At 39.0% G+C, this 52,507-nt stretch overlaps 1 protein-coding gene across 1 annotated transcript; it reads right to left on the bottom strand.

The window, feature by feature from the left end:
- Positions 1–7,067: 7,067 nt before the first annotated feature.
- LOC126279074 (lipase member H-like) lies at positions 7,068–30,215 on the bottom strand. The gene is made up of 7 exons (XM_049979532.1): positions 30,125–30,215; positions 28,536–28,662; positions 23,729–23,865; positions 18,801–19,046; positions 17,795–17,977; positions 16,105–16,258; positions 7,068–7,220 (listed from the first exon to the last, which is right to left on the bottom strand). Exons 1-7 carry the CDS (start codon positions 30,186–30,188, stop codon positions 7,163–7,165), a joined length of 969 nt encoding a protein of 322 aa, XP_049835489.1. The 5' UTR covers positions 30,189–30,215; the 3' UTR covers positions 7,068–7,162.
- Positions 30,216–52,507: the final 22,292 nt, after the last annotated feature.

Here is a 52,507-nt window from a genome sequence, read left to right as displayed (position 1 = left end):
CCGATTACTGAAGAAGAATAAAATCAAGGTTATCTTCCGTCCACCAGCAAAGAACCGGGCCCTGGTTGGATCCGTTAAAGACGATTTACAACTGAAGAAAGCAGGCGTCTACAAAATTCCCTGTGAATGTGGCTCTGCATATATTGGCCAGACGACAAGAACTGTCCATGAACGGTGTACAGAACATGAAAGATACACCCGTCTGCGGCAACCGTCAAAATCGGCAGTAGCAGAGCACTGTATTTCATTGGGACATTCAATGGAATACAATGGAACAAAAATTTTAGCTCTGGTTTCCGGATTTTGGGATTCCGTAATCAAGGAATCAGTGGAAATACGTCTTGCCGATAATCTTATAAATCGTGACAACGGCTTTCAACTGGATAAAACTTGGAATCCTGTTATTAAAGTTATACATTCACAGCGGAATAGACAGCGTCATTCGATACTCAATGACTAGATGATCTTTTACTTTCACCACCGAGGGCAGCACCTACAACTCGGCTTTGCCGCGCACGTCAACACGTGCGCGAGAATCGTTATAAATACCGCGACTGCACCTGGGCTCTTCAGTAGTTGTGTACTCACCTGATGATGGCCGGATGTCTCTGGGCCGAAATATCGTGGCAGAATGTCGACGGGATCCGGCTGCATACCCGGAAATTATTAGAAGAACAAATACGCCGGGAAAATTTCAGAAGTCACATACTAAAGGGTATCAGATAGATTATATAATGGTAGGACAGAGATTTAGGAACCAGGTTTTAAATTGTAAGACATTTCCAGGTACAGATGTGGACTCTGGCCACAATTTATTGGTTATGCACTGTAGATTAAAACCGAAGAAACTGCAAAAACGTGGGAATTTAAAAAGATGGGAGTTGGATAAACTGACTAAATCATAACAGAAGAAATATTGAATTTAATTGATGATAGGATAAAATATAAAAAAGCAGTAAATGAAGCAGGCAAAATCTCAAAAATGAGATCGACAGGAAGTGCAAAATGGCTAAGCAGGAAAGGCTAGAGGACAAACGTAAGGATGTAAAGGCTTGTCTCACTAGGGGTAAGATAGATACTGCCTATGACAAAATTAAGGAGACCTATGAAGAAAAGAGAGCCACTTGTATGAATATCAAGAGCTCAGATGGAAACCCAATTCTAAGCAAAGAAGGGAAAGCAGAAAGGTGGAAGGAGTATATAGAGGGTCTATACAAGGGCGATGTACTTGAGGACAATATTATGGAAATGGAAGATGATATTGCGTGAAGAGTTTGACAGAGCACTGAAAGACCTGAGTCGAAACAAGGCCCCGGGAGTAGACAACATTCCATTAGAACTACTGATAGCCTTGGGAGAGCCAGTCCTGACAAAAACTCTACCATCTGGTGAGCAAGATGTATGAGGCAGGCAAAATACCCCCAGACTTCAAGAAGAATATAATAATTCCAATCCCAAAGAAAGCAGGTGCTGACAGATGTGAAAATTACCGAACTATCAGTTTAATAAGTCACACCTGCAAAATACTAACACGAATTCTTTACAGACAAATGGAAAAACTGGTAGAAGCCGACCTTGAGGAAGATCAGTTTGGATTCCATGGAAATGTTGGAACACGTGAGGCAATACTGACCTTATGACTTACCTTAGAAGAAAGATTAAGGAAAGGCAAACAGACGTTTCTAGCATTTGTAGACTTAGAGAAAGCTTTTGACAATGTTGGCTGGAATACTCTCAAATTCCAAAGGTGGCAGGAGTAAAATACAGGGAGCAAAAGGCTATTTACAATTTGTACAGAACCAGATGGCAGCTATAAGAGTCAATGGGCATGAAAGGGAAGCAGTAATTGGGAAGGGAGTGAGAAATGGTTGTAGCCTCTCCCCGATGCTATTCAATCTGTATATTGAGCAAGCAGTGAAGGAAACAAACGAAAAGTTCGGAGTAGGTATTAAAATCCATGGAGAAGAAACAAAAACATTGTGGTTCACTGATGACATTGTAATTCTGTCAGAGACAGCAAAGGACTTGGAAGAGCAGTTGAACGGAATGGACAGTGTTTTGAAAGGAGGATATAAGATGAAAATCAATAAAAGCAAAACGAGGATAATGGAATGTAGTGGAATTAAGTCTGGTGATGCCAAGGGAATTAGATTAGGAAATGAGACACTTAAAGTAGTAAAGGAGTTATGCTTTTTGGTGGAACAAAATATCTGATGATGGTCGAAGTAGAGAGGATATAAAATGTAGACTAACAATGGAGAGGAAAGCGTTTCTGAAGAAGAAAAATTTGTTAATATTGACTATTTATCTAAGTGTCAGGAAGCCGTTTCTGAAAGTATTTGTATGGAGTGTAGCCATGTATGGAAGTGAAATGTGGATGATAAATGGTTTAGACAAGAAGAGAATAGAAGCTATCGAAATGTGGTACTACAGAAAAATGCTGAAGATTAGATGGGCAGGTCACATAACTAATGAGGAGGCATTGAATAGAATTGGGGAGAAGAGGAGCTTGTGGTACAACTTGACAAGAAGAAAAGACCGGTTGGTAGGACATGTTCTGAGGCATTAGAGGATCACAAATTTACCATTGGAGGGCAGCGTGGAGGATAAAAATCGTAGAGAGTGACCAAGAGATGAATACACTAAGCAGATTCAGAATGATGTAGGTTGCAGTAATACTGGGAGATGAAGCAGCTTGCACGGGATGTAGAGTAGCAGGGAGAGCTGCATCCAGCCAGTCTCAGGACCGAAGATCACAGCAACAACAAAGAACCAAACATGGTATAATACAATACTGGTACTCCAAGAAAATTTACATCCCGAAAACCGCACTGTAAAGCTTAATATCAGGTCGAGGTAAACTTAATTGGGAATCTGGACATATGACTGTGTACTTTATGCCGAATTATGCATATTAGTATGGTTCACGAAATTCCAGTGCTCTTGGAGTATCCTCTAATGCCTTGCATCTTTTATGACATAATGTAAGATCTTTTAATGTTTTACGTGTACAAGCATATGGGCTTCCTACATTATGGTAGCTGCACAAGCATGGTGTCGCCTGTTACCTGCACTCTCTGGCAACTGCTGAAACAAACCTATTTCTAACAGGTTGCGTGAAAATATTACAAATGGTGGTTTGAAAAGTGTTACTTTCAAAATATATATCCTTTTACGTAAGTTGAACTATATGCGAGAATGTACCACAAATTTCTTAAATCACAGAGCGTTTGACTCTCATTTAAAAATCAACTCTTTGATAATGAGCCACTTAGAAGAATTTCGAACCCTGAAGACCAGACATTTATGTCATTATTAAAAATTTTACTGGCACATTTTTGTGATATGTCTTAAAGTGTAACACGCCCAAAAGAGATCAACATTATATGCAAAAGCTTAGCTTCTCTTGCAGCTTATTGACATTAGAGACCAACATTATATGTGAAGGCTTTGCTTTTCTTGTAGCAACACTGTATATTAATTTAAACTATTAACTTTCCCTGTTTACGTGTTCATGCTGCTTAACAGTGATGTTCCTGTTGGCCGCCGACTACATCACGTGTCCTATGCTCTGATATCCGCTGTCATCGGCTAGCGAGATCACATGACATCAGCTATAACTAGCTTACAAAAGTGCATCACAATTTCAATTTCAATGACTCAGAAAGTAACATGCGGTGTTTGGTGGAATTCCAGTGTCTACTTTTGTAATACAAAAATACACAGCATACATGAGCTGCACTTCAAAGATATTTCCAAACTGAGTTTCATTTTGTAAACTGCCGAGAAATTCTATGCCCGTGTATAAAACCATAATCATTCAAAGGACTGATAAGTTCTGCAGTTCCAAGGGAAAATATACTGTCACTTAAGACAGAAAAAGTGTGTGTTCACCTGGGAGAAAGTGTATTTTTAACCGGAAAATCCAGATTTTTTTTCTCTTTTTTTTTTCTCTCTCTCTCTCTCTCTCTCTTTTTTTTTTTTTTTTTTTTGTCCGTGTATACACTCTGGTCAAGCATTTAGTTTAGTTGTGAATTTTAGGATCAAATTATCTTACCGCACAGTGTGTATACATAGAACAAAATCTCAAAATACGACATGGTTTAGACACCTAGTTCTCATGTGTCAACAACAGACTGTTGTTATAACCAAAATGATTTGTTCAACAATATGAGAGCCAGTAGCAACTATGTAACAAACACTGAAACCAAATGAAATTTTCACTCAGCATCAGGGCCTTTGCCTCCTGCTGGCAAGTGCTTCACCATCTGAGATACCCAAACACGACTTACAACTCGTCCCCACAAATTAATTCCACCAGTACCTCGTCTCCTACGCTACAAACTTCACAGAAGCTCTCCTGTCCACGAAAGGCAAAGGTCCCAAGTTCAGAGTCTCGCCCCCAGCACACAGTTTTAATATGCCAGGAAGTGTCAAATATTGAACCACTTGACAAATGACCATGAAGAGAGATGTAAACTATTGAGCTCATTTGAAACTCCAGAAATACTGCATTTGTTGGAAGGAAATAACAAAAATATAATAGAAAACTGGTAAATGTAAGATACATAAAATAAAATGGAAAAGTAAAGACCATTCAACTATTGATTCAAATCATACTGACGTACTGCAAAAAAACAGCTGTCAACAAGATAATGTTATTCGAAGAACTAGGATCGGGAAACATGTTATCCATGGAAGAAAGTGAGTGAGGGTTTGAAAAATAAGGGGGGAAAATAAAAAAAAGTAAATTAAGAAGTGACAGTTGAGCTACTTATAGAAAAAGGGACTAAGAAAAGCTGAAAATGGGGGAAAGAAAAACTTACATCCATTTAAATCTTGCTTGTCTTATAGACAGCAAAAAGTCATTTTACCTTCATACACAGTAGGAAGTGAACTTTGATTTAATTTAGGCCCTGTACACCCTGTATCATAAGTATGGTGAACAACCTAAACATTTCATAACTCCTTCAAGATATTGAAACCAATAACATCAACAGGGGACAGCAAGGTTACGGTTATTTTTTAATTGTTGGTGCTCATAACTTTTGTTATCTACTGAGACAATGAAGCATCCCTTTCATTAAATTTCCTGTTAATATTTGCAGAAAGTTTCCAGCCTTATGTCATGTGGCTCAACAGCTCTTCAGTGTAGTTTAATAATCACTTTATTCACCAGAAATAATTGGTTAAATATCTCTGTGGATTGTCCACATACTGAAAGCTTACAAAGCGACCATAATCATGGCACTCTGTTCTTTTCTGTGTTTGCACTTGGCTATTTTTAGCATAATGAATTGGTAAAAGTAACATAATATGTAGATAAAACTAATGGTTGATTTAAAATATTGTAGTTAGGTCAGGGGAAGAGGTGACAGTGAATCCTAATTTAGTATGGATCATAAAATAATGAGCTTTCTAATCTGTCTCCTTGTTAACTTGGCCAATTTTGGAGTCTGATGTGAGTAGGGTAGAAACCAGGTCCCATCCCACTTATTGACTGCTGTGGGGGAGAGATGTAGCGTAAAAGAAACAGGTGAAACTGATGTCACAGAAGATGAGTGTTTAAATACTTTGTATCATTTCATTTGTAACTGAATCACCTTACACACTAAAAACCATAACAATTATGTGTAAAAAAAGCAGATTGAAGGTAGCAGGAAGGTAATGCCATGCCTGGAAAAGCAGTATGTTCAAACCATCTCCTGGGTTAATGACAGCCTTACCTTCCAAACAATGGGAACTCAGGTAGGGATGTCACAATGTAGAAAAAGACATTGCAACTTACTGTAAAGATAACACACATGACCACTGCCAGAGTTGACAATCGTGTGTGTAAGGTGACTGATGTGTGTATGTGTCTTTTTCTGAGAAAGTCTGTGGCCGAATGCTTATGTGTAAAGTCTCTTTTAATTACGCCTGTCTGCAACGTAGCACGTTGTCTTTACGGTAAGTAACAATCTATCTTTTCCGACATTTTTGATACAGCTTTACCTTTCATTAAAATAAATGGTTGGAATTCCATCATAAGATGCATTAAGAAGTATCCTTGAATGTATTGAAGACAGATGGTTTGAGGATGGACACAGTTTTTGAAACTAGTCATCACCAATAAAACAAGGGATATGTCTTAATGCAACTTCTGATGGAATTCCAACCATTTATTCCTACAAAGCAAAAGTAGCAGTTCTACTTCACCTTCAGCATGCTGGAGGTTGTTAAAAAAAATCTTTACTTTTTCTAAAAAATTATATATTGGAAGATACAAAACAGTATTTGTAATAGCTTTTAAGATGGTACTGCACAAAGTATTGTTTGACAGCTCAACCTGACAGTAATGCAAAACACTACCAGCCCCAGTACCTCCTATTTCTTTCAATTGATATGTAGGAAGTTCAAATACCTAAATAAAGTGCGTGAATGATCAGAAAAAGAAAAAAAAATATGTTGGGATATCAAATGATATGTTTGCAAATGTATTACAGTTGTCAGATATTGAGATTTGTGCATATAAACACATAATTTACTTATTTTATTTTGGCATACAATGGACAGTGGTGTCCAAGGCTGATAAGTTATTATGGGCAAACAAAGATTATTATATAGAAACACAAGGAGGAGGGGGGGACTGCTTACATCAGAGACAGAGCCAAATGTCTGTCCCCAAAACTGTGTGAACTGTACTGATTCATTTTTGGCCATTCTAGACCTCTGAAAGTTGTAGTAATGCCAACTTGTCCTCATAACATAAAAATTATTAGATATGAAGTTTTGCACACAGTGGTAGATTGTAGTAGCTTCAAGAACAGCTTCTTATCAGGGAGCAATGATCAAGATCAGGTGCAACAACACACTTTTAGTGTGTTCCCTTCAATAACTCTGCTACAAGCATCCAAAGGGCTATTGATATAACCACTAACAATTTGCTGAACACAGGTTTTATATCTTTAGAGGAATACTAAAATTCTGTAAAGGTTAACTAGGATTTGCAGTAAATTACATTTTTTTTTTTCTGTAGGTCTGTAGAAAAAAAACAGTCTAAAACAAATAGTAAAAATTAAACACACTGGTATTGCATTGTTTTATTGAAATACTAATCTCTATCTGCAGAGCAGTATTCCCATTTGATACAGTGATAATGAACACAGTAAAGTTGTGAAGATCAACCAAGAGCATAGGGAGATGATCCAGCAGTCTTCAGGTAGAAATTTCCACGTGTGCTGCAACAGATACATAGCAAGTAATTATTTGTATTGCAATAAAAAAATCCGTGGATGGAAACAACATACACAACTGAGGGCAACTAACCAGCCATCTGCAGATATAAGACAGACTGACACAAATGCATATTTAAAAAGAAATCAGACAATACTACTAGCGTTTGAGCTTTTGCTCTTTTTCAGTAAAAGCATAAATGCAGAATCTCACATGCACCTAAAGCCACACTGTCATGGCTTGTGGCAACACAAAGTGAAAAGTTAGGACAATTATCTGATCTTTCAATGTGTCCATATACCAACTACCATTATCCTCCATGGCGGTATTGTTATATGACTGTTTACAAACTTTGATAATATAATGTAATTGGTGGAAGGAAGACACACACAAAAGGATTTAACTTTTACAAGCTTTTGGAGCCAGTGGCTCCTTCGTCTGGCAGAAGAGTTGAAGGGGAAGGAAAAGGACTGGAGAAATTCAGGGAAAAGGGGTATGGTTTAGAAAAGTCATTCAGAACCCCAGGTCAGGGGAACTTATCAGATGGGATGAGAAGGAAAGACATTCCAAGAGCTGGTGCAGTAAGCAGATTCAAAAGTATGTTATTTGGACATGATGAGGCTTGCACAGGATATAGGAACACGGAAAGCTGCATCAAACCAGTCTATGGTCTGAAGCCCACCACAACAACAACCAGTCACCCTCACTCTCAGAAAAGACTGATTACAACTGGTTTTACGAATGCCATCGTGGCAGTTCTTACATCAGTGATGAATTAAGTGAAGGTTGATCTGAAAACGTTGCACTAAAAACAAAATATTGATGCTGTGTGCAACATGATCAAAGGGAATTGACATATGGCAGCATGAGCTAGAGGCTACTTTAGGTATGTCAAAGACTGGTTTCACACAAACATTTAGCTGTGATAAATAGCAGTTCCCAAAGGATTCCACACAATTTGAAGTTCATAAACATTCTTTTTTCAGTCGTTGTTAGGAAATGCTCAAAAAATTGGGCTGAGGAAATGCAAAATCCATTCACAGCATCATGACAGAAAAAGTAAACTTTGACACATCTAGATAAGCAAGAAACTATGCAGCCGTCAAATTTTTGGGTGGTCTGAGGTGATCTGAAACTAACAAAAGTGGTTTACTCATGAAGCACTTCCAAAAGACTTCTTTCTTTGGCTGTGTTGGACAGGTCATGACTATTGTTTGAGGACAAAAGAAAGGTAATATTGAGCAGTGTACAACAATTTACCTGACAAAAGTTGACAATGAAATCAGGGGAAAAAACACTGAAAACATTGCATCATTTTTCATCAAGACAATGCCAGCTGTCACATAGTATGTCAAACAATTTATTCTTTTCAGTTTACCTATTACTTGACAAAAAAGTCAATTTAATGTCTCCTTGCCTAAATATACCTCATTTATTAGCTAACATGTTTTCTTTTTGACTTGTAAATAATAGATTTCAGCTATCAGTTGTCCTTTTTAAATTTTATTAGAAGATCCAGATTTCATCTAGAAACTACCTAGTCATTCTCAATGCACTATCATTTTTGATCAATGCATGTAATGCCTGTTAGTCGGGCTTCATCCACAGTTCAAATAAATTAAGTATTTAATGAACTGTGGATAAAGTCTAACCAGCAGGCATGACATGCATTGATCAAAAATGATAGTGCCTTGAAAATGGCTATTTTCTAGATGAAATCTAAATCTGCCAATAAAATTTTAAAAGGCCAACTGATAGCTGAAATCTATTATTTACAAGTCAATATAACAGTCGCTGCATGCAACAGCCTTCTGAATGGAAGGTACCCTGATGATGTTGTCTTTTTCTTATGTCAAACAAAAGAAATATGTGGACAATGATTTCATCACCTCAAGAACCCTTCCAAACTATGTTTTTGAGATACCGACACCAGAATGGAAATAAGTGTTTCCAGAAATGGTTGAAATGGATGTGACAGTATAAAAATTTTAAAAGCTAGTACTTTCAGATACAATAAAATGATTTATGCCCAAAACACATTTTTCTTTCATAATTTTTTTAAAAACTTAATAAGCAGTTCTTGTAGGTCAAACGACATCTGTCATGTTACACATTGAGCTATTCCATTCACTGTGGTGACCAGAGTGATCTCTCTCTAATACAGGTGCTATCTCTAATTCAGTTTCTTTTAAATGCGTGACCTTCATAGCTCTTTGAGGTCCTCCACCTCATTCCCATCTTTATCAATCATATTTACATTCTCCACCATTCCTGTCCTTTTGTTTTCAATCATTTTATGCAGTATTTGCTTATTTACTTTGTTATTCTGTTTCATCACTGTGGTCCTGTTCTCCATCTATTTTTTTGTTTCCTCAATGATCACTTTTTGTACTAGTATTGCAGTGCTTGTGTTGTTAAGAAGAACGATGCAATGTTCTTTCTGACATACATGCATCTCCAAAGGATCGTAGCATCGTTCTTCTTAACAGCATAGGCACTGCAATATTGTATCTGTCTGCCAATACCATGCGGTGACTCAATTCAAAGTGTCCTCCCCTGTATGGGAATTACATAACGTGCATATGAATACAGGTTATGATGTAGGAATGATGGTGTATGGAATTTTGAGTCTGGCTGTGAGTCACACATGAATGGCCAATGCGGTTAAGGCGACCACTCGTATAAAGCAGGAAATCCAGGTTTGAGTTGAAGTTCGGGACAAATTTTCATTGTCGTCATTCCCTCATACACAGCTGATGGTTATTTCATATTTACAACTGTGAATACAGTTAATGCATTTCTCATATTGTATTGTTCTCTTGCTTTTGATGTCCTTTGTTGAAGCCGTACTCTTTAACACATTATTGTTCACTAGTACATTAAAATTTCACCGGGGTGTCTCTTTGTATATCCTGTTACCAGTTCTTTCACATACTCCTCTACGTTTTCTACTAGTGTACACCTAAGACTCCTCCATTCTTCTTTCACAGTGTATGGCTTACCTAGTGGGATTTTTTCACTATTTTATTCTGCTGCTGTTCTGCAAACTCTACATTGTTTTCCCTTCATTATTTTTTTCACCTTTCTTAGTTCCCTGCACTCCTTTCGTTATTCATTCATCTGATATTCATTACTAACAGTTAATGACTACTATCTAAGGCCTCTACATCTACATACATACTCTGCAAGCCGCTATTTGCTTTGTAGCAGAGGGTACCCTGCACCACTACTACCCATTCCCTTTCCTATTCTACTTGCCTACAGAGCTAGGGAAAAATGACTGTTTAAATCCCTCCATATGAGCCCCAATTTCTCGAATCTTGTCTTCATAGTCCTTATGCAAAATGTTTGGCGGTGGCAGTAGAATTGTTCTACAGTCAACTTCAAATGCCAGTTCTCCAGATTTACTCAATAGTGTTCCTCAAAAATGTGTCACCTTCCCTCCAGGGTCTCCCATTTGAATTCCCAAAGCATTTCTGCAACACTTGCACATTGCTTAAACCTACTGGTAATAAATCTAGCGCCCACCTCTTAGTTGCTTCAACGTCTTCCTTTAATCCAACCTGTTGTGGATCCTAAACACTCGAGCAATACTCAAGAATAGGTTGCACCAGCATCCTACAAGCAGTCTACTAATGCTTTCCCAAAATTATGCCAATAAACCATTGAAACGCTGGTGGTACCACTTTGATTTGTGCTATGTAAGTAAGTAAAGCTCTTGTCAACCTGAAGGTTGGTTTGAACACCACAGTTCTTCACAAGGCATGGTTATTTAGGGGTGGTGTGATGTTACCTTCCTCCAAACTCTGAATTGACCTATCCAGCCAATTACAAGAAGACACACAGCCGAAAGTGGGTCCCAACGCACAGTGCAACTCGGCATCATTCACATTAACAAAAATTGGCAGAGCTGACAGGAGTGATAAGTAGTAGATAATCCTCAAATGGACTGGGAAGACCTTCGAATGCCAAGTCTTCAGCACTTTACTACTGAATCATTGAGCCCTATGTCTGTGTTTCTCATCATCTACTATAGTGGTGTGCAAGTAAGACAGCAGGTGCACAACGCGCTCTGACAAAAGAGGGGTGAGGAATACTTTGTGATGTTACCAGAGTGGTCTCCGTCTCTGTCCTGCACCATAGGTAGTGCCAATCCTGGTAACTGATAATGCTGGGATAAACATCAGATAGAGCCACTTCATCTGGTTCTGCCTCTCCCTGAAAATAATTGTGTACTGGCTCTGTCACTTTTTAACGAAGAACTTTATGCCACCAACAGTGGCTAAGCACATTATCTGGTCAAAAGCATCTGCACGCCAGTATGTAATAGAGAACTAACCACTAGTTTTCACGATAGGGGGACCCGCCAACTTAAAAGGAGGCAGGCAGTAGTCTGTTGTCTGTAGGGAAGCAATAACAGTAGCATGGTTTGGTCAGGAGAGCTCAGTGACTTCAAAAGTGGACTAGTCATTGGATGTCACCTGAATAACAGATCCATCAGGGACATTACAGCACATCTAAAACCGTTTAGGTCAACCGTTGGTGATGTGATTGTAAACTGATAATGCAAAGAAACAATGACAGCTAAACCAAGACCAGGCATGCTTCATGTACTGGTGGACAGAGGCTGTTGAGAATTGTTGTAAAAATTCACATGAAACGAGTGGAAGTAATCACCTGCAAGTTCCAAAGTGCTGTCAGCACCCTAGCTAGCACAATGACTGTGCACAGAAGTTACAAAGTATGAGGTTCAGTAGTCGAGAAACTCCTCATAAGCCATAAATTTCTCTAATTAATGCTAAGCGATGCTTCAGGTGGTAAAGAGTGATGCCAATGGACAGTTGATGACTAGAAACGTGATTTGGAGTGATGAATCACCCTATACCCTGTGGCAATCCAATGAAAATGTTTGAGTTTGGCGAATGCCTGGAGAACATTACCTGCCTTATGTGTAGTAAATCACACAGGACCTGGTGTTATGGCATTGGAGTGTTTTTTGTGGATAGAATATCTTCCCTGTATTGCACATAAGAAACTGCTAAAAGCTGAAATGTATGGACACATTTTACAACATTGTTTGCTGCTTACAGTAGAGAGACAGTGCAGATACAATGATTGTTTGTATCTGCATGACAAGGCATCCTGAAATAAAGCAGCACCTGTCAGACATCGGTTTGTGGACAATAACATTCCTGAAATGGACTGGTCTTCCCAGAGTCTCACTGGAACACCTTTGAGGTGGATTAGAAAGTTGACTTCACTCCAGATCCCAGCATACAACATCAATACCTTCTATTGTTTTGATTCTTGAAGAAGAATGGGCAGTCATTCCTCTACAGACACTCAAACACCTGAAAGTATCCCCAGCAGAGTTCCAAATTGTCGTATGGATGAAGAGGGATGAACACAACCTATATTAATGTTTACAATAGGTGTCCAGCTATTTTTGATAAGAAAGGGTACTCTTGCATACCTAAATAAATGTGTACCTTGCCAGTAAGGAGAGTCTAATATCTGGAACCTGTCACATTCCTTGATGACCTGAGCTTCATGTTCTTCCCATGTAAATGTGCTTCATACCATACAACCTTACTGCTGCCAGCTTAATTATTCACAGCTTGTACAATAGATTCATAGCCTTATGTGGTGCACACTAAGCATGCATACAGCCAAACAAAAAGCGAAGTACCAAATGACTCTTCAAGTCAACAGACCATTTTTAAATTGGACTTCTGTTTTCCAGATAACTTATTTTTCCTGATAAGGCAGTACAGTGCATTAACAATACATGATTACCTGCTGGAGGCCTCTGTATGCAAGGTATTAATCAGCAGAGGAAACATGTTACCATGGCTACTTGTGTTGGGTAGTTACGTGCTGTACTTCACCTTCACTGATAGCACGTACTAGTGTTTGAAGGAGAAATAATGATTGGTTACCTGTTCAAATTAAATGCATCTATGAAAAGGTATCTTTTAAATTTCCATGTGATATTACAGCAAAATATTTAGAATTAGTAAGTAAAAAAGTAGGACCTCTTTGTCTGAATACTCAGAAATAACTCATGTCATATTTGGTGATAATGACAGGTGGTGGTGGTAGACTTCAGTTTATTGGTAGAATACAGGGGAAGTGCAATCAGTCCACAAAGGAGATTGCTTATAAATCACTCGTATGGATGATTCTAGAATATTGCTCAAGTGTGTGGGATCCTTAAGAGATAGGACTAACAGGGGAAACTGACTGTATTGAATGTTTAATCCATGGGAGAGTTCACAGAGATACTGAAGGAACTGAACTGGAAAACTCTTGAACATAGACATAAAATATCCTGTGAAAATCTATTAATAAAGTTTCAAGAATTGTCTTCAAATGATTACTCTAGGAATATACTACAACCCCTATGTATCGCTCGCATAGGAATCATGAAGATAAGATTAGAAGAATTTCTGCATGCACAGAGGCATTCAAATGGTCATTATTCCCGCATTCCATACATGGATGGAACAGAAAGAAACCCTAATGACTGGTACAAAGAGATGTACCCTCTGCCATGCACCTCACATGGTTTTGCAGAGTGTAAATGTAAATGTATATGTTGATGTTGACATCAATGTTGATATCAATGTTGATATATTAGAGTAGCTCATGAACAGGAAGCAAGTGCAGGCAGCTATTTCTGAACTCAAAGTACAGACCCCAAAGCATTTATCAAACCCAATCAATCTTTTTAGACCTGCTTGACGCAGAAAAACTGTTTTACAGCCTAGAATTAGATCCTAAATTTTATTGCTCTGGTAGCCAACAAAGTACCAATTAAGTTTTACTCAAGAGCTAAAAACTTTTGTTTCTCATAGTCCCATTGGCTTCCAAATACTATATTGTATGGAGACTAATCCAAAACACGTCTCCGAGCTTTGTTTATGTGGCTGTCACGATGTAGTAATCCCTCCACACATTTTGAATATTAGATTTTCTGTCCTGTATTGCTTTGCAGAGTATTGGAGCAAATCCCATAGAGTATTTATTCCACAAGAGAGAGAAATTATTATAGTGCATAAAGTTACAAACTAAACACCTTGCAAATAATGGAAGTAGTAAATGTATCTAGTCATAACATAAATGAAATACACACACACACACACACACACACACACACACACACACACACACACACACACACACACTAAAAATTATGCTGGTTGGCATGGAGGAGGTCTGTCTGCGTGGAGTATCAACTGTGTTTGAGGAATCAATTATATGGAGGTATCTCATTATGTGGACAAATCTGTACATGAACCAAAGATGTAGAGAGTTAAATCTAATGTCAGTATAACAAAGAAACTTTTGAAAAGTAAATACTGTGGTAGAAAATGATTTCAACAACAATCAGTGTGATCACTATAAAAAGTTGATAACAGAACTGTCAGCCGGCCGCGGTGGTCTCGCGGTTCTAGTCGCGCAGTCTGGAACCGCGCGACTGCTACGGTCGCAGGTTCAAATCCTGCCTTGGGCATGGGTGTGTGTGATGTCCTTAGGTTAGTTAGGTTTAAGTAGTTCTAAGTTCTAGGGGACTGATGACCACTGCTGTTAAGTCCCATAGTGCTCAGAGCCATTTTTGAACAGAACTGTCGAACAGTCAGACCTCAGCACCAAGGGACTGTGATCTCGCGTGTGTGTGTGTGTTTTTTGTTTTTTGTTTTTGTCTAGTTCTGATGAAGGCCTTTTTAGCCAAAAGCTTACTTGGTTGGTCTTTGGTGTGCCTATCAGCGACTCAGCACCTCCGTTATATGGTAAGACGCAATCTATTCAAAATATTGTCATTATTCTATCCTAGATTTTCCGTTTTTTTAAAATCTAACATCTCTCAATCTAGTGTGTAATTTATTTGCATCTACATGGTGAAGCTGAGGATACACCTGTTTTTCGAACCAATAGTACTCCACAACGATTGGGGGTATTGACCTTCAGCAACCATTGGCAGACAGTTCAGGCAATGCAGCTACAGACATTATGGACCATCGGAGCATAGAGCATCATATGCTCATGCTCGAGCAGTTCATTAGAAACAATGATTCTGTAGTCATGGTTCAACGTCTTCTTGATCACAAGTTTATGTCAGATGTTGAGATGCAGTCTCAGATTGAAGCACTGTATGGCATGCAGCATTTAGAAGCACTTCTTTTTATGAGGCTACCTGAAGTCAAGAGTGTACATGAACAAGCCCTGCACAATAGATGATCTCAAGATTTCCATTCATCAGGAAATTGAAGCTGTGCTGAATGAAATGTTGGAGACAGCAATACATCACTTTCAGGAGTGGATCCAAATTTGTTTCCAGAAGGACGTTACCTCATTGACATTATCTTCTGAACCTAATTAAGGTACTGTTACTGAAAGCAAGATTTTTTAAAAATAAAACCAAGCTTCAGTTATTCATAAGTGAGAAACATGCATTTCCTCTGCTGCACCCTGTGTAACTCTAAAATAAGGCCCAACACTATGCTTATTGATTAAGTTATGAACTAGATGGTGAAATGTAACCATTGGAACTGATGATAATGATGGATCATTCATGTAACTTTCTTTAAAAAACATATTTTTCAATAGTTTATATTGTTTTCTGGTGTCCAGTCAGATGCAATTATTTAAGTAATGTGATATTTTGACAGTGTATCTTGTCATTATCTTCAGATGCTACATGTTGAATGAGCAATTTCGCTATGTCGCACCTCATTTATACTATTATTGCTCCACGCTCCTTATCCCACTACTTGGTCACACATACTTTTCAATAGACTGTGGATGTGATATACTTACAATTGCATGTTTGATATAAAGATTAGTGTGCAGTATTTAAAGTTGTATGAAATTAGAGGAAATACTCACTTAGAAGGGCATGGCGCTCCCATAGACACCCTGGTGTTTCCTGAGCATGCTCCATTTTCATAGTTGTTGTAGCTGTCACACTGATAGCTGACGAAAGCCGATGATGTTATAGATTCAGCATAAAGGTCATGGGAACGACTGTGACTGCAATAACCTGAATGAACACAGAAATAGTTTTTACCACACTGTTAAATGTTTATAGAAATTGTTACCTTTATACAGCAAAAGTTACAAGGATAGCACAATTAATTAGGTAACCAAGAACTTTTCATAAATTACAGTGCATTTAAATAAATATCAAAGAGATATTAATCTCTTATTTGGTAATACTTTAATCTTTGTAACTTAAGTACATGTCAGTTGCTCAGAGCTACAACAGCAATGCTTATTGCTCTTGTATTTTCAGTTGCTATTGTCTGCACATTAGTAACTTGCTTTGATATTCTTCCCCAGCTTTACCTGCATTGTGAGTAAGCAGTTAAATGCGTTCATTACTTTGCGTTTTTTGCTTTGAATCATTTTGTATCACTGCATGAGATACAAAAGTATAATCTGTGATGTGGATGAGATGGCACAGTGGTTAGCATGCTGGACCTTTTCTAGCAGCAAGATAACCTCTCTCTCTCTCTCTCATTCAAAGCAAAAAAGTATAATAAACATGGGCTTTAAAATGAATATCTTAAGAGAGATGTACATTTTTTCATCTTCAATACTGTGAAACAAATCTCTTCTACTACAAGCTCTTCGCTTCCCATATATTTAGTAGTGTAGATCAAAACAAGAAAACAAATTGTCCAGTAAGCACTGGCTCTAAAATGAATACTTGAAGAATTGTGAGTTGTTGTTCAGTAGAATACATGTGTTTCACAGTAACAAAGACAAATGCTCATAGTTCTTAAGGTATCCACTTTAGAGTCAATGTTTACTGGACATTTTTTTCTTTTTTTGGTGCATACTACCACCCCTCAAAATATGGAAAGCAAAGAACATGCATTAGAAGAGATTTCTTTTACATCTTGAAGATGACAAAGTGCTCGTACTTCTTAAGGTATGCATTTTAGAGCCCTGTTTGAAGCACTTTTTTGCTTTGAATGGTTGTTCCTGTCATATCCCTGAATATGGACCATTCCTCCAGGGACACCCTGTACAGAATATGTTGCTGAACAATAATAATTTTTTCACAGTCTTCAGATACTATGATTGCCATTATTCTTTCATTTACATATATTGCTTTTTAAATACTTTCCTTATTTCTGTTTTTATAGCAGTCACATTTTTCTTATGCAGCCTGCTTACCTTTCCAGTGCATAGTATATATTTTCTTAAATTCTTACTTTCCGTTCCTGCTTGTTTTGACTGATATTCATAAATTAATTAAAAATTTACAGTTCTTAATTTTTGGTTACTATTTAAAACTTTGAGTTTCTTTAATCTGTGTCTCATATTAAGAAAGATTGCCACATTTGTCCACAGGCAAAGAGACTGACCCTATTAAGACCGCTGTATTTCATTTTGAGATAGGATGTAAATGAATTAAGTTTTGCTTTTGTTTGTGGGAGCCTGCTATTAAATTCTTCAAAACCTTCATTCTTTATCATTTATTTCCTGTCATTGTCTTTACAACCATTAGGCATTGTTCATAAAATCTTTACAGTATAGTTCTTCAACAGCAAATTTAATTTGTACTCACCACCAATATCAACTCCACAACCCTCCTGGAGTAGCCCACCATTAGGGAAGAAATCAGCATGTCCTAGAGAATCAACCCACCCAAGAACTGAGGTATGTATGACTTGAACAAAACTTGCATCTGAAGAATCCACCCTGTCGGCTGCATCTTTACCTCCAAAGAGAGGAGCAGCTGGATCCAATGCTGCAGACACACAAGTTTAATTTCAAGATAGCTCTTCGATGACAGATTATATATTGTGTAGTAATTTACAATACTTCAAAAACTACATTAATTTTCTGAAATATGGAATACTTGCATGTGTTTAGATATTCTGAAATATGGAATACTTGCATGTGTTTAGATAATATGTGGCCACAATTATGGGACAGTGATAAAAATAATTTAAATAAGCATTTTAACAGGCAAGTACTTATTTTCTAGATATTTCTTCTCCTAAGTTTACTGTATATGAAGGCTGCATTCATTAATTATGTATGATGTCATCATTAAAGTAAAGCTAACTTAACACAAAGGTGGGTCTAAATGTCGTGGTGATAATATGGACACTGTTACTAAGGTAGCATGGTGAGCACACAGAGCCAGTTGCATGAACATCCACAGTTTATTTTGGGAACCAAATGACATGCAACTTTATTTTTTTCTTTATATGCAAACACAAAGCTTTGCCAGAGATGACTATCATGTTAACTGACAGCAAAATTGTAAGATCATCTGCGAATTGAAACTTGCTCACTAGGAATTACACCCATCCACAGAGTCATACCTGCTTATAAATTCATGTAAATATGGTAACATGAGCATTTTTAAAGGCCTATTTCCAGGAGTAATTTATAACTGTTGTTCATGGGCTTTGTGTTTATCGTAGTTTCATTAGTGTAACCCATGTAAATGTGGATAATCTGTAAGCACGGTGAAAAAAATACAATTGTTGTGGGACAATAATTTTTCCATAGTGTAAGGACATCTAACAGCAAAACTATAAAATTTTGGTTTTAGATGTTACCTGTTATCCTGCCGACTGTTGCAGAAGCTCTGTTTCCAGCCACACCAGCAACATGTGCACCCAGACTGTGTCCAACTACTTCCATATTGGAAGCAGAAGCACCCTGCTGCACCAGGAAATCAATAAAGCGTGCTACAATTGCTCCCACCTCTGGGACAGCATCTGCTGCTGGTTTATAAAGCACATTGCTTGCAGGACCACGCCAGTCCACCATGATAATGTTGTAATCACCTCCTTGAATCCAACCTGTAAGTCAGAACAGATCACATGCAGCATGATTCACTGTACTGAACTTCGTTTTCTATGTGCTCAGTTATTATATACATAATAAATTGCGATAAAACATGTCAACAAATAACACAACTCTCTGTAACTTGTTTTCCGTAATACATGATTTCACTTATTGAATCTGATATACCCTCAGACTGCTTTCAATCCTTGAACAGTAGTTCCATATACTTTAAAAATTTCAAAATACTTGTTTTGGGAAATGTGTGATTTTAAATAGGACAACATCCTTCCATTACTGTATATTGTGCTGTGAAATTTAATATAAAGCTCTCTTGAGGCTCTGCATCATTGATCTCAGAACACAATTAATGACAGGGATGTCTTCTGTTTTCCTCGAGATAAGCACAACAAAAAGATTCTCACAATTAAAACTTTTGGCTGTTAAGGCCTTCTTCAAACACACACACACACACACACACACACACACACACACACACACACACATCCTGCAACTCAGCATCTCCGCTATATGGTGAGTAGCAACTTTCCTCTCCATAATAGTGCTACATTCCATACTGGATTTTCCATTGTTTGATTCTAGCAGACTGGGATTATATTATCAGTAGTTCAGGGGTGCATACCTCTAAGTTGGCATCTTTCATCTTGAGTTATTTTCTTAATTACTTTCCTGTAGTTCTTTATTAATTAGGTTTGATTTTTCTACCCTCTGTTAGAGCTTGATACTCTGTTCTTACAAATCAAGTCAATCATCATTCATTTAACAATTCATTCATCCATTCATTCTACTTCTTTGAAGTGCCAAATGTATCTCCCCTGTCAGTGATTCAGTCCTTTGGACTGTTCAAATACTGAGCATTAATATATTTTTTTGCCTTTTAGATATTAGTCTCTTTTAACTCTCATTATTGGTGTTACATAGTCTCATTCTCTTCTGTATTTTGCATGAAATTCTTGAGCTCTTCTTAGCCTGACCGACAATTCCATAGGCTCTGTTTGGTATCTTAAATTGCATAATTTGTCAAACAAGAGATTCCTTCATATGCTGAGTCATGTATCTGTCAAGTTCAACTATGACTTTATAACATAATTCTTTTTTTCTTCATCTCAGATTTCATCCTTCTTCCTCATGTGCACACAGAACCCATCAACATCAAACCTTGGATGCATTTTCTCTTGCACTGTAAACAGATTTCGTGTTTCACAGTATACAGGTACGTTACCATGATTGTATTCAATTACACAAACTACACTGCTGCGAAAATTTTCATCTCAGCATTGTTTGAATTTGTCTTTAGTTGCTACTGTTGCTCAGGTTGTGTGGGCTGCCAAACATTGGATTAATTAGTGAAAAAAAGGGAGGAATACTTAAAAAATTTAAGTTTGGCACTAATTGCTGACTTAGGTTTCAGTTCCTCATCATTTCTATTTAAGTCTTTTCACCCAGACTCTGTCGCCAATTTTTTTAATAGAGCATAAGGTAGTAAGGTTAGTAGAATCTTCCATTTGTGCAAAGGAAAATTACAAACATATAGGTATAAAACACCTATCTGTAATAGTTCTGCTTTAATTTCCCTAGAATATGATATTCATTTCAGTCACAGTTAAGAAATGCATGATAGTTGCTCATGACAAAGAGCCCTACTTTTAGTGCCTTTGATGACAGTTTTAAACTTCTCAGTTTGATAAATGTGGTAATATTAATTGTAAAAAGATGGTTATTTACTTGTTACAATTAAAGTGTAGGTACAATTAAGAGCAAGTATAATAAATAATGATATTACAGAAAATAAAATTTAAAAATGTTTCTTTATTTTACTGCAAAAATTTTAAGTTCATTCTCCAGTGATGCAGTGGATATCCCTAATCTCATACAGTCACTCTGTCTGAATTGTACTTTTATGATAAACTTACAGGGCATTTATGGGCCTACTTTGACTAAACTCCTGAGTATGTACTTTTCCAAGTACTGAAGTGTCTGTTACACACATGTATCAGCATTACAATGTATTTATAATCAGAACTTGTAGCTGTAGTAACTGGCGTGCGAAAGTAATGTATTTTTGTTGGAAGTGATTTAAAATGTTAGCCAAAAGAAGCCTCCTAAAAATTCACACTGTTAATACAAGGTCATAATCAACATTTGAAGGTTTTAATTCTGTGTTTGTGAACAAATCATGCATGAATTATAATATTTTAGTATGGTTTTGAAAAAAATTAGCAGGAGTAGTTAAAACATTCACTTTGGTTATATACAGGGTTGTACAAAACGATGTTACGGCTCATATCATACTATATAATTTTAAATTTTCTTTTGTTGCAGGCTAGAGATGACCACCCGATATACTGTGGAAGAGATTCAGAAGGTAGCAGTTTGGATGGAAGTGTTTGGGTCATCCTCAACTGCAAGGGAAAAAATTCAGCAATGGTTTCATAAGGATCCTCCAAACAGGTTAATTGTCTGTTAGCTGCAGGAGAAATTTTGTGCACCAAGTCTGTGACCAATGACTGCAAAGGAACCAATGGACATCCAAGAAGTGTTGAAATGGAAGGCAACATCATAAATGTTCAAGACACAATGACTAAGGGCTTAGGAAAGTCAAGTACAAGATCAAATTACCAAGTGTCTTGAGAATTTCCCACCTCAATCTGAGAATGAAACTGTACCACATTCAAATGATCCAGGCCCTGTAAAATGCTGGATTGTTATTAGAAATGATGCATGTGGATCCTCATGTTGTGTGCTTTATGTCAGATGAGGCCACATTTCATGTCACTGTCAACATGAATACGCACAGTTGCATCATTTGGATTGTAGATAATGTCAATGAACTAAGGTAGCACACTCAATCCTATCCAAAAGTTAACATATGTTGCAGCATTTTGAAATTTGGAGTACTGGGTCCATATCTTTTTCATGATCAGATCGGAGATTTTTACCTAAATATGTTGCAGGATTTTGTTGCTGGCTGTCTTCCCCTCTGTATCGTAACATCATGTTACTTCTAGCAAGATGATGCTCCACCACATTATTTCTTAAAGGTTCAACATTGCCTGATTGAAACATGTGGCAGATGATGGAGTGGCATTTGGCTTGGCAACCACAGTCATGCAACTTGACTCCATCTGACTTGTGACTATGCAGTATGGTGAAAGAATGCGTGCATGCTACAAGACCTACTGACATTAATGACCTTAAAGGACTCATAACAGAAGATGTCCACAGAAATATGTGAATGAGCTATGGTCTTTTTGGAGAGAAGACTTTGTACATGCATTTGGAAACAGGGAGTATGGGTCAAAGAAGTGTATTAGTTGCATTTAGACTTGTGAACACAATGTGTGTTTTTATATCAAAATAAATAAAATAATAACAAAATAAAGGTCAACCCCATACAAATGGTAAAATATAATAAAAGTGAGTCCCACAGAAGTGGTAATATCTTTTTGGGAAACCCAGTGTATTAATAAAATTCATTTATCACTGCCTTTCAATTTATATTTTATTTCTAGCATTATTTCTTCAGTTATTTGGTCTTAAATCTATGGCCATAAAATAATGTTTCTCAGATATCTAACATCTTCCTTTTTACTTGATAATTAGTTAACGGATTGAAATACAAAATGAATGTCACATTACTGGGCCTCAAATCTGTCTTCTGCATAATGGTATATTAGACTACTGGCAGAAATGTACAGACTTTTCCCACCAGTGCTGAGAAAGTTTTCTACAGGAATTCATAGTTGTCCATATATTTGGATATACTTGGGAATTCATGGTAGATGCAGAAATCCTTTAACATCCAAATATATCTTACAGACATTTCTTCTTTGTATGGAGATAGCAAGAATTAGATGTGTATCTGCATGGCCTAATTATCAACTGATCATTTTCCTGATACTATGGATATAGCATGCAACAGGAATTTGAAATAGTTCTTGTTATAACACTCCTCCCAAATCTGCTTAAGCCAGATCAGTGGACTTTGTTAATTTACACAGCTAAAACAACATCTGGAACACTACATTTCACACATTGGCACTCATTTATGGAAACCATCCTTGGAATAGCAATATGGAATCCTCATGCTGTACTCCAGAACAGTTTATGCAGTATAAGTTGTGGCAAGTGACAATCCACATGTTGCTTCATCTAACTTTCATTTCTTTTCAAAGGCAAAATAAATCTGAGAAACGGTTTGGTATAGCTTGATCAGCATTTTCTATTATTCTGGATGTGGATAACTAAAAACTATAAAAAAAGACAGGTAGTTTATCTGTAGTATTGTTGCTCATTAACTACATCAGATCTCTTGGATATTTTCACTTCTAATTCAATAATTTTTGCATGTTCTGCAATATTGTATATTTATGTTCCAATTCATAATGAATGAGTCATTAAATTATTCCTGTCAGTGCACCTTATTTTTATTTTTTCATAAGTTTTTTTCCATTCCTTGACTAGCCATTGTTTTGATATTTGACTTTATATTTTGGTTCTCAAAAGAAAGCATTATTTTGAAAACCTCATGATTTTGTCTCTCTTAATGGTTTGTGTGCTTTTTTTAGTGACTGGAAAGTTTTGTTGCAAAATATGTCTCATAATTTTCAGAGATTTTGCTGAAGCTTTATCTACCAAAAATTAATTCATTATATATTTACAAATTATATTTCCATACCATTGCGAAGTGCAACTAGATGATCCTCATTTGACAACCATCCATGAATGGCAAACCTTGTTTGTCGGCTGTTGCTGAAGTAGCCCAATGTTGAAGCATCTCCAATCGTCACATACTGAGCAGAGGAGGGGTTTGATCTGTAATGTAGCATATAGTTTATTAATTTTGACTGAAAATTAAACTGAGATGAAAGAGGAGCTTAAAATAGTGTGCAGTGAGAGTTTGCCCATAACCATTTTAGTAGACAGATGTTCAACCAAGTCATATCTTTTGACTACAGCATTACATTATATACATTCTTTCATAACATTTACTGTAAATAATTGATGCAAATTTAAAGAGTATGGTGATGTTCATTGAGGTGATGCAAAAAGGAACAAAAATACCTTCATTCACTTATATAAAAACTGATTTGAGTTCAGTGAAGAATGAAGTGTTGCTAGCAAACTATTTCATTACTTGCTTAATGCTATAAGCATCTGACGGCTAGTAAAGCTGAATTTGAAAGTAAACTAACAGAGTGTTAAATAGACTGCATACTGACTCTTTTTATGTCTTTATGATATATCATTCTCATTCATTCCCTCATATATCATTTTCTTCAAGACAGTGAACCTTCAGCAATGCAAAACGATTCAACATGCCCCTTAATGAAAGACAAGCAACTCACAGAACCAATCAAAAATAGTCCCACACTCAGGGAATGAATGTAAGGGAGCAGAGACAGGAATCCTGCTTCGCCATTCTAGGTGAGATCCTAGTGGGAGTGGTTTGCCATTGTCTTCCTCTGACCTGTTACAAAGTATCAAGCGTACAACTGTGTCATGTGGGTGACTTTGATGAGTGCTCGTATAGTAAGTGTTGTGTTGTGGAGAAGGCAATGGAGAGGGTGAACCCTGGTGCCAGCATATAGCCCGCTCCTCTCAAATAGCACCAAGGGAGCCGCAGAGTTTAACACCCCGATCTTCCAGAAGACCACCGTCAACAAGGTCATGTGCCCTCACTTCATGAGGCATTGCAAAGAAGGCTGGAATTTAATTCAGGCCATTGGCACAAGATCTACTGATCAGGAACTTCATGCAACCACCTCTCCTCCCCTTGCCGGCCAAATACTGGTAGGTAAAATTTTTCACTGCGAGGATTCAGACTGGCATACCTCCGAGTTGAGCATGACTGCACAAGCTTGCATTACTCACCTCAGTTACAGAAGTGGGTAGAAATATAGGATGTACATAATATACTACAACTACACTGATTGATACTATTTGTGATTACAACAGCTAAATGTAACCCAGTGAATTAGAAGGATGATCACTATTTTGCAAAAAGTGGCTCCATCTTCAGTTACATTATGGAGCTGCTCTTTACCCACTGTTGTTTTAGCTTAGTAGTTAGTTGGTTACACTGGTATATTTCAAGAAATTCTATAACAATAGGTGCCTATTTATGCATGCATGCAGCTTTAAGTTGGACGCTGCTACTTGCCATGTATCCAACATGAATTTTCAAACCTTGGATCAATATAACTGGATAAATTCCTCGGAGGAGTGGCACTTGGTTGAATACCTTTGTACCAGACTACACATAAATGAAAATTATTTTTCGTTTTTGTATTGTGATTGTGCAAATACCAGTTCAGTTGAAACCAGTTTCTTTAGTTAAAACAATACCGTTATGGAATAAATGTATGGGAAGTCATTGTAAGAATTCCAAGATCCTGAAACAGACCTCTGTAAGATACGTGTTGAGTGCTTAACACAATATCCTTGCTCCTCATTACTTATAAATAAATACTTTATTTACTTTAGGCACTTTGTCCAAAAAGACAACAAGGTGTGAAAATTAACAAAATAAGGCAACATCCTTGTCTTTTGGTCAATGGAGTGGGAGATGATATTAAGAGAAAATCTTGCTGAACTGAGCTGCTTGATTAGTTTATCTACCTGTTGACACCATTTTGTCTTGTTATCCTGCTGGACCCCAAGGAACTTTACAGACAGGGCTTCAAGAATAGTATATGAAGTGGAATAGCAGTAAGACGCTAGCCTCACTCTCAGGAAGAGAGCAGTTTAATTCACCATCTGGCCATCTAGGTTAATCTTCCTGTGGCTTCTCTATTTGCTTAAGGCAAATGTTGGGATGGTTCTTTTAATAAGGACTTGGCCAAATTTCTTCACCATCTTTCCTTATACTGAGGTTGTGCCCTGTCTCTAGTGTTCTCCTCATTGGCAGGATATTAAACACTAATCATCTTTCCTTTACTTAATTTATGAAAATTAGTGTCTACTTATAGTGTTGGCAAATCATTTTTGCTTGTTTGAAATTGCATAAAATGAGTCTTTTTGATATCGAGACTTAAACTGTTTGCTGTGAAGTAGTTGTAAGCCTGTTCACCTATCACCTTAGCTGTTTGGTAAGGTTTTGTTTGGGCTCCTGATTAGCATGCAAATGGCAGCAGCAAACTCCACAGTTTTGGAACTCTCTCATTTTTGTGCAAATGACCTGTATAAGATGTAACTAATTAAGCTAAATGATCATCAGAATGCATAAGAAATAAATGTAGCAGGCATTGTCATCTATAATTATGTGAATCAATGAGAGTAGGACCAAAAAAACAGAAATGATATGCAAGTATCAAGTGCCCACATGATGCTATTATGTATTAAACACTTTCAAGTCCATTGGAAATAATGAAACAGAGGTGCACATTTGATAATGTCTTAGATTTTGTTTTCTTTGATCCCTAGAAGGCATTTCCCATGAGTCACATATAAAAAATGTAGGCAAAGCTAAAAAGCAATATCCCCAATATGCTATTTCCACACAGAATTTAGCATATTGAAAAATGCACATATGAATCATGGTTATTCATAAGGAAATTATAAGTTTTATGTAGTGCATTTAGCAAACTAACCATATGCTATTTTACCTGTGATGAATCTTTGTGAACTCAGTGGATGTTATCCAAATAAAGACTGTGAAAGATATCTGCAACCAGACACAAACACTTTGGACAAATTGCATTACTAGTCTCTATTCTTACATGAGAATCCTTCTTACACCCAGGTATAATATCAAACTGATTGAAAGCTAGCTGTTTATAGAAGTGCTACCATGGCAACAACCAATTAGAGAATGAGATTTGATACACTCTCTGTTTTGTTTTCTGTTGTCATATCACTCTGCAGATGACAATTCTAGCCAGTAACATTAACTGTTGTTGTTAATTTTCATCATATTCTTTGGGCAGATTTTTTATAATATGCGAAAGAATCTCAGTAGCTAATGTTGAAAGTTACCAGCAAAGTGATTAGGCTACTTTGATTCCACTAAGCAAAATCAGCACTGCAGCATAATGGAGAAGGTATGAACCAATTCACTTATGAACTGCAGAGCTACTGGTAATGTGCCCACATTGGCGTCACAATTTTAGCCTAGTGTATGTAAGAACTGCCATCTTGGAAGACTAGGGTATTAATAATTAAGTCTTCAGTAATAACATAGGAAATCTGAATGTTCAACACCTTAAAATGTCTGTTCTTTTTCAAGAGTCATGTCACCAATGAATCCATTTGCTTGTAATTAAAGCAGCCATGGAACATCACACAACATTCACTGCCCCTTTTAGAGGGTTCTGCAGGATGTCTCAAGGAGCTTTGTAGTTAACACCCTGCCATCCAACATTCACAAAGAGCAGTGTTTGTAACTTTCTGCAATGTATACTAACACACTGTAATCTTTTTCAGTTACAGCCCAGATGTGAGTTGCTTGTAAACCAGGATTTTTACCACTGCTGGTAACCACAAAGGACAGTATACAGCAATAAACCTGTGAAATTGCTCACTTACTTCTCTGGTTGGCTTCAGGTAAGTTTGTAGATTATGATGTTCCAACACTTCCCTACGAGGTAAGGTCACCCCTGCCTGCTCCTCATCATGCTTGGAGCCAGGCACAGGGAAAGCAGGCTACCTGCCAGACAGCCCTGTTGCACGTGTTCTGTGTCTATGTGAGCTAGTTGGTTAACCCTACCCACGCGCACTTGGCCAGTCAAATACAATCGTGTATGCTAAGGTCCACCTGCAAGACTGTCTGCCATCTGTCCCTGCCTTCCTGTGCCCATGCCCATCTGACATGAACTGAAACAGTCTGCTGTGCCCACCTGGCTGTCTCTGGGTTGGGACATGAACTGAAACAGTCTGCTGTAGACAGTGAACTCTGTTTACCACTTTGTCACATCTGTGTTGCACCACTTATTACACACATTGAACTTTAACATCTGTGAGAATACTCTGAATACTCTCTCTGCAGTTGCCACCTCCTCCATATTGCCATACAACCTGGGCAATCATCTGAAGTTACTATTAGCTCAGATATGGTGAGTGACCAATTTGTCTAAAGAATTTGTTTATAATTTTAGAAATTCTTGTATTTTGTCATAGAAATTAGCATTAAAGTACTCTATTAATTTGGTTCTACTATAATAATTAATGTTCTGTTCTCAGTTAAACCTAAAACTTTTGACAAAATAAATTCAATAAATGTTCTGTAAAGAATATGAACAAGTAAACTACTTAAATGTGTTCTGCACGGGTACTGCTACTGGTAATGGATGCTCTTCAAACAATATTTCACTTTCAGTCACCAACTATAAGTGTACATATCAAGTGTCCCTATAATGATTCCAAGTACTTTGAACAATGAGTCGCCCAATTTATCAATCCCCTCTTTCTGTTGCTTACAATTTTCGTTTTCACTTGACTGTTTTTATAAACATGTCTTATGATTTATTTATTAAAGTAGTACTTACTTAGTATAAAGTCTGAAACTGACATCACTGTCACTCACAGCATACTTTACTGGGCTGTCATAGTCAAGATCAATGAGGTAAATTTTCCCATCACCACCAGGGATAAGCTTCCAGTGTACAGCACTCACTGAAATGCATACATTTCATTTAAATAACTAAATATTCTAAAATTTAAATGCTAAATTAATATATAAGAATTTGACCCATTTATACTTTTGTTATATGTGATATAGTAGTGTACACAGAACAAAAATGTAAAAGTTGTAGGAAATTGTCACTGTGATTGTAACAAAGCAGCTTTTAGAAAACTGCAGCATCAGAGTAGTGCTGGAAAAGCTACAGTAAAAGAAGAAAGGCAAAACAATTTTTGGCACAAGACTCGATTCATTGCCACAACAAATAAATAAAGCAGATAAGTGGAAAATCAACTGATGTTTAAAAAATAAATATTGATTAGAATCAATAATTCCATACACGCATTGGTTCATTCACCACCAGAGGATCAAACACTATTTTGGGAGGGAGGGGGTGGGGGGTGGGGTGAATATGCATATACTCCACAGTAGTGATATGGGTATGAAAAAATATAGTAAAGTAACAGGCAAAAAATTGCTTAATATAAAGCTACATACTCTAAAAATAAAGCTGCAGCAGATTCTGTGGAAGAAATGCTTCAATTTGACAGAAGAATTTTTGATGAATGAAATAATGGTTTGAGCAAGGGTCAATGGAAACATCACTGTTGAAGCAGGCTAAAGACAGTAATTGAAAACAGGCCAAAGACAGTCATCAGTAATTCAATATTTTTGTGAACACGAAGAGCAGTTCTGCCATTGTGTCTCTGTATTAGACCTTTATTTACTTATAGGATGGAGGCTGTTGCTACATCTTCATACTGACTGTGTATTGTTCTTGGACTCTGGTCCAGCAATGAATTATTCATATATCCGTCCTGTATGCCTGGCTAGAGCAATTAGGTACAGAACATACAATCTTAATGATAAACAGAAAAATTATTAACTACACTGATTTTAAACCATCATTACTGGTTTCAGTTTTGCTTACAAGACATCTCACTTTGAAGGTCATAATATTTGGCCCCAAAAAAGCCAGTGACAGCTTCCCAGCCCCCCCCCCCCCCCTTTCTCCCAGGATCTTGGGTGAGTTTGCATCAGTCTAACGCTTTTATCTTTTGAATAACCTTTCTCAGTCTTCTGTTGTGCTCTTTCCTTCACAGGAGTGGCTGTCAGTTCTGAAAATTTGAGATTCATGGAGTATCAGTTTTTGTTGGCTTTGCTAGAATGCTTACACCTTCAGAAATAAACAGGTTCCCTTTTTCTATCCTATACATGAATATTCTTCTAACAATATGATTCAGAGGGCAAGATTATATGAACATGATTGAAAATCCAAAATCCATACAAATTTTAAATATAAATAAAAACTCAAATAAAAGGAGCCAGTGATGAATGAATTAGACAGTCGAGAAAACAAACCAGCTGAAAGCATTAAAATTATGTTTCTATAGAATGTAGGTTTTTTATGTTTACAGGAGATAAATCTTAATATAACAACAATATTAGACATACCATCAGCTACAAGCACAGAGCACAGCAGCAGAAATAATTTGGATGCCATTTTGGATGGAGTCATTAGCTGTTATGCGAGCGTTCTTAAATAGTGGACATTATCTTATGAAAAGTATATCATAAACAGATAATTTTCTAAATTACATCTTGAATAACAACTTAAGTACTCCCAGTACTCTAAATGACAGAATTATCAGTTGTATATGATAATAACTGAAGTGCCTAAACAGGTAAGGTATTCAAGGCAAGATAATGTTTGCTTCTTACCACATAGAGGGTGCACTGAGGAACAGACAGGTGCTATTAAACTTTCACTGAAAAGTAGACTAGGCTGTTGGACAGAGTCCTTCTTCAGTTTTACATATTTTAAATAAGACGAAGAAGAAGAGGAGGTAGGGAAATACACACACACACACACACACACACACACACACACACACACACACACCCTTAGCACCCAGAGATGACTGTGGCCATTTGTGTGTGTGTGTGTGTGTGTGTGTGTGTGTGTGTGTGTGTGTGTGTGTGTGTGTGTGTTCTGTATCTGATCCGAAGAAGAGCACTGTGTGATAGCTTAATCTACTTTTAAATGTACTTTGAATTGTGTATGCTGCTCAGTGCATGCTATATGTGGTGAGTAGTAATCTATCTTGTTTCATGCTTCTGTCATTCCATCCAGGACTTCACTGCAAAATAATATTTGCTACATACAAAAATAGTAATTACCTCTGTCTTCCACACTGTAAAGCACCAACTGTCTTTCAGCACTCCCACAGGCAGTGAACCACAACTGTATTTTTTTAACACCATCAGGCCAAATTGCCTTCTCCTTAGGCATTTAAATTTGACAAAGTAAACTGGAAATAGCCTGAAAGGAAAAGGATCATTAATCAGGAATGTCCACCCCATTGACTCAGTGCCATTGCATATGAATAAATATATAACATAGCAACCTGTATACTAATCCAGATAAAAATAACACCTGTGAATTGCAAGATTAGTCCTCTACCAGGTATTTGTTGACTACTGGACCCTTGCCTGCTCTTGCGAACTAATGTGATTCTTGATGGAACAGAGAATCTACATCTGCACCCGTACTCTGCAAACCACTGTGAAGTGCATGGCAGAGGGTACATCCTATTTTACCAACTGTATTTAGTCCAGTCTTATCCTTATGATAACTATTTAAGTAATTGACAGTTGGTTATATATTCCTAAAGTCATCATTTAAAGCCATTTCCTGAAACTTAGTAAGTAGGCTTTCTCAGGATAGTTTATGCATATCTTCAAGGGTTTGCCAGTACTGTTTTTCAGAATCTTTGTGACACTCTCCCATGGATCAAACAAACCCATGACCATTTGGGCTGTCCTTCTCTGTATATGTTCAAAATCCCCTGTTAGTGCTATTTGGTATGGGTCCCATACACTTGAATAATATTCCAGAATGGGTTACATGAGTGATTTGTATGCAATCTCCATTGTAGATTGATTGCATTTTCCCAGTATTCTACCAATAAATCAAAGCCCACCACCTGCTTTACTCTAGACTGAACCTATGTGATCATTCCATATCATATCCCTACAATGTGTTGCACCAAGGTACTTACAGGAGTTGGTCGATTCCAACTGTGACTCACTGATATTATAGTCATAGGGGACAAAGTTTTTTTCATTTTGTGGAGTGCACAGTTTTGCATTTATGAACATTTAAAACCAGTATATTGAAGAATAAAAATGAAAATTGCTCGTAGATTAGAAAGAGATAAGTTTTGTTTCAGGAAAGGAAAAGGTAGTACAAAAACAAATCTGACTTTACACTAGTTATGAAAGCCAGGACGATGAAAATTCAGGATACCTTCCTTGCATTAGTGGACCAAGAAAAAGCCTTTGACATTGTGGAATAAGATGTTCTCCATCCTTAGAAGATTGGGGCTAATGTACAGAGAGAGATGAAAACCCACAACATCTACAAATCCCAAATGGGGGTAGTTAAAATGAAAGGTCAAGAAAGACAAGTTTGTGTTAGTGAATGTGTAAGGCAAGGTTGCTCTACTTACATTTGAAAGAAACAATGAAGGAAGGAAAATAATATTTTCAAAGAGAAATAAAAGTGAAAAAAGCTCAGATTCCAATAATAAGGTTCAAAGACACCACGTCTCTTCTGGTTTGATGTAAGAAACACTTAGAAGACCGCTTGAAAGCAATCGACAGTATACTTAGCACAAAATATGCCCTAAAGGTAAATAAAGGTGATGAAGATTAGTAGAAATAAGGATAATGACTAGATCAGTAGAAATAAGGATAATGACTTGCTTAAAATAAAAATCCAAAATGGTACAATAGTGGAATAAGTCAAAGAATTCTCCTGTCTAGGGAGTGAGGTAATGCAAGATGGCTAGAGCAAGGAAGATTTCAGAAGACAATTAACACAGGCAAGTGCTTTACTGCAATCAGATACTGAAACAAAAATGAGGACTATATTGCTAAAGTGTACATCTGGAACATGGGATTTTATGTAGGTGAACTGGGGAACTTAAGAAATCCACAGAAAGAAAACTGGGACCATTTGAAATGTGGTGCATCTGAAGAATGTTAAAAACTTTGTGGATACATAAAATATGAAATAAAAAAGTACTAAGAAAAATAGGTTAGCAGGAACGTCTGTGGAAGGCCCTAATGGAAAGAAGGGACAGGTTGGTATTGTTCTGACCAAACAGCACTCTGTGAGCAATCTGGCTGCATTCTCACCTAGCACTTCAAGCACAGTGACAAGAGTGGCTGAATGCCAAGGAAGGAAAGGAAAACGAAGGCTGCAGCCAGATGGCACTATAGCAAGACAGTCATTTCATGATGCAACAAACAGTTTGCTAACAATACAACTTGTATTAAATTATATATATATTCTGCATTAGAAATACTGTGGCATCTATGCACTTGCCAGAAAAGGGAAAATGGAGAAACCACATCATTCAATGCAAAACGAGAACTACTTTTCATTCGTATAGTTTGAGTGGCCTGAAATACATGTTTCATTTTATACATGTAACAAATAAGAAAGTTATTGCTTTAGGAAAAAGAAAAGGTTTAATTCAATACTGATAAAAACCTGCTGCAATATTCATGTCTCAGAAGTAGTCACGTTGTGTCACAAATATGTCTTGGTAAGTTTCCATAACTGTCTCACTCACATACCGAATCAGAACAGCAAAGGTTGAGGAAGTGGGAGTGCTCATCAGACTTGGCTGTGCCTTCAGAGCATGGTGTGCCCCGGGAGCACAGATGTTGGCCAATTCTGGATTAGTAGAACTGCTACAGTATCTGACAATAGTAAATATGACTCTACAAGGAGCAGTGGAGGGTAAAATAATTGCGGTAGACAGAGTCTATAATGTTCAAAAATTATTATAAAGGATGTTGAGTGTAGTAGTTCCATGCAGATGAAAAGATTAGCAAGAGACATGATAAGACAGAGGACAACATCAAACAAGTTGAAGGGCTGATAACTTACAGCAAACTTAACAAGTATCAGCACTGTGGAGTTTATAATCTCCTAGCTACAACAGTAACAGAGATAATGTTTTTCATCCCTTGCTATGCAGGCTGCCCGGTAAGAGAGGCATGTTTTGTGGGAATAGTATTGGCTTGCCTTATTGACATGTTTTACAATGGCTGCACATACAAATGAGCACGGCCGAGGGAAGTTTGAGGAGAATAAAGGAGGAGGTGGACAGAGAGAGAGAAAGGGGGGGGGGGCAGCAGGAGGGAAGAACTAATGGGGAGAAGAGAAGGAGGGGAGAAAAAGAGGGAGAGGGGGAGGAGGAGAAAGACAAAGAGAGGGGGGAGGAAGAGGTGCATAGATATGTGAGGAGAAGAATATGGACAATGAGAGAGAGTAGAGGAGCAGATGGATAGAGAGAGGGGGGAGGGGGCGGGAGGAATGGGCAGAAGTAAGAAGGAAGAGGAGGTGGACAGGCAGATGGGGCAGAAGGGGATAGACATAGGAAGAGGGAAGATTAGATATGCAGTGAGAAGGGGCTGAGTAGATGCACAGAGAGAGGGGGATGAGGGGATAGACAGAGATGGGGAGGAGGAGATGGACAGGGTGGGGACAGGAGGGGATGGACAAAAGGAAAGGAGGACAAGATGGACTGGGAGAGAGGGCAGGAGAAGATGGAAATGGAGAGGGGGAGGAAAAGATGGACAGAGAGAAGGGGAGGAACTAATGGCCAGAGAGAGAGGGATGGGGAAGGAGATGGAAAGAGAAAGGAGATAGGAGAAGGCAGACACAGATGGGGAAGAAAGAAATGGACAGAGAGAGAGGGTAGAGGACATGTGTCCAATACATGTGCCATACACTGACACAGGCAAAGCAGTGGCTAACTGGTTGGTTACTCAATATATTATTACTCTATACAATTTACAAATGCAACCTTAATTGGTGTTACAGTTCTGTTATTCTGGATGTTCTGTTACTGTATAGAAGCAGTGCTTGACCAAGTAAACCTTCACAGTTTATCTGAAATTGTTTGTGTCCATAATTATTTTTGTGGATTGGGGTAACTTTTTTTTAACTTGATGCTGAGATCGAGTAAACTTTTCCATAATAATGGTGTATTTGTCTGTTGTTCATGTACATCACTCATTTTTTTGTGTGGTATCTGTGTACAGATTCATTAATTTTTCTTTTATAATTATTACATTTTCTAAGATGTGAATGCATGGAAATGGCAGTATTTTATTTATCCTAAATAGTGGCTTGCATGATAATCTTTAGTCTACCCCTTCCATTAGTCAAATAATCTTTTTCTGTAATCTAAATGATTCCACAGTTGCCCCAATACAACATCGTATTTCAGTTCTGAGTGAGCGTAAGTAAAATATATGGTCATGAGATTATCGTATGATATATAGTTTCTTAGCATTCATATTATCTTGCTCAGCTTGCTGTGTACATAGTCTACATGTGTATCCCATTACATGTTCTGTTGTGTCTGAGAAATTTTGTAGTCTGTTTTTCCAATTGTTTTCAATGTGAGGATCAGTGGGTGTGCTATTCTGAGTGACAAATATGTCCACTGCTTCCTATAGTTGCATGCTAGTCTTTTACTGTGACCCAGACTATTTCACATACTTGTGTCTTAATAAAATGTGCTTGGGCCAGAGGATGCAGCATGTTTTCTTGGATGGAGAGGCCTTGTCAGATGTAGAAGTAGCTTCAGGAGTGTCCAAGGGAGGCGTGTTGGGACCCTTGCTGTTTATGTTGTATATTAAAGCCTTTACAGACAATATTAATACTAACCTCAGACTTTTTGCGATGGCCACTGTGGCCCAGCAGTTCTAGGTGCTTCAGTCCAGAACCGCACGACTGCTACGCTCACAGGTTCAAATCCTGCCTCGGGCACGGATGTGTGTGATGTCCTTAGGTTCGTTAGGTTTAAGTAGTTCTAAGTTCTAAGGGACTGATGACCTCAGATTTTAAGTCCCATAGTGCTCAGAGCCATTTGAACCATTTTTAGACTTTTTGCAGATGATGCAGTAATCTATAATGAAGTACTGCCTGAAAAGGAGCTTAATAAATATTCATTCAGGTCCTGATAAGGTTTAAAAGTGGTGCATTTATTCACATTTGTCTTCTTTGGTAAGGTGATCAGAATGGATGTTGAATCACCTATTTCATAGATTTTTAACACCAACTCAAATAATCTTTTATTACTTGTGCCTCCCACAGATTTCAATAACTGCAAAGTTATGTCATGGACTCTTGCCTTTTTATTTCAGCTCAAATCATGAAAGTGAGTGGGCACAGAAATTCTGAAGTCAGTTTTCTATCCATATTACTATCATCTGTTATTTCTGAGAACATGTAATCTACAGCTGATAGTAAGAATTTACTTTTTTCAGTTATTATCTTTGTCCATTATTGCTGAAAATAACTGGACTGCTATCACTACTGACAAATAGCTATGCTCTTTTATTACTAAGAAATTAAAATTGGGAATTAATGACTTATTACAGTTACTGGCATCATATGTTGTAGCTGTGCAAGTTGAGGTTGGAACCTCATCATATAGCTTTAAGGACATTAGATCCTCTATACATGATCCATATATTAATCGTTACTTCAGCTTTGATTGTGCAGATGTGAGTTATGTTTACAATGTATATTTTGGACACAGGAAGAGTTTGTTCCTTATATCAAGGCACTCCCACTGGCTTGCAGATGTGTAGCTGACACTCAGTTAGTGACCAGGTGTAATTTCAGATTTGTGACAAGGGAGTTTCTACTGAAGCTTTCGACTACATTAGGCACTTACAAGGAAGTAACATTTTTCTTTATTGTAAGTAGAAGATGAGACAATAGTACTTACCTAGCATTTCAGGGATTGACAGATAGGCTCCAATTTTCGCTTAGTCATAATGGAGAAAATATGGCAGTAAGTAACTAACACAATATGCTTTTAGTATAAGAATATTATTTTTATGTGCCCTAGCTAAGCAGCAGAATTAGAAATGGTTTTATATATTGTTAAGATTCAAGAATAGTTTTAACATATAACACTATGATGGCCAATGAACTAATTTTATTTTAAATTACCCTAATAGGGGTTTTACACCAATGGTGGTGTTTGTTAGTTTTTGTGTAATAGGCCTGCAGAGATGGCAGCTTCAAGGGGTCTGTTTACACTTCTGACATCAGTTTATCATTTATACCTTTGTAATGGAACTAGAAGTGTGCCTTATGACTGGGTATGCATATTTTGCCAAACACAGAGGCTATCACAGCGAGTAACTGTGTTGTTATCTGTATAGTTGAAAAGAGCAGACAGCCTCCCTAGATCTTACCATGTTCCCGTGCAACAATGTACATCCCCAAACAGCATCCATATCTTGTGAATTACATAATATTAAAATAAATTTTGTGTACAACTATATGTTACATTTTTTACATTAGTATGGTAACTTTTATAGGAGAAGTTTTCTCAGATAACCTCACATGAGTTTATAATTTTTCTACAGTGTGGCAGATATAGTTTAGTTAAATTTATATAAGTAAGTATTTTATGTTTTGTTGTAATATCAAGTGATGTGCTTGGATTTATACAAAATTTTCTAGGTCTCATCCCTGTTCCAAACTCAAGTTACTTCCGTATGGAGTCCATATTCAGTGGTTCCATTGTGTGAACTGGGTGGGCTTTTATTTGTGCTCTAAAACCTGTTTACTCAGTATAGCCCAAATAGTAGTAAGTATTTAGAAGACTCCCATATAAAGCTTTTTTTATCAATTATAATAATGAAGAATCCAGAAGAGATGTGTATATGAGAGGGATGATGCCAATGTTCTATGTGGCTATCCGACATGGACCTATCAACTATGTAGTTATAAAAAGTAAATGACAGAGATGACATAGGGACAGGTACCTCAAAGGAGGACCAAGTTACAATGGTATTCTTTGAAATTTAGTGATAAAACAAGAGTAGTGCTAAATTAATGAATATACACATAAATGTCATATTACATAAAATATTTTCGATTTATAATGGTATTATTACATTAATCAGACTGATCCAACTAACAAAATTCTTTATTTATTACATGGTTGTGTGGTTTTGAAAGAGAGATGAAAAATATGATAATGTTGAGGAATAATAATAAACAATGATATAAATTATGTAACGTATAAAATAAAGTTTCTCTGGCTTTGTATGTGTGATTAATTAGTGAACAGTGGTTACATTTACTCATTCAAAGGGGATGGCACATGAGAGGGTACTGAAATTTCAAAGTTTTGTTTGGGAGATCTTCAAGAATATATATTTTTTATTTAAACTCTGTGCATTGATTAGCAATGAGCAAACATACTATATTGTTGCACTGAATTAATACAAATGATCATTTAATAAGTTTTTGATTTTGTAAATCATTGATTTATTAGGTTGGTGCATAAGTTCGTAGCATTTTTGTTCTGCTTTTTGGTATTCTGGTTGTTGTGGGATTTACTGATTGTCATTTTTTATTTATAGTTCACTCTTGCTATTTGAGTTTACATTTTGTCATTTGGAGAGAGTGAGTAGAGCTGTGGGTGCTAGAAAATGTAGATCCAAGTGGAGAAATTGGAACATTTCTGACATATTCTTCTGTCTGTGTTCAATAGAGGGTTGGCAGCAGTGGGGGCAGAAAGAAACATTTGTGCCCTGTTTGGGGATAATGGCATTGGACAGAGCTTGGGAAGGAAATGGTTTTCTCATTTTAAGAAGGATCATTTGGGATTACTGACTCTCCACATTCAAGAAGACCTTCAGGGTTTGATGAAGTTTGTTTAAACACATTAATCCACAATAAGCCACGTCAGTGTACTTGAAAACTGGCAAATCTGATCATTCTGCCATCGTGTGACAATTGCTTGCAAATGGCTAAAAAAATTGGTGTATAGATACCACATGCTTTAATCCAGAATCACTAAAATCAGTGAGAGGCCATTGGCCATGTGTGTGTCTCTGCTTGTTTGTCATCAGTTGACACATGAATAACACCAACCATTCCTATCTTTTATCATTACTGGTGGTGTAAAATGCTGTCTTTAACATAAGGAAAATAAAGGGATAACTGAGCATGAACAAAGCAATAATTCCCCATACAAAGACCTGTGTCCATCCACAAGAGATAATGGTGTGCATCTGATGGAACAACAATGGTATGGTGTACTACAAATTGCTCCCCTGAAGGGTAATGATCACTCCTGACATTTATTGTCAAAACTGCTTGCGGACACAGTCCAAGAAAAATAACCAGTAAAACTGTGTGGAATTATGCTTCTCCACAATAACGTCCACCTGCGTTCAGCTAGACTGACAAAAGATAATATGCAAGAGTTGGGTTGGAAAGTCATTCCACACCCACCTTATTCACCTGATATTGTGCCCTCAGTTTTTCACCTTTTCTGCTCTCTGTTGAACAACCTTCAAGGAACTTCTTTTCCATGTAAAAATGCACACTGAACATGGGATGTGAAGTTCTATGCCTCAAAACTATCTGATATCTACAGTCATGGAATTGAAAAGTAACCCCAACTTTGAAAGACTGTTGTAAATAGTGAAGGAGAATGTATTGACAATTAAAGTCTCTGTTATGTTTATCTGAGGTGTTTATTAAAGTCATGGAAAAATGCTATGAATTTATGCACCAACCTAATATTTGTGTAACATGTTCTAGGTTACATTTCTGTCTGCATGTCATAATTTCTGTTTGAAGTATTTGTTGGTCTTCATGTGGTGTTGTGGATGCAGCAACAGATGCTTTGACATCAGCACAGGTGTAGCAGAGGGGCTTCAGTGCCATATGTCACTCCACAGAATATATCACACAGAGGCCTTCCTTGGAAAAATGTTAACAATGTTATATGAAAAAGGAATGTAAATTGTATATTAGATATGAGTTGTTTGAGATCCTTTATGTTGAAAAGGTCTACATATTTAAATACTGCAATAAATCTGTTTGTTACACTCAAATTTTTGACTACTCATTGAAGTAGGCTTGAGTAACATAGGTAATGTCTACATTCAGAATTCAGGTTCAAAAGACATCGAATTGTATCCTGCTGAAGCCTTGCAAAGGATTCTGACTAACTCTTACAGCCCTATTCTAATCAGCTATTTTTCCACTTCAATATCCTCATCCTCTTCTATCAGACATGAAAAGTTTCTCGCAATCATACAGGCTTTTGATGTACTTCAGCCATCTTTCTCCCCTTCCTTTTGCATTTAACAGAGGTTTTTCATCTGAGTCTTGAGGGTTAACACCTTTACCTGTGTGGAACTTAATGTTGTACCCTGACTGGAGAAACTAAGAACTCTGCAGCCAAGGACATGAACAGTAACATACAGGCTTGTGGTGACTATCGACTCTACGAGTGATATATCTCTGCCATAGCAGGCTGTCTGACCCATGCGGACCTATTGTGCACCGCCATATTGCTTTCCATTCTGTTTTGTGCTGCCGACTGTATAAGACATTGTAAATATTCACGCATAATAAAGTTGTACTAATGTATGTTGGTGTGTTATTTAATGATGAAGGAATAACCACATTGGTGACCCCAATCTGTTTTAGTTCAATTCACGAGTGCTATTAACAGCGACCTGTATTGTGCTACGAACAATGTTTCAACAACCGTTCAGTCCCTGTGATCCGACTTCTCAGACACAGTTTTTCAAAATGGAAAATGAACCCATACCGGAAATCATACCACAGTTTCAGTGCCAAAGTGAGCTCCGCTGTCAACCAGATTTTAATCTATGTGGCCCCGAGATAACCCCAACGGTTCCTTCTTGGCCGCCGCAGCACGTTCCCGTGCCTACGGCTGCCCCACGACCATCGGACTGCATTCTGCTTATCGACGCCCCAGCACTGCCAGCGCCTGCCGCTCCTGCTCATCTGCTGCACCCACACATGACACCTGCTCTACAGCCACAGACTACGCAACTCTCCACGGACATCTTACAACCGCTCAGGTATGATGCAGCCACACCTCCCGCGCTGCATGCCATCCCAGCTCCTGTTCATCTTCCTCACGTTTTCCTGATGGTTTCATCCGTCTCTGCTGTGTTGGTTTCAACGGCACCTGCTACACTCCCGCACCCGTTGTTACCAACTCCCGCATGCCTACCGCCCATTTCCGCAGTGGCACCAGCAGCCCCACCCGCGCCGGTCCACAACGTTTCATCGACTTCCGCGCCGAGTTCTTTCACTTGGCAAACACAGGTCGCATGCTCACCACTCCGAACTGCACCTGTTTCCCCGGTACTGGAGAGTCTTCTGCACCCAACCGTGCCCCCACCAGCCGGGGTCCCAGCAACTGTCCCTGCCTACGCTATGCAACTGAACTCACATGTCAAGACTGAATTCTCTTCTTCACTCCTGCTGCTTGTAAATCGTGTGGTTTTGTCCCTAATAACCAGATCAGTACAGCTACTGTGTGCCAGTCTCCTGGTGCCTACAATCCCGATTTGGCACCACTCTACACTGCTACACCATCTGCACCACCAAGTAGTGTGTTCGCTGCACCGACCATTCCTCAGAAGCTTGCGCCTAGCAGATTTCCAAAACTGCCAGCCCTACAAATGGAGAACCCTAAGACATGGTTTGCACTAGTCGATAAAATGTTGGACATTCACGGCGTCCTAGATGGCGGAACTCCATTTCTGTGCCTTCTTAGTCACCTGCACGATCACACGGATCTTGTTAGTGACCTGCTGCTTTCGCCTCCCGTGCAGAATAAGTATGAATTTGCTAATGCTTGTATTGTTGAATGCTTATCTCGTCCTCCTGCTGAGTAGATCCAACGCATTATCCATGAGGAACACATCAATGACCGTACCCCGGCACAGCTGTGGCGCCACTTACGCGCCCTTGTGGACACAGACTTTCTACCAGACGTCGCACTTTGGACAATTTGGCTACTTAAACTTCCTTCTGAGTTACAACTGCAGCTATTGTCTCATGTCTCTGAGCCCCTCGAAGCATGCCTGCGCATCGTCAACCGTGCCTATAGCATCATTCAACACTGTTAACTCCAGCATTCGAGTGCGGCATCTGCCGCCCCCACGCATTATGCAGTAGCAGAAGCCAAGCCTACTCACGTCCGCGGCAAGACACGCGCCTCGCTGTCAGCGCAAGCAGCGGCCCCGCCACCCCATGATCACCTGACTGCACTACCCACTTTTACATTGCTGCCCCAAAGGTCACCGGAGACGGCCGAGCGAGCACCTGAGTACACTCCAGCCGCGCAGCTGGCAGCCTCACCGCCCAGCCATGCTTCTGCACTGCAAGCTGGCTCTCCTTATTGCTTGTTCCACGCTAACTTTGGTGACGTGGCTCGCAACTGCAAACCGCCGCTTGCTTTCCCAAATGGCGGGCACGTCTAGGCGCCACGTCCCGCCGCGCTGCCTCATGGCGCCTACCGGCATCTCGTCTGACACCTGCTGCACTGTCTTCCGCTTCGCGCCTCTTCGTCAAGGACACCAACACCGAACTTCGTTTTCTAGTGGACACTGGAGCCAACATTAGTGTTATCCCGCCCTCCCTCGCCCTAACATAGATCCCTTATCCGCACTGCCACTGATAGCTGTTGACAATTCCCCGATTCCGGTACTCTCACATCTCCTGCTTAAATCTGACCCAGATCAGGTTTTTTCCTGGACATTTTACGTCGTGGAAGTTGATGCACCTGCTCTGGGCCTCGATTTTCTTCATCACTATGCCCTCTCCCCTAATCTGCAAGCTATCTGTCTGACTCACCTCTCCGGTTCGAGTGTTCCTGGTGCGCCACAACATTCCCCCCCTCAGCTCGAAGTTTCTACTGACTGTTCACACTCTGCCCTTTCAGAGTGTAGGTCACTTGCTGCAAACCTTTCTTCTGCTCTCTCAGCTTTCTTGCGCGAGCATTCAGACGTCGATGCGTTGTGCACTCAGAATGTTGACCTGCGTGTTCGCATTGACGAAGTCTATGCACAATTCTTGCAGACACAACAGCAGCTTCTGCAAATCTGCACACCCACTCTTGCAATCATGGACACGCCTTCTCAGCCAGGGCATTGTTCTGCAGCTGTGACCCCATTAATGGTTCAGTCTGCCCCTACCCCCTCCACCCCTACCTCTCTGCCACTACCCCTCCTGTCCCTACCCCTCCTGCCACAACCCCCCCCCCTGCCCCTAACCCTCCTGCCACTACCCCCTCTGCTTCTCCCACGTTTTTGCGTGCAATTGCCAATGGCACATGCCACAGAATAAACACAACTGAAGGACCCCCTGTGCGGCATAAGGCGCGCCGCCTAAACGTGTAGAAACTTCGCCGTGCTAAAGGCATTGTTACAGATCTTTTGGATTCCAACATTCTCCGTCAATCTGATAGTAACTGGTCATCGCCAATCCATCTTGTTCCGAAGAGGGACGTTACTTTCCACCTCTGTGGTGACTACCGTGCTCTTAACACATGCACTACCATCGATAACTACCCTATCCCCCACATTCAAGATTTCACTCAGACGTTGCATGGTTCCCAGATCTTCTCCATTCTCAATTGTAGCAAGGCATATCATCAGATTGCCATGTTCCCCGACGACATCCCCAAGACAGCTATAATCACTCCATTGGGCCTCTTCAAATACTGTTCCATGTCATATGGTCTCAAAACGCCACACAGGCATGGCAACACTTCATCGACTCACTGTTGTTTGACCTCCCTTTCGCCTACGCCTACTTAGACGATATACTGATTTTCTCTTCATCTTTCCTGAGTGCTTGCACTACTTGCAGCTAATGGAGTGGAGATCAACCACGAGAAGTCTCAGCTTAGCAGTCCTGAGGTCACCTTCTTAATTCACACAGTCACGGCCAAGGGCGTCCGCCCTACCTTCTCTCGGGTTGAACTCATACTTAGCCTCCCTCCCCCAGAGGACTTCGCTGAACTTCGCCGTTTTCTAGGCATGGTGAACTTCTACAGGCGCCACCTGCCCCATACTGCGTCTATCCAGATCCCTCTGACCGACGCTCTGGCGGGTAAGGATACTAAAGGCAAACGCAAACTCGTTTGGACACTGGAGATGGCCAATTCATTCAAAATTCTCAAAACTGCCCTCTCTAAAGCTGTCACACTCGCTCACCGTGCTCCTGATGCACCCATTTCTATTACAGCTGATGCGAGCGACACTGCAATTGGCGCGGTCCTTCAGCAACATGTATTGGATACCCCCAAACCCCTCTGTTTCTTCTCCAAGAAATTGACCAAACCCCAGTCCAAATGGTCTGCCTTCGACCGTGAACTCCTCACCCTGTACAAGGCGGTCAAATATTTCAGAACGATGTCGAGGGTCACCCGTTCACGATTTATACAGATCTCAAACCCTTGGCAGATGCAATCCGTAACCCCCCACACGATCTCCTCCCACGACACTTCTGCCATATGGATTTCATGTCCCAGTATTCCACTGATGCGCAATACATGTGAGGCACTGTCAATGTAGTCACTGACTACCTGTCTCGTGTCAACATCATCACTACCCCACTTAAACTTACCGACCTGGCCCGCCGGCAAACCGAAGACCCCGATATTCGCGCCTTGCAACAAGACACAACCTCTTCCCTCCAATTAGAATAACGTGCATTCCCTGGCACCACAGAACCGGTCTGGTGCAATATTTCCACTGGTAGCCCCCACCCTCTCGTCCCTGCAGCTCTCCGCCACTCTGTTTCTGATGCACTCCACAACCTAGCTCACCCAGGCATCAAAGCCTCCACCAGTCTGGTCACGGAAAGGTACATCTGGCCCGGTGTTAAACAAGATTGTAGGATGTGGGCTCGCGCCTGCGTACCATATCAGAGAGCTAAAGTGGGCCCATGTACTTCCTCCTCCAGGCACTTTCGACATACCTAAAGGACGTCCATGACATGCCCATATTGATATTGTAGGTCCCCTCCCTCCCTCCAAGGGCTTTCGATATATCCTGTCTGTTATTGATAGGGTCACTAGATGGGTCGAGGCAGTCCCTTTGGAAGATATTTCGGCTGAGTCTGTGGCTCGGGTCTTCGTTGCCACTTGGATTTCCCAATTCAGAAGCCCTACCTCACTGACCACCGACCAAGGTAAGCAGTTTGAATCACAGCTGTTCGCCTCCCTCTGTTCGTACTGTGGTGTCGCGAAGTTTCACACAACCGCTTATCACCCCCTGGCCAATGGACTTGTGGAGTGCTGGCACCGCATGCTTAAAGCCGCACTTAGGTGCCACGGCGGCCAGTGGTCTGACGCTCTCCCCTGGATTTTGCTAGGCCTCTGCACTGCATACAAAGAGGACTTGCAAGCCTCCGTAGCCGAGATCCTTTACGGGGAGCCTCTGGTTTTACGAGCTGAATTTGTCGAGGATACGCTGCTACCAAGCTCTTCTGAGCTCCCAGCACTCGTCAAGAGCATCTGAGGGCACATCGCGCTCATCAAACCTCTCTTGCCCTCTGCCCAGTGTAGGCCTCGTGTGTTCATGCATAAGGAACTGGCCACGTGAATTTATCATGTTATGTGACAACACAGTACAGACAACCCTGCAGCCTCCCTACACCGGTCCGTTTAAAGTCCTGTCCTGAGGGCCTTCCACATTGTCGATGCTTAACAACAGCAAACCAGTAACTGTTTCACTCCACCAGGTGAAACCTACGTGGACCTTGCAGGAGCACTCTGCAAGTGACCCCGACGTACATGAGATCTGCCCTCCGTCCCAGGAATCCCATCATGATTTGGACAGGCCCACCACCCTTCCCCCCCCCCCCCCCCCTTGCAGCCTAAATCACGGGCCGTACGACCGGTGGTTCCACCCTGTTGGCACAGTGATTATGTCCTAGCTTCAGTCGAGATTGCTACACCTACTCCCACGTGTTGCGCGTGTGATTTCACCATGGACAAGTGCTTTTGTGACCATCAAGTGTCCCACCCCCACTGGGTTGGCACAGGACTTGACGCACCACCGTTCTCCGCACTGCAAGGGGCGGGGGGGGGGGGGGGGGCTCTGTGGCGACTATCGACTCTATGAGTAATATATCTCTGCCGTAGCACGCTCTCTGACCCATGTGCACCCATAGTGCGCCGCCATATTGCTTTCCATTTTGTTTTGTGCTGCTGACTGTATAAGACGACGTAAATATTCATGCATAATAAAGTTGTACTAATGTATGTTGGTGTGTTATTTAATTATCATCGCTGCTCCGCATATCAGAAATAACCACAGACTGTTAACAATTTTATACATAATTTTCAATTGTGCATAAATAAATAATTGTGTAGCTGAATTTCTAAACTCATGCATATTTCTAAAATATGCATTCCATCACACTGCACTCCCACCTGCTTTCCCTTTTAGATGTAGTGCCAGTGTGTGCCATGCAGTAAGAACTGACATTTAATGACATTGAATAACATGGCATTGGGCGTGACACACTGGCGTGTGACATAAGTGGTTATTGAAAGTTGTTCTTTGGCTAGATGTGACAGAGCATGTGCCAGCTTACTGAAGATGCACCTACAAGTGGTTATTTTTACAGCCAGGGTGAAGTGCTGTGGTGGATGTCATGTCAGCAAAGGATTATGTTTGTAAATATTATTATCCTGTGCATTGTTATTTCTAAATAAATACTGTTACTACTAGAGCTTTTTCCAGTATGTGAATAACATTTGTTTTATTTAAAAAGTTTTTAGAGTTTTCACATAAAATTGGGAGGGATTACTTTGCAGCATGTCCTCTTATCAAGGTTCAGTCATTACTACAGAGAGACCACAGAAGATAAAAAAAGAACAAGAAAGCGAGAGGAAGGAGACTTGAAAGTAGGCACGTTGTTGACCTTAGTGCTAAAAAAAAAGGCAGACTGTGCAACTCTTCGATAACTAGAGCAAGGAAATCTTTTCGTTAACGAAAAATGATGTGAACTGGGCGGACTTTTGCGAAATGTTGAGAAATTTGGCATTTTCCCCATTACGTTTAAAAATGCCCTAAGTCCGAGGGCAGCTGTTAACTTATACTGGGAAGTGATAGTTACAGATGAAGAAAATAAAGAGTTCCGCCTTCCAAATATGAGTGGAATTCTGGAAAGTGTTTTAACCCCTGAAGTAGCCCTCTGAAAAGAAGAATCTGAGTTTGTCCCAATTTCTGATTGGAGCTTCAGCCGCAACAAAAGGAAAACCATAAAAATTTCGATCCTTTTTCACACACCTTCCAAACTAAGAGTTTAATCGAAAAAGCCAAGGTCACCAAAAACATAGAGCGTTAAATTCTGCTTCTACTGAGTACAAAAATTTTGTAATTTGATTAAATTTTTCCGTAGAAAAGCTACGCCTGAAAGTGGCAATTTTTCACACTTTTCGTAAAACGCTCCTTTGTCGCTATAAGACGTGCAGCAGCTAAGAACTGGCCAATTTGACCAAAATTTTTAGGAGATCAGCTACAGAGCATCGAATTGTGTTTTTAAATAGTCGAAGAAAGTGACAAAAGCCTTGTAGATAAGTAAATATTGTCATTCAATTATATGTAAATCACATGGTTAATGGTCGACATCAATTGTTTACTCTCAGTTGAATGGTTTCTTCCAATGTTCACTCTTTTTCATTTACTAATCACTAATCAGTACATTCATTCTCTGTATTTTGTTGCTCTACCATTGTTAGAAACATCTACTTTTGCCGGGGCTCAGTATTATTTCAATTACGAGTTGGTGCCATATGCTCTACGTTTGATGACGTAGGTACGTGGAGTGTGGACAACTCAAAAAGCTGTGTTTTAAACTTGTCTGATGCCTTTAAAGACCCAGCTGACATCGAAAAGGTAGATGGAGGAGTTCTGTTACATAAAGTGGCATGGGGACCGAAAGAACTATTTTCGTCCATAATTACACCCGTTTCACCGGACTAAGAAGTAGTTTCTTCTGTGGTTTCCTTGTTGTTATCTTGCTGGCTATCGAAAGTGGAGAAAGAACTGAGCTGCAGAGGAAGTGTCAAGGAATTTGATGGCTGTGGAGGAACAGTTGAGGAAGTGTTGGTTGTGGAGGTGGGATTGCTGACATCTTGGTGTCTGGATGAAGGGATGAAGGCATGAGCTACAGCAAGATCAGCAATGTATGAGGCTTGAAAATCTTCATCTGTGAAAATGTTGCTGTCCAGAGGCTCAACGCCAGCAACCACTTCACAGTACTTGCTCTGAGGTATGCACTGGCAAATATTCCAGCTACCTCTCGGATTGCAACCACGGCTCCTGGGTTAGATATTAAATAATCTTCACAGCCTTGACATTAGGCAGTCTTCTGTGGTCCGTAGAAAGACGCATCGAGTGGCTGCAACCTGTACCTTGTATGAATTGGAAATGCTAGTAGACATATCTCATTATTCATAAAAAAGCGAATGAACTGCGGCATGACATGTGATGTGTCATTGTCCATTATAATTAGGATTCGATTTTGTTTTGCTTGGATGAGCATGACTGAAAGTGTTCTAAGAACACTCCGATGGTGCCTGGGAGTGCCAGATTTAAGAAATCAAGATTAATACTTACCCTGGGAAAAACTAAGAAAGATTGAGTGTAAGATCCAGTAGCCTCATGCCGCATAAAGCGGTGATTATTACGCCTCTTTCAACAGAAGAAACTTTAATCTGGATGGGCGAGTCGTTGAGACGGTGTAAGACTCCGTTTCATCGATGTAGTAGATATTCAGGGTTCTGAACAGATATTTCAGTCTGAATTCTTTAAGTGTTTCATGAAATTTCCCTACATTAACTCGGCTGAAGTCCATGAATCGAGCTACTGAAGTTGCCTCTGGCTTTCTCAGAGTCAGTGTGCGCATGTTTCGAAAATACATTATGAAGTATTTTCTAGCAGCAATGTTATCTTTAATTGATTGATTGATTGATTTTTATTGTTGTAGAGGCCTTCTGAGATCATCTGAGGCATTACAAAAGTCAATATTACACAGTATAAATGTTACAGAAATAATTACAAAAACAAGAAAAATATTACACAATATAAATATTACACAAATAATTATGGTACCTTCACACAAATAAAAAAAACAGAGAAACTTCTGGTACAAATTGATATTGCATAGTAAATTTAGCCAATTACAGACTTACTCATATATAGAAGCATATAAAAACTGATCACAAAGTGTAGTCATACAATATTCTTTGCCTCCCTTAAAAATTCATCAGTTTCATAAATGCCGAGCTCAAGAAGAAATTCTTTTACTTTCTTTTTTGAATTGTTGAATTGGAAGATCCCTGATATGTTGAGGTATGGCATTAAAAAAATTTATGGACTTGTGTAAGAAACACTTTTGTGTTTTTTTATAGTTACATCAGAAAGGAACTAGGTTCTTCTTGTTTCTTGTGTTATAATTATGTCGCATGTCATACTGTTGATAACTTGGACAGTTTTTCTTAATATGCATTACACACTGTAGTATAAATATTGACGGCAGGGTCATAATATGTAATTTTTTAAAGCTGGGCCTACAGTGAGCTCTGGGTGCCAAGCTACATATCAGTCCTATTGCCTTCTTTTGTAGTTTGAAGACATTAGCTGCCTTGCTTTGATGTCCCCACAGTATTGTACCATAGGAAATGTGACTGTGTATTAAAGCAAAATAAACCACTTTAAGTACTGGCTCGTTTAGACAAAGACACAGCATCCTGAGAGCAAATATTCCTTTGCTAATACTGCTTCCCACTTTTTCTATATGGCTACCCCAGGATAATTTTGAATCAATTGAGATTCCAAGGAAATTAACAGCATTTGAGCTCTGCTCAAGTTCAGTGTTATTATTCCACAATACATACAGGTCTTGTATATTTTTCGTTTGACACAAAGGGAATTAGCTTTACACCAATTTTCAACTTTGGCAGTGCACTGGTCTGCTTCATATTTCACCTTTTGTGCTGTTTCTGCAGTTATACAGACTGCAACATCATCTGCAAATAAGTAAGTCCTAGTTGACGGCCCAACTGTGTTACATGGTAAGTCGCTTATTTAAATAATAAATAGAATTGTGCCAAGTACAGAACCTTGTGGGACACCCATGCCCACAGGTAAGTAATCTGATTCTGCACCATTAAAAACAACCTTCTGCACTCTATTACTTAGATAAGATTTTATCAGTTCCGCAGCACTTCCTGTAAAGCCATAGGATTGCAGTTTGTTCAATAAGATATCATGAGACACAGTGTCGAAAGCTTTTGATAAATCAAAGAGTTTATTCTGAACCACTAGCTTGATTTCTAGTTGCTTCACATATTGAGTTAAGAGTGATAAGGCAGATTTAACAGTTCCTAACCCTGATCTGAAGCCAAATTGGCTATCAGTGAAGATTTTGTTTTCTTCAAAGTATTTTACTATTTGATTATTTATTACAGCTTCTATCACTTTAGACAAGATTGGCACAATTGAAACAGGCCTAAAATTATCACAACTTGAGAGGTTTGAACCGATGGCCCAATACTAGTTTTTCTGCACGTATCCAGAATGCCCTTCTGTCAAAATCAATTACACATCGTCTCAGCTCTTCTGTTTGATGGTCGGTATATGTGTGTTTAAATCTGCCTAAGTTTCGAGGATGCTCCTGAAACAAATAAAAGTTTTATCCATAAATTTAAACGCTTGTTATTTTTTATGCAGTTCTTTAAAAGAATTTCACTACAATAGCCCACTTACCACTTCCCCATTGAGGCAACATCTCTGTTTCAACTATATCTCCATAGTGTTGGCTCTAGCACATTATGTTTACTTTGCAATTACGGTATTATTTTTTACTTCATCAAAAGCACCATAGCCTTCTTATCACAGTTTACTCTGTCATCTTCCTGGTATAATTTCTTGGCATTGTGTTTATAAAACTAGAACATTAACAGATGAACAGCCATACATTAGGATTCAATAAATAACTGCATCTAAAATTCAGTTTGAAAATCAATTATTAAATAACGACAAAAGGTACTGATAAAAAATAGCTTCTCCAAAATATGTCGGGTAAGCTGACAAACTAGTTAACTTCTCGGCATCTTACCGAAGCTGCCATTCGTCATCTTACTCCCCGCCGTCACTTCGATTTGAACTTGATTGTTATTAGCCATAGTTTATCTTAGACTACCTACACCATACACTGTCCTTCAAATTACAAGTTGTATTTTTGAAACAGTTCATGGAAGAGCACAGACAGCTTACCAAATTGAGTAAGCCCTTACGCTGCGAAGCCCAAAAATCACAAATGTCCATAAACAAAACACAACTTTGTTGCTACCGCTCGCAAAACAATCAGTCCCGAAATCCCGTTCAGCGAACTTAGTAACTCATCACCTGAGTCTCAGAAACTGCTTGCAGAGGTGCTATATCTACGAATGTGTTGGAGAAACGCCGTGTTCGTCATCTTACCCACTTCGTCACCTTACCCCACCGGCGACTGTTTAATTCTAGTTGACGTTGGTGGATTTAGCCATGTGTTAAGTAAAGTTCACCGCTTGCCTCAGCAGCGGAGGTTTAAGTCTCGCTGTCACTGCGGAGTTAGAGGATCTGAGAGGGGAATGTTTTGTTCTTTATTTACCAGTAGTGACAAGTCACGGGCGTTTGCGACTCGTATCAGTCAGGTGCTATGGTATACGTTTTGACAGGAAAGTAGCGTGAATTCGTGATGCGCATTACAGAGGCGGTGATCTTCAAATGCGGTACTTATTTTAGCCAGGAATACGAAATTAAGTGCAGACTGTTGTAATAAAACGCAATGTATAGAAGAAAAATGACTTTCCAAACATGTAGTAAACATCTGTGGCCGTGTCTTGTATTGAATAATGCATTTAAAAACGATTACAATTATTGCTGTTGATAAAATAATCATTCGCTCACACAGACGACACAATACTTCTCCGCAAGGCGTTGGAGTGGCAGCAATCTGAAACAGAGAACAGTCAACACTGTTCCGAATGGTGCTCTTTCTATAGCACGTATGTTGTGGGCTCAGAACGCAATAGACTGTGTACGTTATCATTTAATAATAAGATGAGTACAGGTGCGGTCCGAGGTGACTCCCAACAATATCAGTATTGGCTCTAAAAAAAATTCGGAGGCAACACTTTTCAACACGTCCCCTTCGAACTACAGTATGGGAGAGTAGAGTCGGCTGAATCCTTGGGGCTACTGCAAGATCTGCTACCATCGATCTGCCTTTCTTGCCCAGATGATAGTTGCTTTTGTGTTCTTTAGAAGAGAAGTGATACTTCGTTTACTTCTACGGTACATATGACAACGGCTTTTGTATGCTCCTATCTTGGCAAGAGGTAAGCACGGATTCTTTACAGTATTTAAATATTGACGCACCTTCCTTGTCAGTTTAAACGTTGTTATTACCGTATCTTCTTACTTCTTAGAAATATGCTGATGCGATCTGTGACTGTTTCTATAAACTGAAAGAAAATTTCTCCTTTAGCTAGTACTTTTTCATAAGGAATTCCACATCTTTGAGAGTGTAGTGCCGTATTTATCTCCTTGTCAGAGTAGCCAATTCTGCTGACAGTAATACTTTAGTCATCGAGTTTTACCTCCAAGTATTGATGCTCACACATCCTTTTATCATGGTCCGCCAAAGTCATTATTGCTGATCATCTCTGCTTGGGATGTGATTGGAAAATAATATCTTCATAATCAACTTGTCAATGTTGCGCTTCTTCTTATTTCCGTGCTTGCTAAGAAACCCACTATGCAAGACACCTTTGTAGCTGTATTTTCACCCAGACGTGTTTCAGAACTTTTGTGCAATCTTCAATGGGTTTGTTTATTTTACTTCTCACATGGACCTAATGGATATTTATGCCAATA

Source organism: Schistocerca gregaria, chromosome 6 (assembly GCF_023897955.1).
Source record: "Schistocerca gregaria isolate iqSchGreg1 chromosome 6, iqSchGreg1.2, whole genome shotgun sequence".
Lineage (NCBI taxonomy): Eukaryota > Metazoa > Arthropoda > Insecta > Orthoptera > Acrididae > Schistocerca > Schistocerca gregaria.
The sequence above is the reverse complement of the archived record's forward strand: the minus strand, read 5'-3'. Positions and strand labels throughout refer to the sequence as shown.

Coding starts and splice junctions, on each gene's coding strand:
- LOC126279074 (XM_049979532.1), bottom strand. CDS start 30,188: ATGACTCCATCCAAAATGGCATCCAAATTATTTCTGCTGCTGTGCTCT. Junction 17,978..18,800: donor AACAGTCGGCAGGATAACAG/GTAACATCTAAA, acceptor GTGTGTCTGCAG/CATTGGATCCAGCTGCTCCT. Junction 16,259..17,794: donor TTGTGGAGTTGATATTGGTG/GTGAGTACAAAT, acceptor GTGTTCATTCAG/GTTATTGCAGTCACAGTCGT.